At 36.3% G+C, this 64,520-nt stretch overlaps 1 protein-coding gene across 2 annotated transcripts; it reads left to right on the forward strand.

Annotated features, from left to right (window-relative positions):
• The first annotated feature begins 2,210 nt into the window (after positions 1-2,210).
• Positions 2,211-10,238, forward strand: LOC121409149 (alpha-amylase A-like). Of its 2 annotated transcripts, none has more exons than XM_041600986.1 (6): positions 2,211-2,662; positions 4,083-4,392; positions 5,550-5,706; positions 6,494-6,732; positions 7,096-7,387; positions 8,139-10,238. In XM_041600986.1, exons 2-6 carry the CDS (start codon positions 4,176-4,178, stop codon positions 8,968-8,970), a joined length of 1,737 nt encoding a protein of 578 aa, XP_041456920.1. In that variant the 5' UTR covers positions 2,211-2,662; positions 4,083-4,175; the 3' UTR covers positions 8,971-10,238. The 2 variants fall into 2 exon arrangements, with proteins under 2 accessions (XP_041456920.1, XP_041456922.1); XM_041600988.1 differs by having other exon boundaries at positions 4,276-4,392; positions 8,139-10,237.
• Positions 10,239-64,520: the final 54,282 nt, after the last annotated feature.

The following is a 64,520-nucleotide window of genomic DNA, read 5'->3' on the forward strand; positions in this document are numbered from 1 at the left end:
ATATTTCAATTTTTACAAATTTGATGATTAGGACCTCATTGCCTGAAGCACAAAATGTTAAAATAATGGAATTCCACGTGTTCAGGGAGGAATGAAACTTCATTTCACATGACAATGACGAGAAAATCAAAATATTTCATATTTCATATAATAAAATACAAAATAAATAGTGAGTGAGTGATGTCATCAACTCTCTCATTTGGATGTAACTGGCTCGTTCATATAACTATTTTGTTGAAAATAAGCGAAACTTTAAAATGCCATAACTTTCTTATTTTACATCCGATTTTGATGAAATTTTCAGTATTATGCTTGTTGATTTTTTCTCTTTTTATTTAAATCAAGTTTTTGTTGGGGTGGACTTGTCCTTTAATAATGCGAGCGCAAAGCGCTAGCCGAAAATTTTTGATATTCTGATCTGCAACTGGATAATGATTTAAATAGAGAACAAACTGCTTATCTGAATAAACATGCACGCGTGTGTTTTAGATTTAGACCTCAAATCTGGGCATTATCATGAAAATAACTAAAGCGAGCGCGAAGCGCGAGCTTAAAATATTTGATAATTCGATCTTTAAAAGGTTCAATTTGAATTAAAGGAACGGGACATTCTACGGACATTTTGTTATGATATGAAAATGATGACTATCTTCCTATTCCTCTTCCTGAGAGCGAAATGAAACTTGTCGATTCTGAAAAACCAAGTTTATTTATTGAATTAATATTGATAAGCCTATGAGAGCGCAAAATCTGTTAATATTATGTCCTGGGAACTGGGCATTTTTAGCACTTTGTAACAATTAGTGCAAATCTCGAGCCGAAATTTTTTATTAACTGTCATGAAATGGTGATTTTGAGTTTGTTAAAGAATTAATATTGAAATATACATAACTCACCAATCAAAATGCAAGTGTGGAGCGCTAGCTGACACTTTTTGACAATCAGACCTGAATAGAGATATTTTGCAAACCTTATGGAATACACAAAAATAATAGGTACCTGACAAATCAAATTTTCCGAGAGCGCGCAGCACGAGCAGATAATATTCATATTCAGACCATAAAACTGACATTTTACAAAGCACTTTTTAAAAATAAATTTGTAAATCAAACAAAATAATGAAAGTTCGATTTCTGAGCTGAGATATTTTCTGTATATTGACTTCAAAACGTTACATTTTAAGCTCCATATTGAGCAAGATAAGTAAATCACCGAATGGCGATGCGAGCGCGAGCGAGAATTTTATATAGGCCTATAGTGACACACATTTTTTCCCCCAAGTCTTCCCCTCATATTATATTTGGTCACTCGTTTTTCTCCTCTTATGTTTTCTATTCCTTTTCTCCTCTCTTTTCCCTTCCCTTCTTTTCTTTTTCTCTCCCTTCCTTTTTATTTTGCTCCGGCAATAGGGGGACCCGCGCCCCTCGCCCCCCTGGATCTGCCTATGATACCTTGCATTTTATTTTATACCTAATTCGAGTTTTTTTTTTGTGTAGTCTCTTTACCCTAGCTTTGATTTTAGAGTGCAGAAATTTCAATTCTTATGGAAAATCTTCCCTACACCTTCTGCACTTCTCTCGATTAGTTACTTTGCTTTCTCACATCTCCAGTCCCTTTGAATTCTTGGCTCCATTGCATCTTGTACAGAAAAAAAGAACCCTTTTGTTTCTTATTTATTCACTGATTAAACCGTAATAATTCTTTTGCAAGATGGATCTTCAAATTGGTATCAAACTAATTTTCAAAATCCTTTGTTGCCTTCATTGAATTTCACATGAGCTACAATGTTACATCTGTTAAAGTTTCTTTACCTGCACTACATCAAATTTATGCGAGTTCTAAATATAGTCGAGTGTATGCCAACATCAAACAAAATCTTATCATCAACTCTCGATCAAAATTGGTCATTGTTATCTCTGAGATGATATTGACTTGATACAGGCACAGTTTTCGGTCTTTGCGAACTCTATTTGCATACAAGGGCTTAACATTGACACCCCTTTCTTTGAGCAAAGAGACGAATATGAAGAAGATAAGAGAAATAAACCCACAACCACAACGTTAGTTGACAATGACACAAGCTATTACCTACTTGTTGAAATAAATGCGATAAAGTGAGCCATTAATAATTGTTCTTTCTTGAATAATAAAACAAATTCCATTTGATATACGAACTTTGTGAGTTTTGAATTGGTGCACAGTAACAGAAATTGGAGGAGAGTCGTATTATTATTTCCTACCTTCAACATTTCATGTTTTATTTAGAGTTTCTTTTAAGTGTTGTGATTTGAGGCAAAGAACCATACACAATCCAACTCGAGATAAAAATAGCGCAGTATTTACGACTCTCGGCACGAGAATAAAACTTTATTTTTTGTCAACAAGTGAAGGATAAAACCACCACGTGTAATCAGCTCGTCTGTGATTGGTCGAAGTTTGCTGGGCTAATTCAGATTATTTCTCCTATGGTGCAAGAGTTGCAAGACAGAACGTGAACTCGGAATTCGGATATAAGAATATTTTTCGGATAATAGATGGCATTTGATGAGTTTAGCTTTGACGAGATGACTATTATCTGCCCCTTTCGCTCGCTGATAAAAGAACTTGGTGATTCTTCTGAACTTTGTCGAGACTGGGATAGGTGTGCATCTTGTCATTCAAGGTTAGTATATTAAAGTATAAATTTAATTGCTCTGAGGCCCGTTGCAGAAAGAGTTGCGTTTAAACGCAAGTCAAAAAATCAAACGCAAGTCCCAAATGCGCGCTGTTGATTGGCTGAAAATCAAGTTACGCGTGATTTTTTAGAGTTGCGATTGATTGCAACTCTTTCTGCAACGGGCTCCTGAACTTCCATTTTGTCCCATTGTGTGATTTCAGTTGATAAGCATTAAAGCCAATCTTATTAATTCCTTTAGATTCCGTTGTTACCCTTTCAAACTGATATTTTTCTGAGTCTCTTCGTATGCCAATACTTACGAGTGACCGAGCTCGAAAGTTTATGTTCATACGACATTCAGTCATGCCCAGCCCAATCTGAAATTACAAGTTACTTTGAAAAACAAAAGCTTCAAGCTCTGCATTTTTTTAATAAAAATAAATTTAATGTAAATACTTTAAAGCAAAATTTATGTTTTTCACCTTGACGCAAATTGTACGTACCTACGTATCGATTCATAATAAAAACCTACACCGAGGTGCCGTGGCCGAGTGGTCTAAAGGCCACCGCACTCCTTGCGACTGCTCGCGATCCGATTTCGGAACAAATCGCATTTTGTTCATTTTCTGAAAATGTGAACGGAACATATCATTATTTGAGGTTAAAATTAATTGAAAGAATACTAATATAATCATTTGGAAAGATTGAAATCTTTTATTTTGGAGTAAAGGCCAAATTAGTTTCAAATCGTACGAGTGCTATGAAGTCATTATGACTAGATATTGAATTCGCTTTATTCTAAGGATGATAGCATAGTCACAGATTTGAACATGTATTCGTACGATGATTTAGAACATTACACAGTAAGATATTCCAAGTCTCAATATCAGCATCAAATTCTACTACATTTTTTTTCTGAAATCGGGTCGCAGACCAATCGAAAGGCGCTATATGCAATCTTTTTTTTCTTGTTTTTTTATCAACCAGGTTCACTTCCTATGTAATCATAAGATAATTTTAGAAAGAAGATCCACATCATTTTAGTGACAATCATAATAGTAGTTAGAACCTTCTTTGCATTGGTTAAATGACCTTTCCAGGAGGGTGTTTCATAAAGCTGTTCGTAAGTTAAGAGCAACTTTAAGCGACTGGTGAACATTTCTTTTGGTAAATGGTACCTTCACTGGCAATGCTTTAGCGCGTAAGAAAGGATCACCAGTCGTTCTTAAAGTTGCTATTAACTTACGAACAGCTTTATGAAACGGCCCCCAGATCAGAATATCAAGTCTAGTACCCATGGCAATAATATTGCGCATGTTATTTGTTAGATAAATACATCGTTTAGGAATTCGACCAAAAAAATTAAACGACGTGACGGTAAAAGATCTAACTGTGACATCACTTTTAAAACTAATTCTCTCAAAAGAATCCTCGAAAGTTAAAGTCAACCTGTCAAGGACATCCTCCAGATTCATCATCAATTTTGATCATCGAACAAAAGGAGCCAACAGAACACAAAATGGGTGGATGTCGAGGCAAAGATGGCGAGGGATTCTTATCAAGAATCGGATATAATCACATGCTCTTGATCTTACTTTTCGCTGCGGCCATCTATTCAGGTGATTTGCACGAAACTTCAATCTCAGAAGATAAGGAGAAAGGAGCAGCGACAGCAATGCCCTCGGCTGGGAATATATTTGACGCTTTGCCTAGAATAGCATCGGATGTGTACCATGGTAAGAATGAATGAATTTGTAACAGTTAGATTACAAGGTAACAACATTGCCCATTATAAACCAAGCAATTGAATCAACACATATTTAATATTATGATTTTGGAAAATGAATGGGATTGGTGATAAGAGAATAGATGAAGAAGATTTTTGCATTTCAGATCATTTAAGACATCTCTTATTTATCTGCAGATGTCAAACTACACACTCAGTATGTATAAGGAATTTGAGTTTGAAAGCTCTTGTTGCAATGCATAAATGATAAGATCCTATAATATTTTTGCTCTCGCGTAGGATTCCCCTAGTTCTGATGTTCGACCTCTGGGAAAATGGAGGTGGGGGGGGGGGGGGGTCACCATCTCAGGCTCCTGATTCATGTGCAACTGGTTTGAAGCCGCCTCCGACGCGGGCATTGAAGTCGCCTTCACGCCTGTAATTTGGGTTTTGATACACATACGCCGAAAGTGGATTGAGGCCGCCTCGTGCTCATTATCATTGATAAACACATGGACCTATTACAAACATAAACCGCCTTCACATGACCTGTTCACATGAAAGTGGATTTAGGGCCGCTTCTTGCTCATTATCATTGATAAACACATGGACCTATTACAAACATAAACCTCCTTCACATGACCTGTTCACATGACAGGAGGCTCCTAATTTTTTATTTCAACATTTACATCGTTTGTTAGCTTATTCGTTATTTATATTTTAGTGGTCAAGTTGGCCTGAGTCCGCTTTGAGTAACACATATAACAATTGCAGGACTGAAACCGGAGTCGCGGTGCTTTCAAAGCACATCCAAAGGTGGACTCACTCCGAGGTGGCGTCTGTCCGGCAAAAAAAAAAAGAGATGAAACATAGAAGCCGAGCCGCCTCCGACGCGTCGCGACGCATGTGTATCTTTCGACGAATGTGTATCACCACCCTTTCACATATCAATGGTCATCAGGGGGTGTTTCATGAAAGTTGTCGGCGCTGACAATCAGTGAAATCCTTGGTTTTGATTGGCTGAGAGGCATTGGTCTCTCACTGTTAATATGATAACTGTCAGAGAAAGACAACCTATCAGTGCTGGCAACTCCATTGAAGCTGTTCCTGGATGGAACATATGGAAAAACGCCGTCAACTGACTCATAGCATATTCTATTTTTTCAGTTGTTCATGATCACAGTATCCGGGCTTTAAATACAATACTCGATATGCTGAAGGGAGGCAATGAGATGACAGACGAACAGAACTTCGAGAAAGATAGGACTGTCATCGTTCATCTCTTTGAATGGACCTGGGTCGATATAGCAGACGAATGTGAAAGGTAAATGGCTTTAAGAAATTTAAACAGTCAACTAAGTTTTTTGTCCATCTATACCAACACAAACACGTTATTCCCGCGCGTTTCCTATTCAGACATAGAAACTACACCCCTCCCTTAAATCGGAATTTGTAACTTCCTAACGAAAAGCTCTGGAACAAAATGACTTGGCAGCTGTCTATTACAATAAGATGTTTTCGATGGTCACATAACATTTTAAATACTACACTGAGAGCGAGTTATAACTTTTCCTGTGCTAACAATGTGCCATTAACTAACAGATCAACTGTATATCTAAAAATGTCAGGCATATTTGATTTATCAGTTTATAGGGAACTTGTATTTTATGTTATGTTCATCTACCGTAGATGGAGTAGAATAGTAAGTTCAAAATGCCATGTACCAGTAATGAATTATTTCCTTATTTCCGATTGGGCTATGATATGGGCCTAAGTGCTGCAGCGGGAAGGTAAACAATCGTCTGCAATCACGTTGGTAAAGATCAGTAACTACCCTGGACACTTATTACCGTCACCGTTTGTAACGCTGACGATGCAACACATTTTGCAGAATGAAATGATTCAAGAAGCAAATTTCAGCCAGTAGGTAATCAGGGAGCAGTACCAGGATATGTAGTGGGCATGAGGTCACAAAGGGGGAAGCAGTCACCACTAATCCCTTCTGTTAGAACTGCCCCTGTCTTTGCAAATTCAAATGGGAAGTCTTTATTAAGGTGATTGAGTGTTATTCTGTTTCTTCATGTTTTTCATGGAATGGTATTTCCTGACAGGTTCCTTGGACCGTATGGCTATGCCGGGGTGCAGGTATCACCGCCAAATGAACACAAATACATTGATACCAGTGTATTCAATAGTCCATGGTGGCAGCGGTACCAGCCGATGGGCTACAGGTTGAACAGCCGCAGTGGTAACGAACATCAATTTCGTGATATGGTGGAGAGGTGCAACGCGGTTGGTGTGCGGATCTACGTCGATGCCGTTATTAATCATATGGCAAAACACACGGAAGGTACGTTGGACCTCGTCAGCATACCCAGTGTAAAGTATCTTCGGGAATGAAAGATAATCTTTAGTCAATCAAACTCATTTGCACGACGCATGACGTTTATTTCAATCATAGTGAGATCCGTGCCACTTGAATGACTTCACGAATTAAAAAAACTATCTCTCCATTTTTTTGTTGTAGAGTACAAACAGATCAAAATCAAATTTCCATGATTGCGATTAATGCCACCCCTCTTGGGCACACCTCATTTCGTTTTGGGGTAGATTCTTTTATCGATTAGGAACTTTGTTATCTTTGATTAAGTTCTACCTCTACCTTCAGTATATCTACATTATGACAATATTCGCCTATTGCATTCATTGACAGATGACCGCTACAACTTCCCGAATGTCCCCTTCAGCACAGCTGATTTCAATGTACCTCTGGGTCGGTGTCCTGTAGATCACGGCTGGGTCTCGGACTACTACCATGCTGAGAACGTCCGCAATTGCGACCTAGAGGGCCTGAATGACCTCTACTTTGGACCTGACAATGACTACCATACGCGTGATATCATCGTTGAGTACTTAAATGGCATGCTAGAGATGGGTGTGGCTGGGTTTAGGATAGATGCAGCAAAACACATGTGGCCTCACGATCTTGCGGATATCGTCAGCAGGTAAGAAAAACGATTCATTTTAAGTGAATAAGATATTTAGAAGAAAAATGCAAATATTCTATTTTTTCCATGTAGGAGCATAATCATAAAAATACATTAAAAATAATGATGACCAGGATAATAACAGTATACCAAGGGTATGCACATCAGTTCCGAAAACTGTTCTCCCAGCGGGCCCTGCTATTATTATTACCCAGGCTTTAGTTCGGCTACCTATAGGCCTTCAGGCATTCAAGGAATTTCTTCCACCAGGTACCAATTCACCTTAATTGGGTGAGTGCCAGCACAATGTGGGTAAATTTCTTGCTGAAGGAAAACACGCCATGACTAGGAATCGAACCAACGTCCCTAAGATTGAAAGACTAGAGCCATAACCACTAGACCACGACGCCCATATTAAAAAGAAACGAACGGGTGAGAGTACAGGTAAATTTCATATAGGCCTACTAGACTCGGGTGAACGACAGAAACAATTTTTTTCATTTCTCGTTATCTTTGAATCTATAATTTTCAAGAAAATACCAATTAGGTGTCCTATATCATTGTGAATGGCAACCGACTTTGAATTCTCTTGAGAATCCAATGTAATTTTTTTTGCAAAATAAACAATTATTAACCTAACATTTCCGTTTTTGACGATGTCGCGTTGAGATTCAGAATTACGCATTCCTGCTTTTTATCACAAGAGAAACAACATTTTCATTTGATCAGCTGAGTCATTGACTAATTTTCTTCTAATTCTTATTTCCAGGTTAAGGAGGACGATCTGGAATACCAAACCATACATTTACCAAGAGGTCATAGACCGAACCAGTCACGAGGCCGTCAAAGCATCAGAGTATTTCGACATTGGGTCTGTAACTGAGTTCAAGTATGGTGACGAAGTCTTCGGAATTGGGACTGCTTCAAAAGATGCTGTCTGGTTTTCCGGGTTCGGTGAACAATGGGGATTGATGCCACGTGACAAGGCGCTAGTGTTCATCGACAACCACGACAACCAGCGAAATCACGGTGGTGGAGGCAACGTCTTGACCCACAAGATGCCGTATGAATATAAGAAAGCTACCGCGTTTATGCTGGCGTGGGACTATGGCGTGACGCGTGTGATGAGTAGCTATGACTTCATTGATACAGATCAAGGACCACCAGCGGATGAATACGGAAATACACAGGGACCCACAATCAACTCGGATACCACATGCAATGGGGGTTGGGTATGCGAACACAGATGGAGACAAATCCGCAACATGGCATGTTTTAGGAACGCAGCTAAGGGATACCCGGTGCAGAACTGGTGGGACAATGGACACAATCAGATTGCATTTTCTCGTGGAGGAAAAGCGTTCTTTGTTCTCAACAACGAACCGCATGCACTTTCTAGAACGCTCTACACTGGTCTTCCTCCAGGAATCTATTGTGATGTAATAAGTGGCGATCCAACTGCATCGGGTTGTACTGGGTTTATTGTTGCTGTAGATGCTGCGGGGATGGCGAGTTTTGATATATATGCAGGTGAAGATCCAATGGTAGCAATTCACGTCGGTGCGAAGGCAGGTAGTGGAAGTGGCAAGTGCAATGCATAATATTTTAAGTTTATATATTTATTCACACAACACAAACAGAGCTGCTTAAGCGCTGATCCCGTCGGAGAGTGTTACAGGGACCCGGTACAGGGACGTCCTATGTGCATACTGTTGAGATCAAACACATGACTCGGACAAAGTTCTGTCAATATCGACAGAATGTAGACGATGTATACTTGAAATATTTTCAGCGTAAGGAGCAGTGATTGCTCCATGGCGTTTGCACCTTCTTGTGATAGACTCGGAGACGCTACGAAATCTAGGGAGAAGCATCTATATACTTTTCATCATCATGTCAATTTTCGTGCTGTTCTTGCTTTTTTGTTGATGGTCAAACGAAGGAAAGATCTGTCCCTGACATCGTGCGACCAAATTGATCGAACGTTTTTCGAACTATGGTAAATTAATTTAATTATTCAGAACAATTTTGGAGACGAGCACATTTTCAGTTTGCATAGGTGCCTCGTTTAAGACTCTACTAGGAAAACACGGACATGACCTCCAAATATATCGATTTACATGTATATTATAATAATTTTTATATTTTTTACAACAAAGTGTGTGATACAAGCTACATTTTATATATGTTTATATGTACAGTTGTAATGACTTTCTGCAAGTACCAAGAAACAAATGTACCTGTACTCCTGGGCCTTGTTACATAAAATATACAATCAATACAATTAAGCCTAATACGTCAAATCATGTACAAATAGTTAAAATTAATCGTAAATATCAATCGTAACTCTTTATGTTACACCATCCTAGTATGATATGGATCTAGCTTAGCTTGGTATTTCAAAACTTTGTAACCAAAGATATGGGATCTAAAGTTTTAACTGCCTTCCGATGTGCCAACAAGAAAAAAAAATGATAATACTCGTTCTGAAGAAAAAAATCTTTTATCATCTATCATCGCCATCATGACAGGCAGAACAGATTGTGTAGCTGAAAGGGAAAGTTCGCCCTGACAAAAACGATATTGTAAAAATAGCATAAAAATAATGAATAATATTGGTTACCTAAAATATTCGCATTATTTTTTCTTAGTCGAGAACCTTTCCGACTACCTCTCGTTCCCAAGGGTAAAGAATTTATTAAGATATTTTGTTAATGTTAGAAATTTTTCCTGCAGCAGAGTGTCTAGAACACCTGTAATTTTACCAGATTGCGTAATCTTACATTATATCATGTAATATTACAGGAAATTGGTTTTTGGTGTAAGGAATCTTACAGATTTCCTTAAATAAAAAACCCTTTTTTAAACAGAGACCTATTCTGTTAAATTGCAGAAAAAATCCTGTTTTATGAATTTACAGAATGATTCTGTTATTGCTTTATGCAAAATCTTTTTTTCTGTAAAATCAGTTTTAAAACAGTTTTTAAACAGTGTAGTGTGTGAGGTATTGTATACAAATGAATAGTCGGTATATATTTTCCTAGCAAGGGGTCAGTGTATTCTTCCAAAATGATGAAATGTACAGTTTGTTGTTAATTCTGTATCGACCCAGTGAATTTAGATATCTCTATATAGATCTGGATCTACCTCCACCTTCGTTAGTTAACTCTGATTCAACATAAAAGCGTTAATGTAAAATCAAATTGATGTGACTGGGTTTAACCTGTTGATGCTTGTGACGAAATTTCTGAATAATCCGTGGAAAGTATTATTATGTGATAATTCATACCTTAAATCCGCCTTCAATAATTGGGTACTAGTAATGTTTGAATATCTGTTTGATGTGTTTCATGTACAAATTATCACCTTGCGAATAAAGGCATGTTTTCATTCGTAAATACTATTTTAAAATGAATGTTTGCAAAATTAAGGGGAAAAATATGACGAATGCTTGAACAAAATAAATATTGGTATCTTTTGCTTATATTACGTGGTATGCCATGAAAATAGAAGTAAGCCCCAAACACAATCAGTGTATTGATATGCACGTACAACAATGTTTACATTTGCGCGAGTAGGGATAGCGACCTCTGTTGAATTACAATCAGCAGATTTTCTTTCTCTTGTGTTTCTTGAACCGGTTTCAGTGGACATTTACAGCAAATTAAGAATTGGTTTTCATATGATTGCGTTTAAATTGGTCCCAATCACCGATGTAACTGGAAAACTGTATCATGGGGGTGTCGTGGTCTAGTGGTTACGAAGCTCGTCTTTCAATTTGAGAGACGTGGGTTCGAATCCAAGCCATGGCGTGTTTTCCTTCAGCAAGAAATTTACCCACATTGTGCTGCACTCAACTCAGGTGAGATGAATGGGTACCCGTCAGGATTGATTCCTTGAATGCACCAAACGCCTTCAGCTGGAGTATAGACAACTAGATAATCGCCGCCTCATGATTGCTATGTATCATTATAATTATTATTATTATTGTTATTATTATTATTATTATTATTATTGTTATTATAGGTAAAGTGTATTCATACCCTATTTTCTCTCTTTCTTCTTGTCTTTTTGATGTTTTCAACGCTCGTCTTAGGGTAGTCCTCCACTCTTTTGTAGGTATACTAGTGGCCGTCATTAAAACAAGATTATGGTAATTTTCGACTGGGTTCTGAGCCCTGTTACCATGGTAGTTGCCGGCATGGCAAAGTAACGCAATTGTCCATTATGAAACAAAAACTTGATCTGATTTGAACGTGACCATAATTTAAATCAAGCAATGTAAAATTAAAGAAAAAATATACATGCAAACAAACAAACAAAATTACATACATACCCGAAGAACTCACCGGTTTCTTAAAAATTGATTTTTGTCAGATTTCGTTTGTTTTTGCAAAGATAAATGGAAAATGAAAAGATAGAAAGAAAAGAAATACACGTAGTTAGATACTTAAAGATATATATATATATATATATATATATATATATATATATATGGTGAGGCATGGCGGCTTGTCATTGTTCTAAACCCACCTTCACCCGACAAAGGAAATTATAATTGGTATAGTGTCGAAAATCTGTCTATCTGACGGTCAATCGGATTGGGTTCGCCCTAGCCATTAACCCGTCTCTGTGGTCTAGTGGTTAAGGCACCGGCGTTCAAAGCTGGAAGCCCGGGTTCGATTCCCGGCAGAGACATTTTTTCGGCATCACCAATTTTTCCAAAGGGTAGATAGCTCTGGGGAACCTTGATTTAAGCTACGCCTACCATTGTTCTCTTCATCCATTTCTTTACAATATTTAAATAAAAAGAGTTGCCAAAAGCTGCTGTACATGTATAACATTACACACACACACACACACACACACACACACACACACACACACACACACACACACACACACACATATATATATATATATATATATATATATATATCTATCTGTCTATCTAACTGTGTGTATATATATTATATACACAGTTAGATAGACAGATAGATAGATAGAGGGGAGAGGGTGGGTGAGAGAGAGAGAGAGAGAGAGAGGAGGGGGTGAGGAGAATCTTGCTAAACAAAGAATAGTGAATAATAAACAATCCCTTTTTTAATGCAACATCAACAAGCAACAATGTGAAAAAAGTAGATGGTGATAAAATCAATTAATCACTAGCTGGGAAACAACAAGAATATTATTGCACGACAGAACCAACTTGACAATATTTCATGCATTCATTACTAGAAACATCAAACTGATGGATCATGTGTTACCATGGAAACACGTTCTTCAAATTTCTTTGAGTAGCCAAGAAAGCAACTGTCCTTACTAATCTAATTACATTCCCGCGCCAATGGTCATTAGCAGAATAGTGGGTAAAAGCTACTTCTCAGTCTATTAATTCCCATTTTTCATATATATCACCATTAATAATGACTCGAATGAAGATATTGACTCATTACGAGGGAGAATAGTAACGTCATTGTAGAATTCACAAGATATAGATTATTTGATATGCTTAGACAATGCGCAATCAGATTTGTGGACACATTTTGAACAAAATCATGTGTTTATTTTTTTTAGGAGAGTGATGTGGGTCATTGTTATTTGACGAACCATGGTCATCCCAAATTCTTGACCGGTCAATAGAACACGCCATTGTAACCAGTCATTAGTAAATTTTTCTTACAAAAATAAATGACTGGTGACATGAGGGATTGAATTAGGATCCATGTTTTTGTCATTAAGTATATTGACTCATTACGAGGCAAAAACGTATTGCAGACTAGTATACATTTCACAAAGTAATGACTATTTGATTTCATGTACGAAATTTATAGCCCCCATTACATATCATGACCTACAAGGCGATCCCCGGATCAGGCCGGCATGATCCAGGTTGGTTCGGGATAATTTTGCCTGGGATCGAGCGTCGAAAAGGGTTGATGGCTCTCCACACCGCATCTACACATAGATCTACACGGGCCATTCCGGCAGAACACGGCGTCTACATGGACCATCAGGATTTCATCATGGACCAACATAGTCCAGATATGACACGTTGATGTATGAAAACTCTCTTTCCCAAATATGACACAGAGGACCTCTTGATTCTCAATCCCTAAAACAGTGCTTATATAGCCCCTCATCTCCCATCCTATCTTTGGGAAAGAGAGCTTCCATACATCCAATCTAGACTAGGACCAACACCGCAGCTCCAGGGACAGACAGGGCAGCTACGTAGACCAACCCGGATTGATCTGCCAACATGACAGTCCACGGATGACGCCAGACGTTTTTGAACTCCATGGACCTCCCAAAATACCCACGGATCTCTCCCGGATCATCCCAGATCTGATCCGCCGTTGGGCTTTGGGCTCGTTACACTAAATGGCTTCATATGAAATGTAGTTTTATTTATTTCTGAATCAATGATAACGTTCGTTTATATAAATGGATATTTTGTTCACTTAAAACAAAAATAAAAAAATAACGAAGAAACAAACATACAGAACTAAGAAAGTACGCGGAAGAAACATAAAAAATATAACCCGTGATGATATCTGTGCGACAGGATATCCTAATCGCACTTTCCAGAACACGACAACTCCTCAATCGAATAAATGAAATTACAACAGAGCATAGAGGGGGTGAAGCTTAAAAAAAATGCAGATTTAAGCGGTTGATATGGCAACCGAAAACGCCCCAAATCACTGCAATACATCATCCTTGCGGCATATCGTGAATAATAACAAGGATTATGGCAGCTAGTGCGCTAATTCTTCAAGGGAGAAATTAAATTTAAATTGGATTTATATGCACAACGATGGTGATCCGAAAGTGATTGAATGCATGTGGATGAAATCTAGAGAGAGAGAGGGGGGGATACAAGGGGAGATAGTAGACACGATGGGGAGGTCGGGGAAGCATGACGAAGAAGTAAGAGAAAGAAAGAAAAATATCAACCCAAATATTGCAAAAAACAAGAACAAAAACCCACCGAATCCACTCCAGATTACTTCCTATCTGTTTGTGAAAATCTCAAATTAAATTTTAGTCAGAAAGAGTTGCGCCCAGTTTCTAAGTTACACGAACGTAATGACATTAGTATAAACAAATTGTCAAGATTTGCATCATGAATTCTTTCAATGTACTTTTCTTAAAAGTGTACTGTGTCAAGTACACTATTTCTCTTGCTCTTGATGAATCAGATAATAACATCCATGAGATTTATAAAGGTATGTCAGCATTAGATCATCAACATAATGGAAACAGAACGGCAATATACACATATTGGTGGCAACATTGGATCGTCAACACATTAAGATAAGAACAGCAATATGTTGAATTAGATCAACACAGTGAAAACAGAGCGACAATATTATGTTGATGACACCCAACCATACCAACATTAGATCGTCAACTCTCATTACAGACTTACGCTTGATTTTTAAAACTTGTGTTTGAACGCAACTCTTTCTGTGGTATGATATCAATACATCAAACTTAATGAAGATACGACTTTCTTTCACACTCTCAGACTTCCGTGTCACAAATTACAATGCATGTAAGAGTATGCATCAGCGGTTTCAACATCATTTGTATTCCTTCATTATTAATGAATCCGGATTCTAAGAAGGAAAAGCGAGAAAGAAGGAATGGATGGCGACGAAATACCATTTTGTTAATCTAGGAAGCCAGACCAGACACTTTGTTTGATAAACTATAATCTGCACAATGTAAAAGAAACAAAACAGAAGACCAGACAATATTGTCAATTGTGATGTAAAACTACATATATATTTTTCACTCGCCATGTTGAACGAATAAATAAAAGCTGACTCAAGGTATCTCTAAAAAGTGAAATTTGTTAAGTACGTATAGGGAATATGAAATGGGACACAGAATCTGACGTATGTATTTTAAAATACATCGCACTAACTTTGCGAGATCAAATAAACATGATATTTCACAAGATGCTGATAAAGTTTTCTCTTAGGAGTAACGCGATCTAAACCAAACACTCTATCTTGCTTGGTGTATGCAATCAGTGGTGTGTGAGAAAAAAGGACGACGGCCTAGTTTCTCGTCTTTTTTCAGACAACACAAACAATATTCCTGATATTGTGATTGTAAAGAGAACTATTTAATTTGTCGACAAAAGCTAGAGGTATAAAATCATTGCATGGCAAAATGATTGGACAGCGAAAAGGAAGATAGAAGGAGTAAGAGCAATATATACATAAGAACATTTGATGAGATTTGGTTTCGTGGGAGATAATTAGCCTACTGCTCGTTTTGTTGTACAAAACCTGAATCGTACTTTCATATATTCATGGATTGCATAAAAGTTAAACTTCTGTGGCAATTTTGTACTGATCATTTTTGCTTAGTTGAATTAAGAACTTTAAATTGGAGGGAAATATTTTTAGGATTACCTGGAAATTCTTGTAGAATTAAATGTGTCAATTCTATCATTCTTTTTATTAAATATGCAAGTTTTAATCCCAGAGCTGAAGGTCGAGTACCTTCATTCATTAAAATACAAAAATACTAGTATATTGCAGGATGTATGGAGGAAGAAATTCGCCTGGCAACGAAGTCAGGAAAGTTAAGTTTACATTCACAGAAATTGGATGAACTAAAGTGAAAAGAGGTTTGAATGTGAACAGGTAGAATGGGTTTAGTGTGGAGCGAGTGTGAATCCTGGGGCCCGTCTTAAAAAGATTTGCGATTGATCTAACCAATCGCAACTATGGGAGCCAGCAAAGTCAACATATAAAATGCATGCTCGCTCAAAAATTGTCTAGATATGAATGTATATCCATTCATTCATTGATTTTTTGACAATTTGGTGTGTTCTCCTTTGTTTAAAAAAGGACATTTTGCAAATTTCTTTAAAAGAATGACAATGATGGATTTGCAAAGAGTTAAGATTGATTGGATCAATCGTAACTCTTTGTAAGACGGGACCCTGGTGTGAGTGTTGATTTTTTTTTTCTTTTTACTAGTTCTTTTCAATCTCCCTCTCTCTTGTATCAATATGATTTGCAGGTTCTTTTCTTTCTGTATCCCATTTTGCGAAAAACTAAACGTTCATATGCAGATTTGTATATATTATGTTTGTTTACGTATGCATGGTAGGTGCATGTGTGTGTGTGTATAATTATGTAAAGTTATGTTGAAGCTTGATGTAAAATGGGATGCAATGATAATACATGTATGTTGATTTCTCTTTTCCTGCAAATCATTTAATCATTTAGTCATTCAATATTAATTATTATTAAAAACATAGAGGATTGGGGGCTCAGTTTAGTTATTTTTTTTATATAGATATAAATGTATATTATTAAGGAATTTCATTCCTTCCTTTTTGCTACAGTTTTTCGGCAAATATTTTTTTGCATATCCTTGCTGATATAAAGTGAAGATTTTTCGTGTGTCTATCTTGAGAATATGTAATCCATTTGAATGAAATCCTAAATAAATACATGTTGAAAAAAAGTAAGTGAGAGAGAGAGAGAGAGATAGAAGTGGGAGGGAAGAGTGGAAGGGGGGGGGGAGAAGGGGGAGGTCTCCCCCTTTTCACAATGCGTGGGATTTGTTTAAAAAAAGTCATATACAGTCTTGACATTCAGACTATTACAGCCATTGAAACTAACGGTGTTTTCATACTGAAGGCGATATGGAGTTACTGCCGACCGACATTACAGTACAGCATTTCAAACTGGCAAGCTCCGCTTCCGTGGTTTGCATGAGATTTCGCGCCATATATGTGGCGCGCGGAAACTAGTCTGCAGGCACAGAACCTGATTAAAACTTTGATCAGCCAGTGTGTCTCCACGCAAAGACTAGCACATACAAAACTAACTGTTTTAATTCACGTCTGTAGACAAGGCATGAGTAGGCTGCACTTTCAGAACCTTAACTCGAGTGAAGGGTTTGAACAGCAGACTACGCGCAAACTCCCCCATGCGAAAATGAATGGAAGTTTTTATACGCGCTAGATAGGCGATACCGCACTTCCGGTGCGGACTAACTTCGTTTGTAACCCTCTTCTCGAAGTGTACTCCGCTTTGAATCCGGATCGAAATAATCCTAGAGTTTTCGCATGCCCCCCAAAGTGGAGTATCTCCTTCTGGACTCCGGACTCCACTTCGGCTGCATGCCAGTATGAAAGTGGTACAAGGCTGCACGTCAGGTAAAATGATGATGAAAAAAAGGGTTTATCTGATGTTTATGTCTGGAAGCTCGTAAAACTGTTCATTATTAGTCGTTTTTTTTGTATAAACACAGTTGAAATCATACTTCAGGTCTTCCTTATAGCCGTGGGACGAGGAAGAGCGCAAATAGTGGTTGGTAAGTGCCTATTTGATGATTTATGAAAACATGACACACATCTTCATCTATCCTCAAAAAATTGCCTCCCTACTGCCCAGTCATATCGACAAACCATCCGACTCCAGACAGACCAAAGCTATATTATTTCCGATGACATGCAATCGATCGGCTTGACTTCGGTGTGTTGACCTGACTGTAACGTTGGAATAATTCATAAACATTCGCAAGTTAAAGAAAACATACTCATCTCTGTCTAAATATCTTGTAGCACTCAGAGAGTGCTGATTTAGATGAGAAAGAATTAGTACGGGACCGAGGGACGACATATTCCTTTATTTCTTTTCTTTCTTCCTCTTTGTTTTATAAGATATATATATATATATGTATATCAAATAGAAGAGAGAGAGGGAGAGAGATAGAGCTATCTATCTCTCTCCGTTTCTCTTCCGCCACTGAGTTACTTTAATTAAACTAAATGGTTTAACACTAGTGTAAAATAGAATCTTTAACCAATGAAATGCTGTCTTCATGATATTTCCTTCCCAAATTCATGGCAATTATAATCAATCTTCGAATTAAATAAAATTCATCGCATTTTTGTATTTTCCTTTTTTTTCTCATTTCACGACTAAAATAATTTTGACAACTTTTTGCAGGATAGGAATATTGTTTAATTGGTGAATAAGTTGACAACTGACACTCCATAACAGCGGGTCTACTTTAATCCAGGTTTTAACTAAACCGTCGCTATCAGAATACCACGACTTATGATATCCTAAAGAATGGTGGTTTCCGGGCAGTGGCGTATCTAGCGGTGGCAAGTGGGCACGTGCCCCGGGCGCCACTTTCAGGGGTCGCAAAAAAAGAGAAAGGGGCGCGAATGAAGAAATAAAAATAAAATGAGGGGAAAAGGTAAAGGAATAAAGAATAAAGGTATCCCATGGTAATTATGTTTCCAACACATTTAGAAAATACGTGTATTTTCCAACATATTCAGAAAATGCATTTCGTTACCCAGGATATGTAATTTTAAAAATCAGCTCGCGGTACGCGCTCGCATTACACCGATGAGATACGCATCCTTTTCACGAATTCCTACATGTAGTTCTTGATATTTTTCCCTTTCAGGTAAGTACATGTATATAAAAAAAATCAGCTCAACCCTCGTGCTTGCATTGATAGCTAGATATACGCATCTTAGGATTATTTCTCTCTAAAACGTTTTCAGGTCTAAATTTTAATATTTTTTAGAGTTGCGCTTCGCGCTCTCATTCGTTATTTAGTTAGATGCGAATCATGTTAGATGATTTTAAAATGGCAATAACTTAGAATCTACCATCTCAGCGCCTTGATGTTGAAAAATATTTGCACAAGCATTGATATATTTATATATATATATATACATATATATATATATATATATATATATATATTACATAAGATACACTTTGAAAGGGGCGCGATTTTACCACTTGCCCCGGGCGCCATTTGCCCGAGATACGCCACTGTTTCCGAGTAAATCGCAATGGGTGAGTAGATCTTTTGCCCTCTAAACCTTATTAACCTCGGCAGGTGTTAAGAAGAGCAGGAAATTAGCAATCAAATCACTACAAAACGCCCAATAGCATGGTGAACCAGAACTATCAAGGTCTTTTCTACTATTATAATGATATGGCCTAGATATAATTATTTCTTATGGCCTGCTCTAATACTAAATGAAACAACTATGAATGAACGTGAGCTACTTATTTGCTGACTGTGGTAAGCCATATATTATTTCACACATAACACAGATACCGAGCTTTAACGGTGATCAAATGTAGCTTCCACAACGTTAAGGACCTGTGACATATTGAATAAGAATAACCAGCACAAGAAAAGATTTGTTTTCATTTCAGTTGACATTTGGGAGGGTTTACGGGATTTGTAATTTTTTTTTTTATGTAAGTCAATTCGTTGAGACCACACCCGGTCCGGAGATCATATGACTTTCTAGCAGAAACTGACATCATTTTAACTCATCGATTCTTTCTATTTCATATGTCATAATGTTTCATATTATGTCTGTACGTCGTACAAATCACTAGAATTAAGTTGCTTTGCATTTTACAGGGAGAAAACCCTATGAATATCTATCTAAACTTAGATCGCATCCCCAAAGACTTGAGAAACATTACAGCCGATTTCAAGGTTAGAATGAATTGGGCAATTCGAATGTACAATAACCAAACATATATGAATTCGATAGCATTCTGGCTCATTTCGCTCTCTTTTGAGGTGTGATTATCTCATGATCTAATGAAGATATGAAACTAGAGTCTATGAATTGCCAATATAAAAAAAGGAATGTATATCTTACAAAGCCAAAGAATATCGATCAATTTTTTTTCAAAGTTCTGAATGGTGAGAATAGAATAAATGGAGAAGACCAATTTAATACAGATATTGGATTACATAATACTTAGTTTGTAGGAATTATTTTGTTGTTTACTACCAAAAGTCACAAATAAAAAATAATTTTACAAATCAACCAAAAAGGTTATCAATGACAATAATGATATGAGTAATAGTGGATAATACATCTTACCATTACCTACTAATCCCTTAACGCTATAATTGTTTATGAAAAATTCATCAGCCCCCCCCAAAAAAAAATAATAATAATAAAAATAAATAAATAAATAAATTAATAAATAAATAAATAAATAAAATAAATAAATAAATAGAAATAAAAAATCTTCTCAGCGTCAATTCTCCTTGTGAGTTTCCTTGTCTAATTTCCCTATCCTGTTTCTTGAAAATCTATCAGTGGGAGAGATGTTTCTTATTAATTGCCTGTAGGCGTTTTGTACAAGGTCTTTGGTTTCGAGTGACATATTAACAGAGTTAAATCAAATTATGGTTCACGCATGAGAAATATGGAATTTTAAATTACACATCAAATTGTGCTTTTGCGGTCATGAGGGTAAGAGATGGGATGGTGGGAAAGAAAGAGAGGGAGAAGGATAGACACACAGCGAAGAAGAAATACATGCAGATAGAGAAAAGAGAGAGAGGGGGAGAGATAGTGACATAGATAAGACGATTAGTTGACCTCCTAAGAGTGGGTAATGTAAAGCCAAGTAGACCAACAACGGTTTAGACCTACCTATACTCGTAGAAGTTGGTTGTTCCTATTTTTTTTATTCATTCCTTAATCATGCTATCGCCTATTCATTCAATCGAGTATTTTAACATTCACTAGCAACCTTCTGTTGGCATAAATTTGTTCTTTAAAATTCCCCCTTAACTGCAGAACAGCTAGAGCATATGGTACAAACTTAATGTTGGGAAGTGTCTTCAATCATCGATGTGTTTGATTGTTAGATATCATGCTTCATCTGGCACAAAAAGGAAAAAAAAATAGAAAGGTTTACACTGTTTTATAATGTTAATTTTGGTAATAAAGATGTTAAAACAATTTGAAACGTACCTGCTTTGTCTTCATGAACTAAAAAATGCAAAGAAATTGAAAAAAATCTACAACAAGATGTGTTCGTTAATCATCTTCAACCATCACACAACGTTAAATAAGCATTTTGCGCAAACCAAATTATTTTACCAAAATGGACAGTATTAGTTCAATTGTGATAATCCTGTCAATAATCATGCTGCCGTCTGATAGAAGAAGACCGAAACCCTCAAAATATTCATCACCATTTTGTAATTTTTTTTATTGTCAGACCTTTTTTTAAGTTTAAACTGACTTTTATTCATACGCACTATTCTTTAGTGTAAAACATTTGCATTCGTCATAATTTGTACAAATTCAGGAATATATCTTCCTCAATGATACTGCGAATCATTTTATTGTTATCTTCGTGTTTGTTTTACTTTGATTTGTTGGGGGGTAATATATCATATAACTTTGAATGCTTGATCATAACACGATTTGCTTATTTCTTGTTTCTTGAACGCATTCTATCTAAAATGACTTCCAAGCTTTCCAAAATGGAACCTCAACACATCCTCTACCCCCCCCTCCGTTTTGCTCTCTCCCTCTCTCTCTGTCTCTCAGACACGTACACCATCAATAACATTGTTTCTCCTGGCACATCCTGCTTCTTAATCCTTTCGAGCGAATTGTATTATCAGACAGTTCAGACTGCAATAAGAGAACAAAAATCAATAACCGATTGATTTTAGAACGCTCGCTTCCTCCCTACACTCAACATTTAAAAAGATTGCCTTGCATGCTAATAAGACTTGATACTGTACTTCTAATCCGTTCTACCTCATCAAATTTCCATCTGCATGATCTGCAACTTCCTTCTCATTCGGTATTATTAAAGGAAACTCAGATTTCCTCTCAATTTTTTCCTTACGTGTCTCTTCCACAACATAATTATGAATCAAAGATTGCTAATCGGACTGTCACACCTACAACAGTAGACGATTTTGTCAGCGTATGCCGACTAAAATGTATGGCATTACGATCTATTATATAATTTTATTTATTGATAGTATTCGTTCAGTTCTTGATATGAAAAATGTCATTTTTATATCTAGATCAGTTTTTATTCTCAACAAGTTGCAATTATACGCTTCTTTATTTGAAAAATAAAACTTTATGATGAATCGGTTCGCTACACGTAAGTCGGTATACGCTGGCTGTATCGGTAAGGTGAGGCATTCGAGTCCTTTAACATGTTAATGTATATAAATCATATATTCAGTAAAAGCTTGTTTATGAAATTTGACCTCAAATACGCAAAGGGGAAGTTGAATTTATGAATAATGATTGTTCCACAAGAACGTAACTCCGTTAATAGGTGCATTTGTAGAAGAAGGGAATATCTTATGTCTCTTTCATAAAAAAGTGATTCCTTTATCCAGTTCCGTTTCAATAAGTGTACTGAAAAGAAAATTTTAATCTTACACCTAAAGAAAACACAAATTTTGCTGAAAAAATACTTGACATGCTTAATCAGTGAAGTGATATATATTTTATATATATGATTTTATCGAATGAGTTTAGATGCCATCAAGAAAGATTATCCATCTTTAACCTCTCACCCAGATATAATAATTACTTAATTAGTATTGAAATTCTAAACAGACAATTATATTGTTACTACAAAGGTATAACATTTTCATAACTATGGGTGAATAATTATCAAACTTCAAGTTTCTTTAACTAAGGAGATGAGAATAATAATAAACCGTGAAATTTTGTAGATTATGAAAAAACAAGGAATCCAACAGTTTTAGCTGACATCCCATATCGACAAAGATTATTATTATTATTATTTATAATAATAATATACAAATGATACACAAAAATACATTTCAGTGTAAACAATACAAAATAAGAAATATCAACGATTGGAACGCCAGGGATAGAAAAAGTGAAGCTTAATTACTCTGGCATGAAGCCTCCTGTCCCAATTCCAAATTAACTTAGAGATATGTCTTTTGCATTCACAAAAACATGATAATATATTTTGAAATAAATTCATATGTTTCCTGTACATAATATTTATCACAGTATATAACATAATACAGTAATTCATTTGTTCCAACTATTCTGCTCTTCCATAATCAAAGTAGTTCACAATGACAATGATCTATAAAAAATAATCTTCTATATATATCACAGTCACACCAGGGAAGTGTTACGAACTAACCGACCCCAGGGGTCTGTTGCAGAAAGAGTTGCGTTTAAACGCAAGTCAACAAATCAATCGCAAGTCCAAAATGCGCGCTGTTGATTGGTTGAAAATCAAGTTGCGCATGATTTTTAGAGTTGCGTTTGATTGCAACTCTTTCTGCAACGGGCCCCAGACCAATGAAAACTATTACGTTATTGAAATCAGTCAATATGGAGACCAAGGGCCCATGGTCAAATAAAGCGGACAAGAACCCTTCAATTCGACGAGCAAATGTTGTGGATCGTCAAATCTGCCAGCAGTCAAGAGCTGAAGTGGATTGCTTTCAGGCTAAGTGTTGATGGTGAGTGGTTAAAAGCCATTGTTTTCACCCGGGATCGCCATTAGATGTGAATGTCATTATCAATAACCATGGTAACCTATAAAACACTCGAACAAGAAACGGATAAACATCGATCACTAGAATTCCTTTTGTCTTTTAAGGGAGGTGTCCCAGTTTGATTCAGTTTTTACTAGAGTTACAGGGGTTGTGTCGTGAATTTTTCCCCTCTTCTTCTTTTCTGGTATCGAGCTTTCGTTTTCTTCGTGGATGCATCTTTTAAGATGATAATGAAATAATACACAGGTAACCCCAAAACGACAAAACAATTCCCCGCATTTTCCAATAGTGCAAAATGAAAACTTGCTCTCAAATTCATAGGCTTAGTTTAGTGGCGAATTTAAAAAAACCTGCAGGAAGGGAAAAAATTGACACAAAAAGTCACCGTAATTTCCAAATACTTTCCCGCGTAAAAAAATATATATATATTTTTACCAACAGTTTCGTCCTTCACCCTGGACAAATGACATATTTTTATTTTTTCGTCGGCGCTGAAACTTAGGTTCTATTTTCGACGAACACCTCGGAGACTTCGCAGTTGTTCTTTGTCACGGCATATTATTTACGTTTCATTGAATCCGTCTTGGGTCTCGGCGCAATAACTCCTTGGTGTACGTTTTACCTGCAATCTCGCCAGGGGAACACCATTTGTTTCTAACAATAAAAGTGAGGTCATATGTCAACACCATTTCGAGAAGGAATCCTTGTCAAAAAAAATTCACAACATAAAAAAGGTCACCATAATTTTGTTAGGTTGTTACATATAAGAAGAATTGTAAAAGCAATTACATTCATTTATTTAGTAATTTCCCCCTTTAAGAATATTTTGGAATGATCAAGAACATTCCACAACAAGTTTGTAAAAGCTTTTGTTAAGCAGGCCTCTGCCTATTTAAAGGCCAAGGATTATTGTTATTTGTGAATAGAGATTACTTTACAATAGAATTGTATCGGTAGTGGAAATGAATAGGCTTAGCTATTTTTTGACACATGTTAATTTCAATAAGGTCATTCAAGAGTCTTCTGGAATTTGACTGCTCCTGAAAGGAGAATGGTTCTTTTAAAAGACAATACCAGAAGCTTCCATAGTAGTGAATACTAGAAGCCTCTAGAATAGTGAATACTAGAAGAATCTAGAATAGTTGTAATTAGTATATAAAGCTGGCAGATTCTTCAAGGACATCATCATATCAGATCAGAACCCTTTCATGCCAGACTTTATGTCAGAGCGGTGTTGATTTCCACCTGGAATAATTATCTTCTGTGGAATTATTTTCACACCATCAATGAACTGTTTGCAGTTATTTTGAGAGAGGAATTTTCAGTTCTCATCGAGATCATCAACGTCATCAACCTGTTCAATGAACACTCTTCAACCCATGGATTGCTGAAACAATGTCTTCACGGACATTTCAACTCGTTACAGTGACTCTTGTTATTCATCGTGCTTCAACATAAGGTTTCATCATCGCCATCATTATGAATTTTCGCCAGCCAACTGGGATTTTATCATTTGGACCATAAATTTGAAATAACACCAGAAATGATTTCAAGAGACGTAAGACTATTATTATTTATGATTTGTTTGTGAAATCTTAATTATTTCCTGTAATAAAAAAAGGAAATTAAACTTTAATTTTACTTGTTATTTGTTGCAGTATCGTAACAAGGTCGATACTAGGCCTACCCCCCCGCCGGTATAGTGATCAAGCACATACTGTACGTAAGAAGCTCAATGTGATTATTTTATAGGTGTTGGAAAAGGCAATTTAGTAAGCAGGGGAATTTTTCTTGTGTGTCTACTTCATCGACAAAACTTATTATTATGGAATGGCAAATTGTGTGAATACGAATATCAGATAATGCATTCATGACAGGCATGGGTGGCATAATTACGACGATGCTCCCTATATATTCACGCTACTTATTTTGATTTCAGTTCCAGTAAATCTCGAAGTACGGGATTTACATCTTTGTGTGTGATTCATTAAATTGTGCATCTTTTGTCATTCTTTATACGTATGGATGACGATGGAAGAAAATGGGGGAAAGGGACAGCATGAGAAAATGTAAATACAAGAATATGGGATTTAAAAAAAAGTGGAAATGCAAACAAACCTTGATGAGATAGAGTTTAAAAGAGTGCGCTGTTTTAGCATTCTGATAGAGTAAATTAAATTCAAGAAAATTATTTTTTTTTAATTATTTACAAAAGAAATATACCCCTTTCGTCCCTTACTAGACACGTGACTTGTGAATGAGAAAATAAATTGAATCATAGTCTTTTAAGTTTAACAATACTTCCACCAACTAAATGAGATTGAAAGGTGTCATGTTTAAAGAAACATTGGCATTCTTTTGTATTTTGATGTATTATGTACAATCATGTGTGTTGAGCACCGATAATGACGTACAACAATCCACCGGTTGAAGTTGTCTGATTGAAAACTACTCCTGTCATTAATTGAAGAATATGTCCGTTTTACCACCTGTTCATTTATGTCTACGAAATCATTCAAACTTAAAATGCATTTTACGCTTGACTTTATATTCCCTGCAGTAATAGTATTGTTAGATTTCCATGAGTTTAAGACAAATGCTAAAAAGGAAGAGAAGAGAAGGATCGATTTTTTTATTACGCGTAGAAAACGACAATATTGGTGATCAACCATTTTTTTTTCATTCTAATGAAGTCTTTTTTATTATTTATATTGCATCGATTTGCTTTGGTAACCACAGCAAGTGTACTATCATGTAACGTTTCTGAAATCTAATGGTAATTCGGAGCAACATATATATTTAGCCTCCAACATATTCGTTATTAACGGAAACTAATAGGACTACAATAAACTTTTTCTATTTATCATTCATAAAACGCCGTGGTTATATGAAAAACTTGCAATATACCAGAATACAGCTGAATTACTAAATTCATTACATACAGGCTAAAACAATATTACCAATCAACTGAGAGGAAACAAATGAACTATCGGTTAATTTGAAGGGAAATGTCTAACCCTTTGATGATGAATTTAGTATTCATAGAACATACGTCCAGAAGCATTGCTGTATGCATCGTGTCATCTCCAATATACCCGTCATGCTTGTACGAATTAAATATTTTGTTGACGATGGATCGCAAATCCTCCGTAAATCTCCTCTGACAGGTAGAATGCATTGATAACTTTATTATTAGCATACAAATTATTCCTAATGTCTACAATCGTTTAACAGAAGGGGTATAGTGGTCGAGGCATTGGGAGGCATTGAATATATTTCCCATGAAATATTGTTTGAATATCATAACAGTAAACATTGAAATGAATTTTATATACAAGTCACAAGTCAAAGAAGACGTCAACAGAATGAAGGCCTCGGGAAGTGAAGTTGTAAGGGGCTAACGGCTTCTCCTCGTATTATCTATTACAAATAAGCAAATAAGTTCGATCTAAACTTCATTCCAAATTTCGAAACACTTCGGTGATTCTTTTTATCTTATGAACATACATATATTTTCCGATGGATTGTTATTAGGCCCTCTCAATATATGTGACAAGTTCTCTCAATTTAATCTGAAGAACATAACTAAACGCTTCTTTACATCATTTATATGTTACAACGATATGCTTACCCCCTTGTACATCTTATATAATTAGCGTTAATTACATTATACAAATAATCTCCATACACTAGCAGTGACGCAGCGAAACGTCAGGCCTGGTATGGAAATAGTTATGTATCTTGCGTTTGCCGGACTAGTTCCCATCCACATTGCCCAAACCGCTTAGTTCGTTGAATTGTGCGCTGTGTGACACATGAACATCAAAATGCTACGTCATTCTACTCAAACCACATCAAATCTTGTCACGTTAAAAAAAGTGGTATCCCGAATAGGAGACATTTTTGGAAATTCATTTAATGGATGGAAATATGTCATGGAACTCTTGTTTTATCAGTCCCCTTCTAAATTAGTACATAGAAACAATTTTTTGTGAAGAATTTTGTAGTTTGAATCAATTATTTATTTACCAAAATTATGGGAGACAGCCCTTTAAATAGTTCTACAACGATTGTTTGCTAAGTCATGTGTAAGTACAGTGAATGTAATTCATGCTTTGTTCTTCTAACGGCTATTGCACACACACACAACAACAACTAATGTCATACATTCTGTTGTTAGAGGCAACACAGATGAGATAATAATGGTAGATCCATACTGTCTCAGACGGTGGAGATCTACGGATGTAACAAGACCTTTCCCTTTTCCTACTCCAACGTCAACGCCATCACCACCACTACTAGTAGTCCACAGGCACTATCCTTTTTTAGACAACGAAGCCATAATGGAAGCTATAAAAGAAGTAACTCCAGCTTTTCTCCACGCCACTCCAACCCTTCCCATCAGCATGTTTCACCATTCAAGTCGTATTCCAAGCTGAACAAATCCACCCCTCCTATTTCACAAACCTTGATCCGCCCCTCAATTAGAAAAAAACGGTGCCGATAAACAAGGCATCAGCTGCATCTAATTGTTTGGCGAGTGTCGATTACATTAAAAGATCTAGCCACATAATAAGGATGATACACGATTATAATTACATTAAATAGAGGAAATATGATTTTAGTGCCTCTAATGAGGGTTTAGGGCTGACATGATAGATGAGACAGGCTCCCAACTCTTCTATTTTGAGGGGTTCATCCAAAAATTGGTTTATTAGACGTCATCAGTGCATTTCCCTCGGGTTGACAATCAGAAAGGATGGGTCACTTTTTTCACGTTGTTCCAATCAGGCTAGGGTGTGGGACTGTGTACCTCTCAAGGCACATATGGGTACCAATGAAATACTTTGTCTCCATGAATGATCTCCAAATGTATGAAGAGAAATTCAAGATAATAAAAACTTCAGTACTGTTTGATGGAGTACACTAAACTTGCTCAACATAAGATAATGAATTGGCTGTACAACTAATTGGTGGCGGTTGCGAAATTGCGAGATACTCATAAATAAATTGATGACGCACATGCATGTTCGAAGAGGGTTAATGAACGATCAGGTGGAAGTCAATGTACTTCAGTAATGTTTGAAGTACATGATGATGATGACGGTGGTGGTGGTGATGATGATGATGATGATGATGATGATGATGATGGTGATGATGATGATGGTGGTGGTGGTGGTGGTGGTGGTGACCATGATAATGACGACGATTATAAGAAGGTCCTTTCATATAAATTTATTGGCAAATTGCACCCCTGGAACCCACACTCATCGATTTTTCCTACAAGACAATCAATGAGATTTATCCTTATCGAAGATTGGTAGAAAGTGTTTAACCACTTACTGTTAAAATGAGTAGTAATTGAGCGGTCTATCTTATTGGAATTATGCATCGTTGTGGCGATTGTAATAGAATTTGTTAAAGAATTGATCGAAAAGTTCTTTAGAGATGAACATAATTACTTATAAGTAAGAGGGGAAGAAAAACATCTTTTGACGTTGACAGTGGGCCATCATTTCATATTTATGATACTATCACTTATAGTCTTTAATCTATTGGAATGTATATTCCCAATCGCAAGGTGTGATGGTTCCGCGCGTGTCATGAAGACAAAATTTATCTTAAGTAATTTCAAGTGAAGATTAATTCCATATATTATACATGTATATATATACATATCGGCTCCCTAGAATTGGATAGCCTTTTTTCTGAAACGCACTGTATACAGTGCGTTTCAGAAAAAAAGGTAATCCAAATCTAGGGAGCCGATTTTAAAGCCCATTTAATTCTATAAAATTATTTTGATTCAATAGGAGAGAGAAACTCTTCAGCTTTTCATTGATAACCTATTCAGTCACATATGACTGAATTAATTGATGTTGAAGACAACAGATGCAGATACCACTTTAACAAGTGTTTGAAAACTTGATAAAAGGGCAGAGTCTGATGTAAGGGCAGAATCTGATGATGGTACTGTTCCGCGCTAACTCAAGCTGTACGATCGTTTCAGGTAGCTCTCAGAATAAGTTTTAAAGTAAGGTTTTTCACATTTTTGATCGTACTGACCTTCCTCTGTTGGTTGAAAATGAAGTTATGTGACAGTCTGAACAACTTGGATCGTTTTTATTGTGCAGAAGTGTGAAAATTTGATCAGATTTACTGAGAAGTTTTCCAACGGATCCTAAGTAGTTATTCATCGAGCATGTGCTCTTATTTATCCCCGGATCTTCCCCGATACTGTCGTCTTATGTCAAGGACTGAAAATGCTGCTGGGACAATATATCTTGCGATATATCCTAAGAGTTGTTTCCATTGTGATTTTCCCGACCTTTCGTTTGAGGACGCGGACGCTTATTTACAACGGTCGTTTACTTTGGAAGGGACTTTTTGGGCCCGTCATCATGGTCGTAAAACTCAGTCCTGCAATGCAAATTGTGTGACATGAGATTTTTTTTTCGTTTCGCATCTGCGACGGAAACATTCAATATGCGTTTCGTGTGCAAAATTCTGGTTGCTACTATGGTAACAGCGATTTATCCGATTGAGGACGACTTTCCAAAGCCACATTTGACTCCTCCTAGAGCTCGAGAGGCCGCCCGGGGGGCCCACTTCCATTGATTAGTGGATACCAGTAGCGACCACCCGTAAAAGGGGACAGAGTGGGCAGGTACGTTACGTATATAGGCCTGTGTAACGTTATAAGGGTGTCAAAACGATGTTTAAAATGCTGAAATAAGAGATATATATTCAATACTTGTAGGGTTTCACAAGCCAAATACTTGTTAAGAGATGCATTTTCATAATCTGGAAAAGAATTGCTTCCCTTGTTTAGCATGTTTAGGGTACTTTTCGAAACCCCATGGTCGTGCCTGGTATCCACTCATCAATGGAAGTGGTCCCCCGGAATTTAAATCTAATCCCCATTTCTGGGGAATGTAAAACATAATGCCCCTCACATCGTGTGCGAGAGGCATATCGTTTGTGTATAAGGAGTAAACAAAAGAAACAAAGAAACAAAAGGAAACGAGTTCAAAGGTATCGCATATGATGTGTACATATCAACGCATGCGAAATGTTCGGCTGGAGAGGTTGATCTTATCCATGAAATCAATTGCCAGTGATCCACCAATAATCCACATTAAATGTAATATCGATTCGATGGACTGTAATGATCTATATTTAAGCCTTCATTCAGTAAGTTTTTCCTCACTCAATATGTTCTCGATTTGTTTGAAAAACCACTTTCTTCTCCATGTCATAAATCTATTTTAGGTCCTGCATTTTGAATATCTCCAGCCATCAGTCGTAATATACATGCATGTATGCGGTACGGGTGTCGCGGAAAGGGATTTTGCACACGAAAAGCAGATTTGTAGGGCCTGTAACCCCCCTGTTACACAAAGCTTAGCATTGATCGTAGAGCAGTTTTCTACGTTTGATTCTATTGACTGTAATGCACAATCAATCTTAAAAATCAAGTGTATGATTAAGCGTTAACTTTTGTGTTAGGGGACCCGAATACTATCGTCCGTGATGATTGCGAAAGGTCCCAATTTACATGGTCAAGTGCACCTGATGTCGGTCGACTCCCCGCTCTATTGTACTGGACTTCGAGATCGATATCATGAACGGACCAACTCATCACTACACAAATGGGCAGGTTTTTCAAGTTAAACGTTCTATCAAAGGCACTGATTTGAATAGGATTAACCATTCAACATGGAATTTGCTGAAGGACTTAAATATTCTAAAGCGTAGAGGATATAGAGGGGGAAGAAATCTACGTTTGAGGACCGGGAGCAGGAACGTTGATGTACGCGTTTCCCTACGGATATCTAAGAATAATGTCACAAACCCAACATCCGAATCGAGAGAAAGGCAACTCAGGAGCATTCCTAAAAGCGACACACTTTGCAAAAACCGAGAATCGTCTACCAAGTTCGCGTTATGGAACTCACGCTCTATCAAGTCCCGTGGTACATGTAACGCCCTCTGTGATTTTATCATCACCAACAGAGTAGACATCATGGTTCTGACAGAGACATGGTTGACTGGCAATGAGAGGGATAGTCATTCTCTTGCTATTCTCAAGGAGACATTGCCCCATCTTGATTTTCATCATATTCCTCGTTACAGTGGGAGAGGTGGTGGAGTTGGTGTTCTCCTACATAAAGGATATCATGTAACTGAGAATCCTCTTGAGTACTTTAAGTCCTTTGAATACCTTGATTTGAATGTTTCATCATCAAAGTTTTGTTCTCTTCGGCTTATTACGCTGTACCGACCACCTGCTTCTAAAAAGAACAAGACTCCCCTGGGCACATTCTTCAAGGAGTTCTCTTTTGACTTGAGATACTTCTCTCATCACCTCAGAGACTTATCATTGCAGGAGACTTTAACATCCACGTTGAGAAGTCGAACAGTGCAGAAGTGTTAAATTTCTTGGATATCCTGCGAATGTCTAAGTTAAGGAATCACATTACATGCTCGACTCACATGGCAGGTCATACATTGGACCTTGTCATTTCAAGAGATGATGATTCTTTGGTGTCCTCGGTTACATCGACGCAGAGCTTACCATCAGACCATTCTGCCATTATATGCCGTCTGAATACGCTTAAGCCTAACCCAGTCAAGAGGCACATCACAGCAAGGAATCTGAAAGACATCGAAATGGACAAATTATGTCTTGACATCACTTCCTCCAATTTGTACAGTGATGGTACACCGGTTTCTAACCTGGAACAGCTGATGGAACTATACGATAAAGAGCTTCGAAGAATCCTTGATGACCATTCACCAATAAAGGAAAAGGACGTTATATTAAGACACCATGCACCTTGGTATATAAAGAGCCTCCGCCAGGCGAAGCTATTCTGCTATGCAGACTCTGAATGGCTCGTGAAGTGGGATCTGCAGAAAGGGCGAGCGAATTAAGCCACATCTGCAGCTCCAGTAGACATAGTCTGCTATGCAGACTCCTTGAATCAGCTGTGATACACACACTGCAGATGGTGGGTCTACAGTTGTAGACTAAGGCGAAGCAGGAACGACGAAGGAAGGAGCGTCGTGCTGAAAAAACGAAACTGACTGTTGACAAGGAGAGCTACCTGGATAGTTGTAAGTCATACAACGAGCAACTTAGGCAAGCAAAGTCCAGGTTCCTTAAAAAGGTGCGTGCTTCTGACAGTCGTGCTCTTTTTCGTCTGACTAACAGCCTTTCTAAACCAGCACAGCTGATGGTTCTTCCTGAACATGACTCTGATCTAGAACTTGCAACGTCATTTGGTGACTTCTTTGAAACGAAAATCAAGAAGTTGCGTGATGAGTTGCACTGTTGTCCCAACCAAGACATGTCTGTACAAGTTCCTGACACGTGTGATGCCTCTTTAGCAGAATTAGATGATGTCACAGAAGATGAAGTGCTGAAGACAATCAAAGCAGCCTCCAATTCTACCTGCAATCTGGACCCAATTCCAAAATCTTTGCTAAAGAAATACACGCTAACATTGCTTCCTATTCTAACTGAGGTCGTCAACAGTAGTCTTCAAGCAGGCGTGGTACCAGAAACAATGAAGCAGGCAATTGTGTCACCAAGGATCAAGAAGGACAACCTTCCTCGAAATGAACTCAAGAGCTACCGACCCATATCGAACTTTAGTTTTGTGACGAAACTGGTTGAGAGAACAGTTGCTGTTCAGGTCAATGATTATTTGGCCACTAAATATCTTTTGCCAGATGTCCAGTCGGCATATAGGGCCCATCATTCAGTTGAAACAGCTCTAATAAGAGTCCAAAATTACATTCTTCTGGCGCTTGATGGTCACAAGGAAGTTGTGCTTGTCCTCTTAGACTACAGTGCGGCATTTGACACGATCGACCATCGAGTCCTCTTAAGAAGATTGGCTGAACGCTATGGTTTTTGTGACACAGTCCTAAGTTGGTTCCAGTCATACTTGCAAGACAGGTCCCATGTAGTGTCAATAAACGGCTCATCATCAGGAGTTTATAGTGATACGTGTGGAGTAGCCCAGGGATCTGTGATTGGCCCACTTACGTTCACACTCTACAGTGATCCGATATATGATATTGTAAAAGCACATGGATTGGACGCGATGATGTACGCCGATGACACCCAGATATATTTGACTTTTCAACCAATTGACAGGGCTCAGTCGCTATCCAGTATCAGTGAATGTCTTGCAGATATCAAAGCTTGGTCAAAAAAAAAACATGCTCGCGATGAATGAATCTAAAACAGACATAGTTCACTTCTCATCACGTTTTCGGCCCTCATCTGAATCAGTGTCTGTTGCTATTGGAAACCAGGTAGTTGAATCATCCTCCCACGCAAGAAACCTTGGATGCATAATGGATCGCCATCTTATGATGAAAGAACCTGTTGCAGCAGTCTATCGCTCTGCCATGATCGCCATTCGAAGAATAGGACAGATCAGACAATACATTACGACCCAAGCGACGCAGGCCTTGGTCCATGCCTTCATTACCAGCAGGCTTGACAACAATAACAGACAACTTTTTGGACTTCCGCAAAATCCCATCTCTCAGCTACAAAGAATACAGAACACTGTCGATGGAATTGTCAATAAAGTCCCTTGAAAACAGGATATATCCGAATCACTCCAGCAACTGCACTGGCTACCAGTAGAGAAGCGTATCCTCTTCAAAATCCTCGTCATAACATTCAAGAGCATCCAGGGAAAGTCCCCCTCATACATCGCGAGCATGATCAACACCTACCAACCCTCCCGATCACTTCGGTCATCAACCAAGAACCTTTTAGTTGTTCCCAATGCAACCTCCCACACCCATGGCGACAGAGCCTTTTCAGTTGTGGCTCCTACACTCTGGAACTCACTCCCTCTCAGCTTAAGATCCCATTCTTCTCTAAGTTCCTTTAAAGTAGCACTTAAGACATATCTCTTCCGTAAATAGTATGATTTTTTTACACTTAATATGTGCGTAGTTCATTTAGTATTTTAGATATGTAAGGTAGTTACGTTGGATGTTTAGTTATGTAAGGTAGTTAAGTTAATAAGTGAGTTTAGTTTATTAAGTTAAGTAGTTAGGTTTTTGCGATGTAAAGCGCTTAGAGAAATTTTGTTAGGCGCTATATAAATATTGAATTATTATTATTATTAAATACTTTCATCGATGCCTGAGTTGGCAACAGTCTTTTGATTGGACCCTTTTTCTTCCAAGGGAGCGTAAAAGGACCAATGTAATTGCTGATGATTAACGAGAGATCGTACCACAGTTGGACGAACATTTTGGGAGGCAGGTTCGAGGAATGTGAATGTATAGGCATCATTCAGGATCATCCTGCCCATCGTTCCAACATCATTTGTGACATACTGAGAGAACTCATTGGACATCGAGTTGTTGTCCTTCATCATGACGTAGAATGGTCATCAAGATCACATTACCTAATGCCCTGTGAGTTGTTTCCTTTGGGGTACTTAAAAACGCAAGGTGTTCGCAACTCCTCCCAAAGATCTTGATGATTTACAGGGCCGAATTCAGCATGAGGTGGATACTTTGCGCAATGATCCAGCAATGGTGAGACGAGTTCAAGATATCCTTCCACACAGCCGGCTTTGTGCGCAAAGGAGAGTAGTGTCGTACATGTCGGAGAACATGTTGAAGGTGTGGGTGAAGAAGACATTAACCTTTCAATCATCGTTTCAGAGGAATGCCTTACTCATCATTCCAAAAATACTTTAAAAACCTAAACGACATCTCTCAAGCGCACATTTTACTCTCTTCACCTAAAGGTACCACAGGCCTAATACATTTCCCACACACTCTTGTGTTTAAGTTATACTTTAAAAAATCATTAAAAAATAAGGATGAAATTCGAGTGTTAATGTTTACTGTCGGACATTCTGACCAGAAAAGGGTACCTCAACCGGCTCATTTTAAAAATGAATCGGCATTTATGAAGACTACACCTGACAGGATCAAATTCATCACTTGAGACAGTAAACTGGCCCTAATTCTTCTGCCAGTAAACAAAATAGTTCCAAAGTGGAGATATATCTTTCCAATTTTGAAAAAAAACCTTAACAGCTAAATGTGTATTCTAACTGAATAAACCCATTCATAGATTTCGCCCTTACTTAGGATGTATGCATATATACATATACATGTCCCGGGGTTAACTAGAGTAGTTTGGGAAACAAGGATGCACTTTGCTTATTCTAGCAATACACTAAAAATTCCCACAAATCATTAATGAAATGATCGAAGAAGTAAATGATTACTAGACAAAGAAAATGAGACCATCAACATTATCTACCAAGTCAACTTTACATGCGAAGCTCTATTTGTATGCTGTTGATTTCTCTGAAACGTATTCAATTTCTTTAGTTCCTTCAAGCTATTTTCCCCAAACTAATAGCTTCCTACATGCGTTTATTAGAATACGAGCGGCATATTCATCTCTATCATGATGTGCAGGTCTGATTACGATTAATCACCAGACTCCCTGGAGTAGGCATCATGCAAGGGGTATGATATTTTTGTTTATATTTTATACTTAGGCCCAAAGGGCTTCAAACTAATTTGATCGTTGCAATATTTTATTACGTCAGGTGTAGACAGGGGCGGATCCAGGATTTAAAGCAAGGTATCAACTTATCATCTTATTTTCATTGTTTGAAAGACAATCAAAAGGTTATATCAACATAAACATATTTCATAAAGAGTCTACATGCAATATCACACTATTTGAAAGTTATAGGCCTATTCCCAATGTAATGAATATCATAATTTCTTGTAACTTTTCAATTCACAATTTACAATACCATTAAAAAACTGTTTTACGAACTCCTAGAAAAGCCCAATTTTCAGGTTGAAGATTTCCATTGACCATACTATACGCTGGTTATTTACACTCAGTGCAAAGGTTGTGTGTCATTGTCTGGGTGTGTGTGTTGTACTTTGCTCGTTTGTTTGTCGTACCGTTTTGTTCTTTGTTATTATGGGGGTTACATTCAGTGCAACTCTAATAAAATTATACGAATCAACCCTAAATCCTTTGATATCTCATTTCTCCCTCCCAACTTTCGCATTCTTTTATTTTCCATTTCATGGTCTTGATGGCTTTTCTTTCAAAGAATCATGTTAATGGTTTATAAACCTCTTATTGTTTTTTATTTTTTCCGTTTTATTGCCTGTTTATCTCATTACAATCTTGTCACTTTGCAACCACCGAAGTTGTTCTCATGTCCTTCGTATAGTGTGCGTGAGTGCGGGGGTGTATGTGTGTAGGGTGTGTGTGTGGGTGTGTGTGTGCGTGTCTGTTTCTCAATTTTGGAAGTCACTTCATGTTATCCTTCATTTATGATAATTTATTTTTCTTAACTTTTCCCTGTAGCGCATAACTCAATAAAGTTCTCTCTCTCTTTCTTTTCTTGCCGAAAGATATCCGCTTTTCTCATCAGTCAAAGATGTTGAAATCATATATCAAACCGTGTAGCTAGCTTCTATGTTCAGACTAGCTCCACAGTCTTACAAAAAAATGACTCCAATTCGTCCGAAAATATGTTACTGGAAATAACGCTACAGGTTTGTTTTGTTTTGCCTAGAATTGATTTTGAGTAAGTGACTGTTGCATTATGATTGCTGATATGCTCTTGATAGAGCTATTTGGAGAAATCATATAAAAAAAATTCGCTGTGATAATCATGCACTGCGATGTTTAGAATTTGATTGGTATAAATCATCTGAAATCATGTTGATGAAATTAATTAATAAATTATTTCTCAATGTTAAACTATCACACACATGACCCGATACTGTCATACACCTACGTCCTCTTTCAATAACTCTTGGGAATATATTGGCGACGAAAAATATGCCTCTTTTTACCCCAATGATAACCGAAACATATTTTCTTCAAAAATCTGAAATAACAACGACCTCACCTCAACTTTGTAACCTTAATCAGGAGATGATATACCCATCTCCAAGAAAAACCTTTCTCATTTCGGTCGGTCCTTGAGCGCCAGGATCGTCTACGAGTGCAATTTGTTAAGAGGCGGCAGATAAGAAAAGCAGTCTCACTATATTAATGCCCTAAAGCACAAGCCTGGATCTGGCAAACTTGACTTCTTCTTTCTTAGAGCAAAAAAGAAGAAAAGGAGAGATTGATAATTGGGCCAGATATGGAGGAGTAGATGGATGATGAGGGGAGATGGTGGTAACTATAAGAACTGGAGGATACATAGCAAACAAGTAGAATGAACAAGGAGTAAGAGAAGATGAAAGATTACAAGAGACTGGTACTTAAGAGCAGATAGGGATATAACGAGCAACAAAATGGGGAAAATTGGAGCGCAATGATTACAATGGATTGGTATTGTTGGCTTTTCATTCAAATTCTACGATTTTTTTTCTGAAAACTCAGGATAGGGTATTCAAGGTTCAAAATTGTCCAACACATGGGTCATCGACTCGCGGCGACACGGGTTATCAACTAGTGTTGTCTGGGGATAGCCATACAGGAAACAACTATATATACGAATATACAAAGTGCTTTTCTTTCTTACGATCTCCTTTAAACACGAGTATAAACAAAAGTGTGATCAATGAATGGGTGAATATATATATGATGAATGAATGATTTATGAACAAATGGATGAATTAATTAATTAATTAATCAATCAATCCATTACCCAATAACGAACTTTTGAAGTCGTTTAATTTCATATAGTTTGATTAAGTTCTGAAATAATTGTTCAAGTTCAAGGATATGTATGTTTCCCCGTACATGTAACTGTACAATATACGATGAGAAGAAGGGTATTTGATAGTCGCAATGATAATAGTCGAAGATTATATTATTTCTCAGCTTATGAAATGAGTAATTCATTCTGACGCGACAAAGGAGACCATGAAAACTAATTTTCAGGAGAAAAGGAATAGGAATAGCAGTAGTGAGTGCAGGGAAAGAAGTGTAGTGTAGTGTAGAAATATTTCCTACAAGTTAATATGCACTAAATGAATATTCCTTTATAAACAATTTTAAAATTATATTCAACCCTTTAACCCGTATTTTCTGTTTCAGTTTCTGTTTGTGGTAACTCCCGTAGGAACTCGGCAGGACAGCATTTTAACTTTTTTTTTAAAGCAGCATGGTGTATAAAGACTGGAAAATGGAAGAGGGGGTAAAAACAGACGAAAAGTCAACTCAATTTAAAGGAGCGAAACGTTACAGCATCTAGGAAAACAGATCAATGCTTTTAAGAAGTCACTTTTGTTTCCACATCAACCTTTTTTGTAGATAAACAGTCACGTTCTGTCTCCCCTCCATCGTAGATTCTCCTAACACGAGTTCCCTCGCATACACACACCCACTCACACACCTCCATTTAAAAAAAAAAAATTCTCTAATTTTTCTCTCTCTCTAGATAGATACAGAGAGAGAGAGAAGATTTATATGATACTTTCTGTTTTCATTTCATGCCTATTTATAAAAAAATTATATCTTGACTACTTTTCTTTATTACAGAAGAGCAGCCATAATCTCTTTCCGTTTTAAGTTTGAAGTAGATCAAACTTAAATGATCTTCAATTCTATCAGAAAAATAATTTTCAAAGAAATTAGATCATGGCAAAGTTGTTTTGCAGCTAAAAAAATGGCAAACAGGTGGACTATCTCGAAAGAAGGACAACCGTACTCTTCAAATGCGAAAGCTTTTTGAATTGATAAGTAAAACAAAGAGATGAGCTGATAAGACATTTCAATGTGGGGGTGTGATAATATCCAAGATTTCAATTTCCTTATAGATACATCACGATTATTAACTTGAGATGAATAGAAATTATGTAGGGCGTGCTTATGAAAGTAATTAGGTAAGATTTGTATGCCCTTCATTTTCTTAATTTTCCAAAGGCATTTAAATCGATTAGAATTGATAAGGTAGGAATTGCCATTTAACGAATTTCTTACTTTTTGTCAAGTGTATGTCTTTACAGTTATGTAAAAATCAGATTTGCGTCAAGATCTAGATCTGTGCTTACTTTTCTTCCTTCTTCTTCGTCTTCTTCTCCTTCTTGCTTTTTAAAGGTGCTCATATGACGCAAATAAAGTTATGTAATAATTACAACGATAAAAAAAAGATGGGACACAAATGTATGATGATCAAATAGAAAATACAAAAAAAAACACAGTATCAACAACGAAGTTTAAAGAAATCGAACTCCTTGAACGATTGCGATGAGTAGGAAGATAACTCCTTTCACCACACATTACGCAGTGTTACGTGGATAAAATAAGAGGTGTGGCATGACACGTGTGAAGATATTGACATAACTGAAACTCTATAAAAAGGACTATTTACTGAGAATGTACTTGTGTCACTTCTTTTGCGTAACTAGAATTTCAAAACGTGTATCGAGTCGGCTCCGCTTCAGTCTACGATTGCTATAAATGGTAGGACTGGGAAGACTGCATAACTAACGCGCTTGAGAAGCACTTAATTACGTCACGACATAGACAAACAAATCACAGTCTCACAATCATGTCTCTTCCCGCAGTTTCATGCATATAAAGTATCACTAGGAGGCTTTTGAAAACGCAATGGAATGCTATGAAATGCAATGTGGACATGATGATCGGCGCAATAAGGGGCATATTCAATCACAAATTTTCTTTAAGGAGTGATTAAGTGGTAATCGGTTTTATCAGAATTTACAATATTCTATCCATTCAGCCTTGTTGAGAAAGCTTCACATTACAGCATCTAATTACCACTTATCATTCAGGATCTAATTCGAATATATCATTCTACTGTATAAAATAATAACTTTACCATGATGCTGCAACTACCATGGATGACTGAAAGACACATTAAGCCAAATTTGCTTAATAGATACATGTAGTCAAGTGAAATAGATAGGGAAATGTGGTTGTGAGTGGTTGAATGCAATTAGCCGCCCTCTTTATAATTAATCTTTTGAACGGTCTCAGTAGGCAATGCGTGTGTGTGTGTGGGTGTAATTGTATGTGTGCGTGCCTTCAGCTACGAATACACTTACAAATTTAAAAAAGATAAGGTGACCGTCCTGACATGGCTTTAATGCGAATGTAAAGCCCAAAAATTATTAAGCTTTGGTGCCTAACTTAACTATTTTTTAAAGGTTTTTATTCAATATTGCTTATTTGATATACATAGATCACCTCAACGGACATAAAAACACTGACTATGTCTGACCTATACAACTTAAAGATAGTAGAAGAAAAAACATCCATTTGTGGCTTACCCCATGGTATGATTTGAATGAAACCATAGTTAGATTTCTAGGGCCACACCGTGATCACTGAACACAATTGTACTGAAAATATTAAAACTTATAGAGGCGATTAACTTAGACACTTTACACGTGAAACACAATGAAAATTTAATCTAAAAAATGAAAACACGATTTTTCAGTATTTGCTCCTGTTTTAAAACCCGTATTGTTGCCATCTCCGAGTTTTTTGACCTAGAAAGATACCATGAAATTTCAATTCAAACACAATGACATGAATATAATTTTCGTTTTTTTAACAATGATTTCCGGTGATACATATTCCCAGGTTCCTAATCAGTTCCTTTGAATAAAGCAAACGCTAATAAAAACACTTCTTAAGAATAAACTATTATTATCTACAATGTAGTATATCAAATATATTAAATATATTCAATATGTACTTTTTTATATTTATGTAAGTTCAACATGTATTTTTTTAAAGGTTTGGTACAACCACGATGATTTCTCTCCCTGCATGGCTTGGCTACTCTTAACACCTTCTAGTACATGTAGTGTGTCTCGAACTTTTTGAGAAATTATTTTTTTCTCCTCCACATCCTCTTCTATGTTTCCCCTTCATTATGCATTGACGTTCGACCCATTTTTTTTTTCTTTAATCATGCCATGCCTTGGGGATGTTGATGATGGAAAAATAGCCCCTCTCAACAAAGCAAACATTTTGCTCAAAACCTCCCAGGCTAAACTAGTTTCCTATTCAAAAAAGCATCATGTCTCATGCCTCCAACAATATCATCACTGTCTCCACGAGGTGAGAGGATTCTCACGAGCTATAACGGACTGCCACATATAGGGATTGGGCTATCTTGCTTCTCTCTCCCACACCCAAACACACAACCACACTCAGTGTCAGTCTGACAAGCACGAACACGCTCACGCACACAAACCCGCACCCACCAACGCATCACATAATCCCTATACACACACACACACACACCCACACACAATCACACGCACCCATTCGCTGACACCCATACAATCTCATACCAAAACAAACATGCTTGTACTATTTTCTTGCAAACACAAGAAACTTGAATTTGGGACACTATGTCATTAATTTGTCTTTTGTCATGAACACAGTCGATCGGATCTAGGAAACTAAATCCAAATAAATCAATCAGTTTATTGAATAGTCTTCTGAACATCCTGTTATTCAATTACATAATCGACAGCCCTTCATTGTTCCTGTACCTCAACTTACCCTCATGTGGGGCTTTCTTTTTTTTACATGGCATTGTCTGTACATTGCCTAAGAAAAGCAAACTTCATTTACTGAATCATTATATATTCTACAGAGGGCGCAAAGAGCAAATTTGATAAAATAGAGGGGGTGTAGATCAACATTTTTTGCTAGATGTTCACTTGGCAATTCTGAAAATGTAGAGGATATGAGCACCTCGTGCTTTCTGCGGCTGGATCCTCGACTGCATTTGCATAGGACTAAGCTGGATTGAAATAAATTTTCAATTTAACTCTATTAACGAAAATGTTAAATATCAAATGTTTAGCAAAGATGCAAGTTTTTATCATTTTACCAAACAATGATGCTACCATTAACATTTCCAGAGTTGATTAATTTCGTGTAAGAGCAGAGCTCCTATAAACGATATGTCCAATTCTTTTGGAGATGCAGCAGTTTTGTTTGAAGCGCAACAAAATAGAACAGTTTTGTTTGTTCATATCTAATACATTTTATGGTATCTTTGTGTAAGATCTTTGAATCTAGCACATGTTCATGTTTCTATTCTCCCCGTAATTTCAGCTGGTCGTGGGATGGAGGTGTGAAGAGCTTTTAAAGATGCCGAAACACGGAGTGCAAATAGGCTCTGTTTAAGGGCGATTCAACCAAATTGATCTCAACGGAAAATTAATCGATAATTGAAGTTGACAGGAAAGGTTCTCTGTAAATTGCCAAATTAGTAACTAGGTCTTCGAAAAGCAAAATCAAAGAGTAATTCCTATTCTTCATTCTGTAAAAAAATTCAATTTGGAAGCTGAAAAAAACCCAAAATAAAAGATTTTCTTTGATGAATTGCGGACCACTGCATAAGACAGTCCGACTTTCAGCCTAATAAATATTATGTCACATAGTAGATAATCAAGTGTTACATGATTCATTTATACTGCAATGATAAACTGGCACATTATGAATTAAAAGTCATGAAAGCAGGTGTATTGTTCCTACACGTCATAAAATAGGACAAGTAATAAGATGTTCAGAGGTAAAAAAAGTGGCTGATAGTTTGACTTCAAACATCTGGTACTTCGGTTTTAAGTAGATGGAACATGCGTGGCTCCACTAAAACTGAATTCTCTATTTTTTATTTAGCCAATAGTTATATAAGGACGTACTCTAACATCTGAGTTACAGATTTCCTACGTTCATACATAAGGGTTAACGTGTTTTGCTAGACTGAAAGTCCACAAAAATCAATGAAATTTTCCTGAGTTTCTTGTTTCACAAGACCAGAAAAACTGTGTGAATCATTTAACAAAGCCTCGACAGAACCTCTGCATTCACTTCATGTTTATTACCTTTTTTTAATAACAATACATCTATCATTTATTTAGTCGTAAAGTAAAGTAATGCTATCAAGGATTGGGAACTTAACAGGGTCTTTGATTTTAAAGGCTTTGGATTAGTCGCTTTCATACGATGTGTGAAAAAAAATCTACCACATTAATGGGAATAATGACCATTTATATTTTGAATCATATAAAGAGTTGAGTGAAAATTGTGCAGAATATTTCATTTTAATTTAACGTATCGATTTACCACAACAATTCAATATGACATGTGCAAATTTCGTTCAACTATTTTCAAATCAAACAACTCAGGATAAATTGAAGTGAGACGTCTTTCGAGAGGTGTAATTCAAGTTGATAAAATATCATGAGATATCTCATTCACGTCAAGATTTAGGGAAATACCAAATGACATGTTGGTACATGTATCTTGATCGATAACAAGGGCAATGCCCGCAAAAATTTCTTCTTTATTAGACCTACCAATCTCCATTATAAAAGGGTTGCAGTTTCCCGTGCCAAATTACATACTTAATGCCTTCTTCTGTTACCACCCGATGTTATCAGAAGATACGTTCCGAGAATCATGTAAATTTTGTCGCCAAAAAGACAATACAGTTACAAACGAGTTCTAATCTTTAGACTTCTATTACACCATATGAAGTGCACTTTAATTTTACGTAGTGGCCATCTTCAAAGGCGTCTTTGATAGCAACGATTGCATCTTAAATTGCGATTTGAAGATTATTTGCAGCCACAAATATTGTGAGTATTTGGGGAATCGACACGAAATGGGACACTGTGAGCAACGGGCGGATCCAGGCTTAACCAGTAGATGGGCAATGGTGTACAAAAATATTACAAAGAAAAAAAGCTAGGCCTAAACCTGGATGAGCCTGGACCATGTAAACGATGAGGTGTATTCATGGGCGTACAGAAGTGGGGGGGGGGGGGGCTTGCGGTGTCTCTTGCCCCCCCTATTTTCACGTACAAGAAAAAATAGAGAAAAGAAAAGAGAAGGAAAGGGATAAGGGTGAAATATGATATTATTTTCCAAATATTACGTCAAAATCACAAACCTGATTTCTTGTAATAAAAATGACGATTTTTTGCTCGCTCGCTCGCAACTTCTTATCAATTTTAAGGGATACGCCATATTGAGCCCCCTCAAAATTTTTGTTTCATTATGCTACTGGGTATATTCCTACTTTGTTTTGAACTGTTACAGATATCAAACTTTCAACCAACTTTTGTTTGGGTTTAGGCTTCGGGGACCTGTCTGATGTTTAAACAGCTATATTAGATTTAATCCATCAGCCACTTTCCAATATTTACACGTGACTCCTTTTCTCGACGGATATCCACATCAGGAGGAGTAAAAATGAAGATTAGAGCTCTGAGCGGGATGAGATGAACACTGAAGTGAGTAAAGACATTTTAAGAGAAATGGAGAAAAGAGGAGTGTTAGATGAAAATATGATAAGACACGATGATGAATAGCCTGCCCAGAAGTAGAAAAGGTCATCATCGATACGAGATGGGAAAGGGGCATGTTCTATCAGCAAACGTCCATTAGTGACGTATATGGAGTGACCAATTGTACACTTATTCCTTCTTATCCTTTCCAACGTATGACGTCATTCAATGAATGCGAAACGTACATTTCTAGCCTTCTATCGACCATTCCACCAGACAGTTTTCTTTTCCTATTCCTTTACATAATCTCCCTCTCTCGCTCTCTGGTTTATCAAAACAGTTTTTTATTTGATGAGGGATATAACATTACATGAATTCGACTTCATAGTGCAGACGTTGTAATTTGTAGAGCAATTTGATAACGACGTTGTTATTTCATCATGTACATAGATTTTTTTTACACGATCTAGGTATTGTTCGTGTACTCTGTCGTGTATTTTCACCGTGTTTTTCTGTTCTTTAAGCGATTGTCCACACCTTAATTTTGCAATTAATCATTCCGAAACTCAGGGAAAAAAATCGCTGCCAATGTTTTTGAGATTAAAAAAGAGAAAAAAAAATATTTATCTCATTTCCATAATGTCCGTCTTAACGCTGTGAGATAATTATTTGAATGTACTGAAGACGACGTGTTATAATTAGGACTGTGTCTGATCTGTAAATATGTTACAAACCTTAACATGATATACATGTAGATATTTGTAAAAGTGATACATTTTCAGATCGAGCCATACAACTTGAATCTTCCTTATTTCCGTCATAACTTAAATCCAAGAAACGTTGCTTATATAAAATTGCTAAGCTTCTATGAAAAACTATTCTAAAACAAATTCCATAATAATCACGTGTACACTGTTAGAAAATTTATCCTTAAACTAAAAGAAGTTCCTGCAGCAGAGTCTCGAGAACACCTGTAATCTTACCAGATTGCGTAATCTTACAGGAAATTGGTATTTGGTGTGTGTAATCTTACAAATTTCCTTAAAGGGGAAGTTCACCCTGACAAAAACTTTATTGTAAAAATAGCAGAAAAAATAATAAAAAATATTGCCGAAGGTTTGAGAAAAATTCATCAAATAATTAAAAAGTTATTAGAATTTCAATTATTTGATTTGTGACGTCATATGCGAGCAGCATTCCTACATAGCGAATGGTAAAAAATCAATAAAATGTCATTTTCTCAGAAAATTGAAAATGGTTTTAACTGTACCTTTTGTATATCAATAGACAAATTATTTCACACCCGATCATGAATAGAAAACAAAATTAAGTCATCAGGAACCATGCAAAATTTGAAATTCATGCATTTTATATTACATAACACATGGGGCAGCTGCTCGTGTATGACGTCACAAATCCAAAACTTTGAACTCTAATAACTTTCTTAATCTTTAACGGATTCTCCTCAAACCTTCACCAATATTTTTTACTATTTTTTCTGCTATTTTTGCAACAAAGTTTTCTTCAGGGTGAACTTCTCCTTTAAATAAAACACTCTTTTCCCCTTTTTCTAACAGACCTGTTCTGTTAAATAGCAGAAAAATTCCTGTTTCATGAATTTAAAGAATGATTCTGGTATTGCTTTCTGCAAAATCTTCTTTTATTTTTCTGTAAAATCAGGGTTTTTTTAACAGTGTAGGCTTTTTTCACATTATCTGCCATCGTTTTAGAATAATTCCAAAGCAAAAGGACTGTTGCCATTATCAGAAATGCATATATATAAGTTAAACCATAAAGCTGGATGCCCACTGAAATGAGATGCAAAACATAATGAAAAAATATACGACACCCATAATGTATAACATATTCCTTCATAGATAAGTATTTGATTCATTTAAATTTCAAAATGTTTGTGCATTCTCAATCAAGTCAGAAACAATTCTATTGAGTGAACTTGCATTGGAAAAATCTAGGCACGAGATACCATGTACAAACATATATGTTCGATAACGTATACATTTTACGAATAGCAGTTTGGGAAAATCAAGCAAATGAATTGATATCTTACAAAAAAATAGTGTCAACAACTGCCTTTACATTCCCTCGCTGATCATAAATATGTCTGATGAACTTAAACTCAACAGTACTACGTTTAGCAGTGTGTAGAATAAAAGGAGTTACCTTGAAGAACTTTGTATCTTTACTCGGATGGCGACTTTTTAATCTAAGACTCCACTTTCCTATCATTTATAATACTATATAGGAACTAAATAAATAATAAGAATTTGACATTAAAAAAATGTTGAAAAAGTTAAGGGATATTTGGCGGTAACCCGTTCTCGTTTGAGTTGACGCCTGCTTTTGAAAAAAAAATTCTATTAAACGCTTGAAAACATGGTCTTCGGATACAGCAAAATCTCTCTCCGCCCCCTCTCTATGTTAGGTTGTGGTGAGTGAGGGTGAGTTTGTTTATAAATCAATAACATTTCCATGATAGACCATGAAGTGTGACTCCCGCATATGCTACCGCTCAGTGTTAAATGTCTTTATAAGATAGTTTACAACTACATGTCAGAATTCTAAAATGCGCCACTTTGCAATGGAAAGTATCTTTTCTTCAAGTCTGTTGTCTGATTTCACGCACTGATGCAGCTTTCTGTCGCCATAAAATACACACATAAGAGTTTTTACCAATACTTCATCTTAGCTGAAAAATAAGCCTTTTAGACTTACAGTAGACGGAGGAGATATAGGAAAACATAGTAGATATCGACGTGTTTTTTTAACAAATATGTTACCAAATACAAAGGATATTGTGATATTATGTGGTCATTCATGCAATCGTATAAACCATATATGTATCGTATACGTCTTTCTTCTTTCATCTAGTTGTGTTTTGTTATTGTTTATATAAGCTTGGTGTATAGTAATGGATGTGAAAAAAAAACACACACATTATAGTTCTCCCCTTTCCCTACGCCATCTCTCTTTCTTTCTTTTACTTTGAACACAGATACACACACGCACACACATGTGAGTACACGCACATAAAAAAGTGTTCGTCAACTCAGGGACATAAACATACCTTAACATCGAAACACATGCAAACACCCAACCTTCTTCTCACTCTCCCACACATACACATCTCTCACTTCTCTTCCCATTTCACCCCTTTTTCAATATTATCCCTCTGAATGTCTCCGCTGCCCATTTACGCTGACATTTGAACAAATCATATTATATAAAAATTTGGAATGTGATTAATGATATCGTGAGGTACGTAAAGAGTACAGTTTACGAGTCAGAGTATATAGTACACTGCCATTCAGCAGCAATATCACAACCCATTGTGAAGTAATATTGCTGCATATATATATTTAAAATGAGGATGGAAAGGCTTATGAAGCCAATCTTTGATATGCAAAAACTATATAAAATTGTTAATAATTATGTCTTCTGTGATTATTGTTTTTTTCATTTTTTTTTATTTATGTATTCATTTTTTTTTTGGGGGGGGGGTGATAACTGGATTTCTCTAAACTGTCCGTCTCACAAAATTAGTCCAAACACTTCAACGAAAAGAAAACGAATTATTTGTATCATGTATACTGTCGTATACAAGGGAATAGAATAACTGATTTATTGAATAAACATCTTTGACTGAGAAAAAAGAACCCGATGAAGAAATTCCCCCTATATCATAAAACAAGATGAAATGAGCTTTTATTGCTTGCATGGAAGCAAACATTCACAAAGATCGCCGAAAGCCGGGAGATAGAATGACAAAGAACGTCATTGAATTGTGCGACGATTACATCAGATTCCTCAATGCAATTTCTAAAGCAATATAGAGTTACAAATGTTAAGCCTATATATTTTTTTTTCGGATTGCGTCTGTTGCTTCGAACAGTTTGACACCCTGAACATTTTTTACGATTAATTGGTAATAAATGATTTCGTGTTAATTGAGAATTCAAGCAACGATTCATGTCACAATGAGATGAGTAATAGAGATTAAACAAAAATTAAATGCTTTCATCATCATAGTAAAAAAAGTATTAACCCCCCCAAAAAAGACACCCAAAAATGGTTGAATTTGCATTAGCGTTTGCGAATGACTATTCAAAATATTAACTCATCAGTGGTTCTGAATAATTTCATAGAGGTTGATATTTGGAACTGACTTGTATAGGCCTAGTGCTGATATAATGAACAGAAAGGCAACTCAATTGTAATACTGTTGACTTTTATATACTTTATTTCTGGATGAACAATAATTATGCAGCTGATTGTATACATGTTCTTTCAATAGTATATATTTTTCTTGGTAAATATATTTAATCCCACACACAACGATTTCGTCAGCTGTCTTTTCCAAGGAGTTTTCAACACGGATAATGATTTCAATACGCCTTTCTTACAATTTTTTCTGGCTCTTATTTCTATCTCCTTCTTTTACTTTTTTTTTAACAAGACTAGTGCACACCTAGTTACAAGCATTTCCATTTATTTGAATGCAGGATAAAAGAGCATAGGTGTCGTAGCCGGGATCGAACCCTGGACTTTTTTTTAAAGAAGTGCACACCTAGTTACCAATAATGCAAATAGCATTTCCATTTATTTGAAAGCAGGATAAAAGAGCATTGTAGATTAAATGCCTTGCTCACGGGCATGGGAGCCGCGGCCGGGGATCGAACTCCGGACTTTCCATGTATAACCAGGCGCCTTAAACCACTCGGCCACGGCACCTCCACATACTTTAGGACATACAAGGACTTTTTTCTTTGTTTAAAAAAGAACAAGTGCACACCAAGTTACCAATAATGCACATAGCATTTCCATTTATTTGAAAGTAAAAGAGCATTGTACATTGAATGCGTTGCTCACGGATATAGGTGCCGCGGACGGGATCGAACCCCGGACTTTCTTTGTATATAGCCAGGCGCCTTAGACCACTCGGCCACGGCACCTCCCCTAACTTTACTTTCCTTGATCGATTATCTTATAATTGTCGTTTTCCCGTCTTCAGCTGATTTCACCATGTTTGCTATGTGCTCATATTGGAAGGGACGGATCCAGGATCTACTCAAAAAGTGTGTGAGGATCTGATGATGGGGGCATACTTGAAAAAAATTATGAGCAAAACAAAAAATAATTCATTGAGAACCGATTTCTCTTAAAACAATAAACTTGACCAGATAAAAAGTGTCCTGAAAGAAAAGACATCCTCTATATCCACGCCTGCACATCGCTAAACATAACAGACATTATCGTATCACTTTTAAATGGTTGAAGTGTATTACTATTTATATTTCCTGGTAACAAGCACAATTGAAAAATAGACAAGGGAAACAGAAAAAGAAAAAAAAATAAAGCAAAGTCCGACACTGTTATACTATGGTAATATATTTGAGGGGTATACACATAGCACAGATAACATATGCAATCACTATTCTACCTTTAATGGGTGTATATATCCTGATCAAAGGGACATTCTCAAAAGCTTAGTCTGTAGTTCCATATTACAGCTCAGAATTAAACTCTTCCCATGAAAAATAACGAACATTATACACGTCATTGGAGCACCTTGTTTGAAAACCGGGCTGCAACAATTACCGATGTAAACTCTTTTCCTTAATTACAATGCTCTTTAATTAGCGTCCTTGCCATTCTCTCTGGGGAAAACGTCAAGGAATCGTTCAACGGATTGACGTGCATATGACAAATCAAATGCATGGCAAATTGCACTAAAAGGTTTCTCAACTTTACATTTTCGAAATCCCGTTCCTACTTACTAAAAGGTTTCTCAACTTCACATTTTTGTAATCCCGTTACTACTTACTAAAAGGTTTCTCAACTTCACATTTTTGAAATCCCGTTACTACTTACTTAAAGGTTTCTCAACTTTACATTTTCGAAATCCCGTTCCTACTTACTAAAAGGTTTCTCAACTTCACATTTTTGATATCCCGTTACTACTTACTAAAAGGTTTCTCAACTTCACATTTTTGAAAACCCGTTACTACTTACTGACTTAACTCACTTGATGATCGCTTACCAAGTTTAATGACTGAGTTGGTAAACGTACCAGCCTACTCATGAACGGAAGATCATGGGTTCGAATCCTGACCGGGTCTACAAAGAATATGGGATATTCTGCCTTTAAGATACAACCTTTTATTCATTCTCCCTTTATTTATTTCCACTTCCATCGCTTCCTCTGTCCTCACCTTCTTACCCCTTCCTTTCCTCCCCTCCCATCATCCCCCACTCCCCTTCCTTCCCTATTTCCTCTCCCGAGCATTTTCCTCATCTGCAGCCCCTTCAGAAATATCTTTGGCGAAAGAAATTTGATTTCAATAATTAGTCAGAACAAGAAATGCAATGTCCTCACCGTCTGAGTTAATTGCTTTCTATAAGTGGATATTACAGAATAAAAGATAAACGGTCATTGATTAGATACAATTGAAAGAACTGACGTACAGGAGACGTCAATACTTAATACCTGTACAATTTCAGATATTTTTATCTTTATCTTACTTCTAATGTAGTATTTCCTAACCGCATGTTCATAAACTAAACGAGATTTATACATCATACATAGACTTAATTTTGAAGTATTGATTCATCTGAAGATATACTGTATGGATTGGTGAGGGAAGATCGGAATTGAAATGAAATTGGGACCCCCAAGTCATTATGAGAAAGTAAAGAAAAAGGAAGGAAAGGGTTCACAGAGAAAGAATGGAAAAGGTAGAGAGAGAGGGAGAGGGGAGAGGGAGAGAGAATGGGAAAGGGAGAGGAAGTGCGTTTTTTAAGGGTATGTGAGACAGGGAGAGAAAGAGAGAGAGGGGGGGGGGGGGGGGAGGAGAACTTTAGTTTCATGATACTTTTCCCTTTGGGCGATTGAGGCGGGAATCTTCTCGATGGGAGAAGTATAAAGTTTGACAGATAACACTGAATAGGGAGCAAAACCGAGATCAAATGTACCTATTGGACTTCAGAGACATGCCAAGGGAAAAGGTACTGTATGGTAGCTGTAACAGCTCCAACAAGATATCAGTATCAGTGATTAACTTATCTCCATGAGCGAACTCGGAACATGGAATATTGTTGGGTAAGTAAGGTTAGATGCTGGGGCGATTAAATGGTGGGTAACAACGACTAAAATAGCGATTGATGTTGGATTGACCTACAAAGGTGGCTAAGATTTTGCCATATTCTTTTCAAAAGCCCAAGGATGAAAATAGACAAGATAATGGAATAAGTCTTTGGTGGGCACACAAGGGAAACAAAATGTTTAAGCCGTCTCATTACCTACAGTTCAATATCTATTTTAAGGTGTCGAGATATAAATGATTTGAGAAAACACACTCTTGGTTGTTGTTTCACAAAGTGTTTGGTAAAAAATAAAGTCATATTTAAGTGTCAACTTTCGTATGACATTCAATACTCAATCTCATTGATTTATACGTAGAAGCACGCGTTCCTTGAACAAGCATGGACGAGTACATCGAGGGGGACAGTGGGGCCGTGTCCCCCATCTTTTGAAGGGGGGGGGGGGCGCTATATCAATTGTCCCCACAATTTGTGATTTTTATGATAGAAAAAACACCAAAATTTTCACCAAAATGTTAATATGAACGTCAATAATGTACGAGTATTAAAAACGGACTGTGTATTTGTTACGACTCGGTCCCATGGAAGCATTATGAAAGACATGAATGTGGATACAACTCTCAAAGAAAGATCATGCTACAACTCTCCCAGGAAAAGGGAAATTTTGTGAAGCTGATCAAAGTAAGCATCTTTATTTCACCTACTTTGCTACTTATTGATAATTCTTAGGCTTAGAAAAGGATTAGAATGATAGGAAACTGTATCATAAAGAAATACGTTAACGCTATTTAAAGGAGGTGGAATGAATTCGAAGTCATGCGATTTATATTACATACCATTATTTCCTTAAATCCTCTAAAACCCATGATTTAACTTAAAAAAAAGAAAGCTGGTCAAGTTAAAATTCAACTCGATTTGTTAGCAGAGTTGAACCATAAATAATCGAACCTACTTTTCTTCCTACGAAGATGTTTTGTATATTAAACGAAATGGAAAAATAATCATTATCATCATCATTATATAATGTTTGGGGATGTTTGATTGTTTGAGTTTAAGTTGAAGGAGTGCGAGTGTGTGGATGTGTGGAATAGGGAAGGTTTTCTTTTGAATATTATTTGATTTACCACATTGATATTCTGAGTTGTTTTTAGTTCTATGTATAATCTTAAACCTTTTTGTACAATCAAGTCTTCGTTTTAGGGCCTATTCCCTGTACTCTCCCTCTCGATAATCATGTTTCTCCTCTACATCGAAGGAGATTTATTACAAAACCATACGCCATTCCTGATCAAGATTATTTCCAAGTTTATTCCTGTCACGCCTTTTGTTTCAACAAAATATTGTAATGTAGTCAAGTGTTGAACCCTGGAAGACAATCCTCTAACTTAACAGGGGGTTTTCCCCCAAAACAAGCGTCAAAAATTCGAAATTAAACATCAAACTTGAGGGGAAGAAAAGTAGTCCATCAAATATAGGCAGTACGCTCTATAATTAATTTCACGATCTGTCAGGATGAAATTTTGATTTCCTTCATCATTAAACAGCTCAGAGAAGTTGTTAAACATAAATATGCTAGATTGATTGGGCACAACGAATCACAAAAATAATGAACACAGAGGAAAAGGAAACTGTTTGGGTAAAGAGACTAGGCTCGTCTTACCGCCAAAGGGGGGCTTTCCATGGTTCAGGTTCTCGACGTTTCATCCAATGAAGCACTATGATGTTCTCAAGAAGGTCTCCCCTTGGGGAGCTATTGTATGTCTTCTCTATTGCTCCAAGGGGGCCATTGTGAAACAGCTTTTCTATTATGATCTTATAAAGGTGCTAGAATATATTGAAACGATACCCTGATACTTTCATCTTCAAGTAGGATAGATGAACCATAATGAGCATGAAAAAGTATTGGGATCGTTTTGCGGCGGTTGTGAGAGGATATCCCTTCTGAAATAACCACTGAAGCATTCGAGCGCAACAAGCATTTTAAAGACTATTACTCAGGATATCTAGAGAGGCTCGAGCAAACTCAATGAGGTGTGAATGAAATGGATGGATGATAATTTACCACTAAGATGAAGTGGAATAAAATCCAGAACGATTTAGCGCCAGGGGAACATTTCACCATGCGACAGTCTGTCACTGATTATTACCGACAAACTGTTATAAGCTGCCGAATTCCTTACATTTACTTGACTGAAGGCAAGTCGGTCAGAGAAAAAATCAAATATTAGATAGATGCCTCGTGAAGCGTTTGGCTTTTTGAGTTGTAATACTATCTTGATCGAATTCTTTCCAATTCAATTTAAGAACCTATTGTTATTGTACTTGGGTATTGTCTCCCTTTCATGTTCCAGTAACATAAAGGTAACGATAAATCATAACCTTGATTTTCAAGATTAATTGTATACGTGGATGTTGTTGCAGTCAATGCAATCAATTCTAAAAAAAACAATTGTTGCTATGCTTTGTTTTACGGGCCTCAGATTGTATTCCATTGTAAGAAACAATGATGAGTTCAAACAAATTGTTTGTCAACCTGCCTACAATCCCTACTTTCGCAGTAGAAACATTGCTTGAAGCATATTGCTGATCTTTAAAGTCAGTTAGGACCGACCAGATATCATGTTCAAATACTGTTCTAACTTAGCATGGTTATCAGGGTCAATCTACCAAGATCAGGGGGATCTGGCTTCCTTCTAAAATGACCATTTAGGCCTAAATATTAGAGTAGGAAACCAGAATGATATTAGGGCCTAATTTGACTTAATCTTGATCTATCAAAATCGTTCTGGTTTCCTCCATGAGTAATAGAGAGGCGTATCCAAATAATCGCATCGTATGAAAATAAGATTTATGTTAATGAAGAGTAAACTGACCCCGATTATCTTGTCGACCTACCCAAGTATCATGAAAGGACCTGAAGGAAATATTATCCGACAAGTCCTGTTTTATCCAATAGTTACCATGGTAACAATGCTTCTCAGCCAATCAAAATCAAGTAGACTTGTTGGATCTGACAACTTAACAGATGACAAATGTTGATGTTCCTCACGACTCAAATAAGTTTAATCTGGTTTGACCGAGCTAACAGACTCTCAGCGAGAACATATGGCGTATAAAAAAACATTCGACGAGGGATGTGCGGGTAAACCCAATCGTTCTAAATACAGTTTCATACCCCAAAGCAGTAGACAATTTGCTGTTTATTTCCGACATTAATAGCCCCAATAGGATTTCATTATCAATCATATTTCACTCATAATTTTGCAACTCAGGGGCATCGTTATTCTTTAAAGGACAAGTCAAACTCAACAAAAAGTTGAAAACCGGATGTTAAGTATGAACGTTAAGACATTTTAAAGTTTCGCTTAATTTCACAAAACAGTAAAATGCACATTCTTATCGGTATGCCATTGAGGAGACTGATGAAGTCTTACACTCACTAGCTCTTTTGTATTTTATCATATAAAATTTTCTATTAATTGTCAAGTGAAAAAACAATTAATTCCTCCCTGAACATCTGGAATTAGCAATGTTTCATACTATATAGTTCAGTAAAGTTAGACCTTGTTGTCAAATCTGTACAAATGAAATATTGTATAATTCAAACAATAAAAACAAGAAATACTGACTGAGAGACACCATCGACCGTCTCATATGCATGTGCCACTTAGTTGTGCATATCCCTGTTTTGTGAAAATAAGCAAAACTTTGTTATTTTACAAAACTTTTCAATGTCAAAACTTTTTTTTTTAATTTTACATCCGATTTTGATGAAATTTTCAGCGTTATACTAGTTTGATTTTTCTCTTTATTAAAATGAACATTTTTTTCTGGAATGGACTTGACCTTTAATATCCGGTAAAACATCTCCCTTTCTCACAATTTTCAAGTTTATTGTTTTTAAGAATAGATGCGTCCATTATTAAGCCCTGAAACAATGCATATCCTTATTTGATTTAACGCCCATTATCAGGAGTAACAAGTGGAGCGCCTCTGACAGTTTCTCCTGCATTACGCGATTCAATATAGCAGCTTTGATGACTTTGAAAACTGCTATGAAAAAATTATTCACAAAAACACCATTCATATAATAATACAATGCTACATTCATTGACCCTAAGACTTGTCCGTGGTATTTTATTACTCTTATGTCCACATTTCATAAAATATATCCATAAAATTTGAAAGTTATGACAGAAATTTGATAATTGCTTCCAACATGGCCAAAGTTCATTGACCTTAAATGACCTTTGACTATGATCATGTGACGTGAAACTCGCACGGGATGTTTAGTGATACTTGATTACTCTTATGTCCAAGTTTTATGAACTAGATCCATACACTTTTAGAGTTATGGTGGTATTCAACAAATACCCCAACTTGGTCAAAGTTCATTGACCTTAAACGGCCTTTGACCTTGGTCATGTGACCTGAAACCCGTACATGACTATTAGTGATTCTTAAGTTATATGAATCAGATCCATAAATTTCCAAGGTTATGATGGTAATTCAACAAATACCCTCAACTTGGCCAAAGTTCATTGTCCCATGATCATGTGACCTGAAACTCAGTCAGGTTATTTAGTAATATTGATTACCCTTATGACCAAAGTTTCATGAACTAAGTACATTTCCTTTCAAAGTAATGATGAAATTTCAATAACTTAGCCTTAGGTTATGATTCTGATGTTGATTCCCCCAACGTGGTCTAAGTTCATTGACCCTAAATGACCTTTGACCATGATTATGTGACCTAGCTCTATATACTTTCTAAGTTATGCTATCATTGATGTTGACGCCGCCGACGGAAAAACGGCTCCTATAGCCTTATGCTGCTATGTAGGTGAGACTTCTGAAAAAGAATTATATTCAAGATTTTTGTTTATACCCGATTTCAATATACCAGTTTTATTACGGAAGCTGTGTAGAAGTGTTACATAAAGTAATAAATGAAGGAAACGCAGAAAACAAACAAATTCACTGAAGAAATGAAATGTCAGATATCGTAATAAAATTTCAACCAACTAAAATATGCCCTTTATGACTTGAGATTATCAATCAAAGGCAAATAACTTTTCAACTTCATAAGTTTTATCGGAAATAATGATGAGTTGTTTTCTACCTCAATTAATCCAAAAACTTTGATAACTAATCACAAGAGCGTACAAATTGGATAAGACCATTCTACAACCTGTTAGATGAACACACACAGAATAATGTGGAAAGCTTGTACATGGTGTAATCCTGTTTTAACCAGTTGATCTTAAATTTCTTCTAGGATAATGGTTGAACAAAACTAAAATACACACAAAGAGAGAAAAAAAGAGAAAGAGCGTGGGGGGGGGGTATAGAAGAGAGAGAAAGAGACAGAGAGAAGATGAAATTGAGAAATGAAGGAGACAGAGAGAAAGAGGGTGAAGATGTTTTCGATGAAATGCTGGCGCTAATGAATTGCTCAAAATAATTATGGAGAAGACGGCCGACTCTAATTAGTCAACGTCATGGTCTGACACATCGCTATCAGATCAATTCATCCCACAAGATTTATGTCTAAGAATTTTATTACATATTAGATTCATCCCATCTTTAGAGGGTTTTGCGTTTTCTTGATGAAATTTGACGCCATGGCCTCACCTTTCCAAAATTTTCTTTGTTAAACCTTTTGATCGTATTAATGAGACCGATCCCAGTTGTATTCTTAGTGTTTCAACGGGAGGGTCGTCAGGTGGTAATGTGGATCGGGTAAATTTGGACGGAATTAACTAATCGTATCAGATGACATGGGTAATATGTCATGGAAGCTAAGACCATTTACCACATTTCCCTACCACGTGATTTTGAATAACTTGTGCTAGATAACGCGTCAGGAACGAATTATCAGCTAGACTAGGTAGTTGATGGATAAAATGATGAAAGATTCGACTTTTCACATTTTGTGTGAGCTAAGAGTGATTTAATGAATTATTTGTTCTCATGAACACCCTTCACAGCATGCAGCACTAATGAAAATAAATTCAAAATAAAAAGGAACCCCCAAAACGACAATGTTCCGTGAAGTACTCACAAAGAATATCAAGTAATTTTTTTCCTCCATAAAGCTCTACTTAATTTAATAATAACGCAGTTCAAAGATAATCCGTTGATATCCCTACCCCGCTCCATGCAATAAGACTTCTTTTGAAGTGTCTCCCTCCCTCTCGAAATTTGATCGTCCCTGGTTTAAGCAGACCATTGATATTAACTAAAGCTAACTGTTTAGAAAGGACAAACTTATCTAAATTAAAAGTGATCGCAATTTCATGGCACTTGTTTCACATCTAACCTAGATCGTAGATAAAGAAGTTAACGAAGACAAGCAAACAATTGTTAAAAAGATAATAAAGTAAAACTAATGATAAACAATTGTTTAAAGAAATTAGTCAGTATGAATCAAAGTGGATAGGTTATATATATATATGTATATACATATATTTATAACCCGTCTCTGTGGTCTAGTGGTTAAGGCACCGGCGTTCAAAGCTGGGGGCCCGGGTTCGTATACCTTTGTTCCCTTCATCCATTTCTGTCACAATATATATATATATATATATATATATATATATATATATACATATATACATACATATATACATACACACACACACATTTATGTATATAAATAGATTATGACTATACAAAACTGACTATATAAAGTGCTAAAACACATGTATATATTATAGGAGCTCATATAATATAATAGGGATTTGGGAGTTGTTTAGTTGTACTACTGTTACACCCGTAACGGGTCATATAACTTAAATTCCAAGCAACTCGCATAAACCTGTTATACTATATAAATATACATCCATATAGTATATATGAATTATGTAACAAAAATGTGAAAAAAAGTAAGTAATAAGCTCATGGAATTCTTAAGGGGACTGTCGAAATAAGAAAATAATGAATTTAAGAAGTTGTTTAGGAATGGGAAAAAAATAAAATAAATTTTGCATCCCTGAGAGATATGATTCTACGATGTATTTGCAATTATTACATATTTATTATTCTGTTATCATTGCGGCTCAAGTAGGGATTCCCCTCATAGGCACATGGTTAAAGAAAATGCGAAAATACACATTTTATTGTATTAAATAAAAATGTAACTGCTGTTGTTTTTTTCATGTGCTTTTTCATATAATGATCGGACGTCTTGCTAATCAGCAGACTTCCTCTTACCTTTTCATTATCTTTGCCATAATTTTCAAATTATGCGGTCAGATTCATTTTCAAATTTATCTATTTGCATCAATTGTTCTGTTGTTGTTTCTTTTTAAAGTTCCAATATTCCTTCTCCAAGCAAAAAAAATTTTCAACCGAAGTATGGGAGAGCTTTTTTTTCTTCAAATCCTTTCATTTTGTGCTACAAAGATTATGCTGCCTTTTGATCAGTTCCATACAGATGGGCGGGGGCTCGGGGATGCTCTCTCTCCTCAATTTAAAAAAAAATCATTACCAAGAAAAAAAGTGGAAAAGAAATAAAAGGAAAGATAGAAAGTAAAATATGATATTATTTTCTCATTATGTCAAAATCTACCAAAAAATTTGACATTGTAATGAAAAATTGGGAATATTTGCGTGCTCGCTTCGCTTGCTCACAACTTTTTAATATATTTTACCCGATCTGCCATATCTATCTCCTTCAAAATAGACTCAATACTCCATTGGTATTAAAAGACATTAAAAGACATGAATCCCTTCCTGTTTTTGCTGTCAAGCACATAATCAAACTTGGTCAAGGAATCAATAAACCCTTGAAAAATGGATTCATGTCTTTTAAATGTACCATAACATAATTTGTTTCACATAATAAAAGGATTTGAATAATTCCAAGTTTTCCCCAATTAATAATGCAATCTTCCTGTTTGGCTTGACAAAAAGTCTTCTTTCTTACTTATGAATAAAAATTCAAAGGTAAAAGAAGTAAAATGGAAAAAAATAATTCACGTAAAAAAATATATATGTAAATAAAATTTGACAGCATAATTCGAAAATTATGGCATAGAAATGAAAAGGTTAAGAGGAAGTCTGCTGATTAGCAAGAAGTGTGATCATCATATTACTCATTTTCTGCCATTCTTGCGCGAGCATCTTTTGAACCCCCGACAAAAACGTCCAGTGTTTGCTCAAGCATGAACATAATTTTTAAAAATTGTTTTTCAAAGATAAGATTTCAGATGCAAAATTTGACGCTTCAGTGTTTTCATGTTCGGTCTCGTTCGGTGCATTCTCTTTAAAATCAGTTCTAACCTTTTGTTTAAATGAGTTTCTGATTATTATTCTGGTCACTTTCTCCATCAGGGAAATGTTGCACCAGCCGCTTTTCTTTGGTTTAAATTTGACTTTTTTGGGATGTCCCAAGATAGTGTGTTTTAGATAAAATGTAGTTAGTAAAGTTCATTTCGGTATCTTCATGCTTAAAGGTTTAAACTTGGTTTCTATATCTATCTATGAAAGTTCATCCTAACTCGATATGTTTTGTTTTTGTTCTGGAGTAAAACGAGAACTCTTAGATAATGAAATATAAAAAGAAGGACTGTATGCAAAAATAAGAGGAACAAACAGATGAATAGGTGGGATGAGGAAAAGTAGTAGAAAATTGTTGCAGTTCTACCATCTATCAGTATTTAAAGTAGGCCATCATTGCCAATGATGGTTGGAAGGACTTCGAATGATTCGATTTTGATTGAGTATGGTAGGTGGCAAGTCAGAATACATCAAGGTGATGTTTGAATAAATTCACACCACGTACCCCATCGGGTAACAAAATGTTAGCTCCCTGTATATTTATTGTGATGCTAAGTGAGTTCAGGTTCCGTTAGATTATTCAAGACAACGCCTTCGTGTTTCCTAACGTCTCTGTCTTTATACATGTGCACGTGTCATCCCAGGGTTATCTTCCTAGAAATTGTGAACTCTTTAAAGGTTGAATAAAGAGAGTTATTTTGCAATTTCGGCATAAGTCTGATGCCTCTTTTTAAGAGAAGGATAAACGATTTCTCTAATGATGATTATGATGATTCATTAATTCAAACATTTTAAGTTCGAAATTGATATATTTGTGTGGAATCCTTTATGCCTTTATGTCATCAAATAAAATGTAAGGGAATTATGGCAACGTGTTATCAAATAGGTTTATCTTGATTTTGGTCATTCAAGTCAAATTTGAAATAATTATTCATATTTTCCCGATATTCTGAAGATTTACTAAAATCGATTCTAGATTTTGAGATTCACATTCCTAACAAAAACCAGTCAAATAACAATTATTTGGTATTATCTTCACACACATTCATACATTTACAGATCAAAAATGAAAGTGAAAATAATGAATTCACAAAGAAGGCATGCATCGTCACGTCTTATGGATTTCTACCAAAACAATATTCATAGGCCCGTATTCTGATGTCGGGTTTAACTTAAACTCAGGTTTAAAGTTGTGGTTTAAGTATGGACAGCCAATTGTTACATAAATCACTTACAATAGAGATATCATACTTTCAGCTCATTCGGCTGTCAAATCGTTCATAATTGTGTAGGAAATATAAATAGATGATTGTCTTCACCATCGATGAATCAGGAAAGAGCATAGTAAACATAAGAAACATACAACTTAATAAAAATATTGATACTTTTGGCTTCCCATACTTAAGCCACACCTTTAAACCTGAGTTTAAGTTAACCCGACTTGAGAATATGGGCCATTGAGTGTATCAGATTACAGTGAAATATAAGATAGATATGATATCGTACAATGATGGACCAATTTGACCAAAAAATTATAATCAAATACAACGTGACTTTCAACCAATCAGAGTGGCGTATTTCAGCGTAGGTCTTCGTGAGATTACGTTTTAACACAACTGGTGGGTGTTTCGTAAAGCTGTTCGTAAGTTAAGAACGACTTTAAGAACGACTGGTGATCCTTTCTTTTGGTAAATGGTATACACCATAGGCGATGGTTTAGCGCATAAGAAAGGATCACCAGTCGTTCTTAAAGTCACTCTTAACTTACGAACAGCTTTATGAAACGGCACCAGCTTCTACAACGGGCACCAGGAAATACGTCGGGAGCAGCTAATAATGAAGAACTATATTTTCAAGTACAAAGGTATGGCTCCGCCGTCGGACGGAATCCAAAGGAAATAAACTACGACAGTATATCAAGAAGAATTGAACGAGGCTATGACGGCGAATCAATCATTAAAATCGATGAGGAGAATGTGGCGAATTTGACACCCTCGTATGTCGTCTGACACCAACATACAAACCCGTAACCTGTAGAAACGAACTTTCTGCTTTCACCCGTATATCAAATTACTGCTCCTTTCATTTACTTCGTCAGATATATTAACCTAGCTTGGAGAACATAAGATGAAAAGAAGAGAGAGAGAAAAAAAAGATACAGAGACAGACAGCGGAGCGAGAAGGGGGAGGGTGAGATTAGAATGAAGAGATGATGAAAAGACCAAAAGATGTTAGATGAGTAGAAAAGAGAGACATGAGTAGCTAATGAGAAAACCGACGGAATTAAATGGGAGGGAAAGAAGGAGAGATAACAGAAATCAGCTACACAGAGTGCTACACACAAAGTGAGAGAGAGAGATGGAGGGAGAGGGGGGGGGGGTATAATCATAGGAGCCACAGGATTGGAAGGGTATAAGTACTCTGCCTATTGTTAATATACAATGAAATTTAAACGGTTAAAGGGGGATAAAAATGACGAATGACGATGATTCGAAATCAGATAGAGAAACAGATACAAGACGACAGCATCTAAACACAACCATTAAATATAATGACATGAAAGGCCGACGGAGTCTACGGAGATCAGTTAAGCGTTTAATAAAGATTCTATTGATATATAGACATGCCAAAGTCAATACTAGAGCACATTTATCCTTAGTCCCGTTGAGGGGTGCATAAATATTGAATAAAAAAACCCCAAAACAATGACCAAGTTGATTTTATTCAAAACGAGAAATAAGTCTTGAAACAAACAAACCCACACACACACCGAGTGGATAGGAGTACACGTACATATATATTTTCGTAACAACATACTTCACCCTAAAAAATGCATTATAGAAATGATAATAGTAAAAATAATATATATAACATTACGAAAGCATTATTATGTACTGCTCATTTACTTTAACTGTCGATATCCTGACTTTTAATTTTTGTCTATTTTTTCAGTATTGATAGTTCTTTGAGACTTTCATTTCTCCCCCAGTTTGTCGATCAGCAGCATCTGTCGTGAATTTCTTGTTATCTGGTTCTCTACTTGAGGAGAGACTTAAAAGGTTTCGAGTGTTTATTACCAAGAAAACAAAAGGATAGAGAACGAACGCACACACATTAAAACACCCATCGAAGGATGAAAAATCGACCTAAACCCAATACGATAATAAAGCCACACCAACGATACCCACCGACTCAAAACAGACCTAGCGTATGTTATCGGAAATAACATGACAGCTTTGATCGGCCTGGTCTTGACTGTGTGACGGGGGCATGTTTTTTCTTTTATTTTGTTCTCAAGAAAGAAAAGAAATAAGAATAAGGTTAAGATGCGTACCTATTGGCCTAGATTCGTGGGATGAAATCAGGCCAAGACTAATGGGTGGAAACCTGCTACTCTACCATGTCAATGAAGACGTCTTACGTTTATGACTTAATATTGAGTGAGGAAAAGATGCATTGTCTTCGACCTTATTCTATCAAAATTTTATTGAAAGAAATAATTAAAATGATAATATCTCAATTCTTACAAATAATAAACATTTAATTTTAAATTCTTAAAACAACTAGCGAAAATAATTTTACCTAGAAAACAGGTTGGTATACCTGCGTTGCCCTTTCCGGTGTTAATGTGTGTTTGAGGACGGAAGTGAATTTTCTTCTCATAATCTTCAGCACCGTGAACTTTCTGTAAACAAAGTACTTCACCTTCATATGCCGCTGGCACGAAACAGAATGACAAAGATGTCACATCGTGAAATAATAACATTGCAAAATTGACAAGATATTGAAACGAATCGACAGATAATGAATATAAACGACACCGAGATGAGATAATATTGTCATCTACACCATTATACACACATGTCTGAAAGCAATTTAGAAAAACAAAACTTAGTCATGTTATCGTCATCGATGTTTACAGTTTGAACGCAAAAATTGCTTTACAAAAAGAAAATTGATGTTGTCTAAGCTTTAAAGATTCCTTGAATAAATCTTTTCTTCTGTGAAATACATACAGGATGATGAACTAGAGGAATGGTATCTTGTTATATATTCCATGACGTGGGAGTCGGCCAAACAATATATTACGTGTGTATATACCACGGCC

Source organism: Lytechinus variegatus, chromosome 2, assembly GCF_018143015.1.
Source record: "Lytechinus variegatus isolate NC3 chromosome 2, Lvar_3.0, whole genome shotgun sequence".
Classification (NCBI taxonomy): domain Eukaryota; kingdom Metazoa; phylum Echinodermata; class Echinoidea; order Temnopleuroida; family Toxopneustidae; genus Lytechinus; species Lytechinus variegatus.

What these genes read in the sequence shown, in the direction of transcription:
- LOC121409149 (XM_041600986.1), top strand. Translation starts at nt 4,176, where the DNA reads ATGGGTGGATGTCGAGGCAAAGATGGCGAGGGATTCTTATCAAGAATC. An exon ending in AGCATCGGATGTGTACCATG is followed by an intron (nt 4,393 to 5,549) that starts GTAAGAATGAAT and finishes CTATTTTTTCAG; the next exon opens with TTGTTCATGATCACAGTATC. An exon ending in TATGGCAAAACACACGGAAG is followed by an intron (nt 6,733 to 7,095) that starts GTACGTTGGACC and finishes ATTCATTGACAG; the next exon opens with ATGACCGCTACAACTTCCCG.